This window comes from Serinus canaria, chromosome 2 (assembly GCF_022539315.1).
Source record: "Serinus canaria isolate serCan28SL12 chromosome 2, serCan2020, whole genome shotgun sequence".
NCBI classification, from domain to species: domain Eukaryota; kingdom Metazoa; phylum Chordata; class Aves; order Passeriformes; family Fringillidae; genus Serinus; species Serinus canaria.
In genome coordinates this window covers 75,888,279-75,960,367 of record NC_066315.1, presented here as the reverse complement: position 1 = coordinate 75,960,367, position 72,089 = coordinate 75,888,279, and positions in this window count along the sequence as shown.

Sequence of the window (72,089 nt, the reverse complement as noted above, 5' to 3'; positions counted from 1 at the left end):
GTCTTTGAGGGAGGACGAAACTGAGTTTGTGTTTGTGTTTTAGGGTTTTTTGGGGGATTTTCTTTAGTAGAAAATTATTTTTCGACAAAATATGTGCATCACACTAAAGTCTGCAGAACTTAACAACCATGAGATGTTTGTCTCACCAGCCAAACTTGTACATGCTCCTTCTAATAGGCTGAATGTGAACAAAATTACACAGTGGTGGGAATGTAGAAGAGACAAGTATCTAAGCTGGTGAATTATATCTCCTGCAAAAAGAAGAAGCTTCAGGTGAGGATTGAAGCAATAAGAGATAGAGGAATTGTGGTTTTACTGTTGTGAGAAAATACAAAATACCTTCTCTAGGACAAAAAAAAAAAAAAAGTCCTTTGAAATTCCATTTATTGAATGAAAGAGAAAACTAGGGATGGGAGGAATTCCATGAAAAATAAACTACAAAAGAATATTTTCCAAATGTAATAGAAATAATGCTTTCCAGGGCCCAGTAATTTTGAATGTATGAAGACTGTAATTTTTCCCTGTTTAAGCTCCTGAACATGCTAAGTGATAAATAGACCTAAAATGAAATTAGCATCAGCTCCATTACCTTAGTTCCCCACAAGCTTTGCTGGTACATTTACAAAAGAGGAATCCAATTTACTGAGTTGAAGCATTTTGCAACTGAAAACCAGTGTTATATAGGCTATTTTTAAACTTGTGAAAAGGCAGTGATGAATTTTTTCAGCTTATCTTCCATTAATCTGCTACATACTGATGACTTTCTATTGTCTCCCTTATGGAGTTATTAATAATTTATTTCTATACATTCTCTTTAACTTCTAACTGATAGAAATGTTTATTGTAGCTGTTTAAGACATAGTAAGGTGTATTGCTTTTAAAATTTTTACAGCTTTTTCCTTAACATTCTTATTTGGAAATTTTTCTCAGTACCTACAGAACATGAAGAAAGCAGCAATTGTTAGGTCAGAAAAAATGTAGAATGCTTCTACATTTTTAACTTTGCAGGTGGTTATATCTAATTTTCTAGACAGAAAGATAGTGTCAGATGCACATTTATAACTAATTTCCCATACTTATTAAAAAAACCCATATATATATGTATTTTGGAGTTTTCTTTCAAATGACCGACATCTGAAGATGTGAAATAGTCACTAATGTTCAAAAGCATTCACCATTACTCTCATACATAGCGTCAAGATTATTAATTAACAACATTTCCCAAACAAACTTACCTCTAAGACACCAGTGTCTTAATTCTTCAGGAGAATTACTACCTCACTGCCTTTTTGTCTTCTTGTCTTGAATTTGTTTTGTAGCCTAGGAAAAATAAATCTCAGCTTACTTTCAAACTGAAAGCATAAGGCTAGACCCAAGGAAAAAAAAAAGCAACAACACTTAATAGCATTGCAGTTAATTCTGCTGTAATCCTACCTCATTATCTTAAGCAAATAAATCTCTAAAAAGGATTACCTTTTTAAAAGCAAATTAGAAAACTGAATGTCATCTGTGCAGGGAGACCTTCTTTTAAAATGCAATCAGCAAGGAAGCTCATAAATAGGCCACTATATAAAAGTATTCCTATCAGGCAATCCTTAGCAGATTTTCAACAGATGTGTGTGTAACTATGATTTCACAAATTCCTAAAATAAAATGTGTCAGCATCGTTTACCACGAACATTCAAGAGTCTAAAAAAAATATACTCATTTAGATTCTGGAGAAAGAACAATATCATAAAAACATGTTCTTTATGTATCTTCAACTGCAAGTGCTCTTGCCACTCCACCCATGCCAGGAATGGTAAATGCAGGGACTGGGAGAATGAAAACACTAAGCCTGCTGTAGCAGAGGATCAGGTTCAAGACCAAGGAACGTCAATGTTCACAAGTCTGTGGGACCCAATGAGATTAATTTGCAGGTCCTGAGGGAGCTGGCAGACAAAGCTGCTAAGCCATTATCCATCATTTCTGAAAAATACATGACTGTCAGATTTGTGCTTACAGCCCAGAAAGCCAATGGAATCTCGGACTGCATCAAAAGGAGTGCTGGCAGAAGACTGAAGTAGGTCATTCCCACTTCTTCTTCTGCTCTTGTGAGACCCCACCTCTAGAACTGTGTACAGTTCTGGTGTCTCCAAATTAGGAAGGACATGCAACTGTTGGATCCAGTATCAAGGAGGGCCACCAAGTTGATAAGAGGACTGGAGAACCTCCACTGTGAAGCCAGGATGAGAAAGTTGGGGCTGTTCAGCCTGGAGAGTAGCCCCAACTTTATGTGGAAACCTCATAAAAAATTCCAATATCTTTCCCTATAGTGAAACTGGAGAGGGATTCTTTGTCAGGAACTGTAGTGATGGGATAAGGGGTAATGGGTACAAACTGAAAGAGGTGAAATTTAGATTAGATATTAGGAAGAAATTCTTTTCTGTTAGACTGATGAGACACTGGAACAGGTTTCCCAGAGAGGTTGTGGATATTCCAACACTGGCAACATTCAAAGTCAGATTGGACAAGTCCTTGAGCATCCTGGTTTAGTGGGAGTTGTTGAGACTTGATGATCTTTAAGGTCCCTCCCAACCTTTTAACATTTTGTAATTCTATGCAAAACATAGCAAGAGCTGTGTTTGACTGTCCGACTTCCCACTCCTGTGCACCATTATAATTTTTGATTTACTGAGGATAATTATAAAAACCCAAGTAACAAGTAAGGTTGTTATGCTTTTACTTTATTTTAATAACCATCCAAAATGCAGGAAGCAGAGCCCCTAGGTGCATCTTAATACTCATTACACATTTCTAGAAATGTACATGGAGTATATAAGCAGTGAAGAAGCAGCAGATACTATCAAGAGAAATCAAACTCCTGGAATCATTTTTATTGTTAGAATATTAGAAGTTTTCTCAGAAAAAAATACCAATTTTAAAGACTTTTCGATCATATGTTAGAAATAGAAACCATGGGCTATCACAGTCCTTAAAAAAAAAAATCAATACCATTACAAAAATATTTCTTTCATTAAAAACCAGTCTGTGATTTTGTGACAGCTTTATTACTAACTTAAAAAAAAACAACAGGCATTAATATTTAAAAAATTGCCATTTGCATTTTTTGCTTAATTTGTATTGAACTTCTCAGTTTCACTTTAAAATATTCCTCGTATCTTAATCATCCTGCGAGTTACTCCTTTCTTCAAATGATTTCATTTGTCTGTACCAACACAAACAAGTAATGTTAAACAAAAACAACACAGAAGACAGCTTGCTTGAAGGGAACGTGTATATAACAAATCCAAATAAGCTCAGCTTTGGAGGCTGATTGTGGTATATGTGGAAGAAACTAATGAAGAAAGTATTTAAATGAAAGCAATAAAAGATAAACAAAGCAAAGACAGAAATTAAATATAATTAAAAGGATTAATCCAGGTTTCATTTGTACCCACAAGCCAGAAATGTTAGGAAGAAAGAAGTCAGGAAACTTTCTGTCAATATCTGCTTCAAAATCTTTTACTTCAGTGTTTCTGAAGAACAAAATATATGGTCACACATTCATTTGAATACATGAAAGCCAATGCAGAAAGCCAGATACAGAAGGTAAAACAAAGCATCCAGCATTCACAATAATAGAAATAGTGTATATTATGCTATCATTCAAGATTCTCTAAGAGCTAGGAACTATGTACCTATAGTTTGAAAAATTAAAATAATCACACTGTTACTATTAAAGCAAATCTTGGTTTATCACTATTTTTATATCAGAGTGGCCATGACTTAAGGGTTTTGTATTACTTTTTCAATGGTAATATAATGGAGTTTCACACAATTTTTCTTATTCCTCCTTTGATAACAACTTTTGAGTCTTGCAAGTTTCAAGATTAACTGATGTCTCTTCAGCCAAAGCCTATTTTCATCTGAGTGCCAGAACATTTCCATGATACATTGAAAACAAGATAATGGAGTGACAGTGGTAAAAATAATGCTTGTTTGAAGGAAGAATATTGCTGAAATATTGCTTTTAATCACTATTTAGGTGAAAAATGTCAACAAAGCAGATCTCTTCATACTTACATCTTTATTTTTAAAATACTAAAAAGATTCAAAAGAGCTGTTTCATGGAACAAGAGCACATATTTAAAAGCAGTTTCTAGTCTCATAGAAATCTTTATATCTTTGTATTGATACAGTAGTTTGAGTATTTTCATTGGATTTATTTGTTTTATGGTGTTTGCTGAGATTTGATGTTTGTAATGCCTTTGTGATTACATATTTAAGAAGAAAATCAAAGCAAAGTGCACACAGTTTTTGTTCTACTAGTCAGAGAAGAAGAGGCAGGAGGTGCTCCAGGTGCCAGAGCTGAGGTTCCTCTGCAGGCTGTGGTGAGACCCTGGTGGAGCAGCTGTGCCCCTGCAGCCCAGGGGAATCCACGGAGGATGCAGAGATCCACCCACAGCCCTTGGGGATCCCTGGGGGATGCAGAGATCCACCCACAGCCCTTGGGGAGGTGCCCATGCTGGAGTGGGTGGATGCCTGGAGGAGGCTGTGATCCAGTGGGAGACCCAGTGGAGAGAGGGGCCCTGCTTCCAGGCTGGAGCAGCCTGTCCTTAGAGGACTGCACCCTCTGGAAGAGTGATCCACACCACAGCAGTTTTGGGGGAACTCTGTGCCTGTGGGAGGGACTCATTTAGCAACAATTTTGGCAGGACTGCTGCTCATGAGATTGGAACCATGTGGGAGAAGAAGAACTACCTCCCATGGGAGGGACACCACAGTCTCTCAGGGGAAGGACTCCTTTCCCTGGGCAGTGAAAGAAAACCCCAGGTGATGAACTGATCAGAACCCGCACACCCTGTCTCCCTGTTGCTCTGGTGGGAAGGAGGAAGGGCTTGGGGAAAAAACATGGGTTTTAAGGGCTTATTTTACTTCTCATTATCCTCCTCTGATTCTGTTAGTAATAAATGAACTTTGTACCTTTAAGTTAAGCCTGTTTTATAGGAATGTGCCCCTGTTGCCAGAGTGACAAAACTATCCTTTGTCCCCTCAAAAAGGAAGGAAGCCCTGAAGTTTCTCTCCTCGATTAGGTGAAAAGACGTCTCACAGGGCCTGGGGGATTTCACCTCAAATTTAAGGATAGCCAATTGGACAGGAGCCGAAAAGTCCCACCTGGGCAATCTACTAGAAAAAGAAGAGAACAAAGAAACTAATTTTTTGTGAGGTGTTTTACCAGGAGCAAGAACCTCTTGCACCTGGCTCAGTTTTTCTCTGTTATTTGCCTTTTATTAAACTTTTTGTTTCCAACACTGCAGCAGAAGCCATCCTGTTGATTTTTATGCCTCCAAGGGTAGCTATCTTGAGTGTGTTATAGACCTCTAGGAGCTTATGAGACCTGACTTGAGAAGGCAACTATTACACTGTTTTACCCCTGAAGTGTTTGCTGCTAGTCCTTATCTCAACTCTTGAACCCTTCTTGATTTTTTTTTTCTCTCCTCTGTCCAGCTGTGACAGGGGAGGGTGAGTGAGTGGCTTTCGTGGGTGCCTGGCTTTTGGCCAGTGTCAAATCACTGCATTTGGTCAAAATTTTAAAAGCTGATGTTTTCTACCTGCTGTGCTTTCAGAGATGCAACTTCAGTACTAAATGCATCTGTATTAGCCAAACATTTAAAGAAAAATATAAAGTAATTATTCTTAATGATATTAGATTGAAAGAAACCCATTGGTTTAATCTAGTACCTCTTGACATCTGAAGATCCTTATTTATTGTCAGAAAGGTGTTTTACACTTACAAAATTTTTTGGTTTCCTTTCTCCAGTAATTTTATTCCTGTAGTGCACAATTGTGTGCAAGGTTAAAATAAAGAATCACTGATCAATTTGTACCCTAACATTCAGAAAACTTGAATTTTAGTGACATCTAGAGCTCCCCTAAGGGAAATTTCTGCCAAATACACATACTAAATAAAATGATAAAAAAAAAAGAGGAAAAAAAAAGAAAAACAACAAAAATACAGAACTGGGTCAATTGTGTTATGAAGTACAGAAACATAATTTCAAGCATCATTGTGGTACTATGTTCTTGGAAAACATCGTTTACTGCTTTCAGTAAAAAGAAAAATCAAATACTTTCTTTTACAAGTTCTCCAGTGTCTTGTATCATGTGAAATGTCAAGTTATGGCTTCTAAGTTAGAAAAAACACTATGAGTAAAACCAGACTGATTAAACTCATAATGAATTTATGTCTACAAAGCAAAAAAACCAAACAAAACAGCCAGAAGGTAACAATGGTATTCAGACTATGGGAGTACAGTTAACTATTTTATTTATTATCCTGATTTTGTGAGATCTTACTAGCCTCCCTAACTAGTAGTGTCATCCACCCTTTTGTTAAAGCTCAGTTTGTTTAACCACTGTGAATGTGGACTGTTAGCATTGCAGTACACAGATGAAAAGGATATCCCCAAGCTAACAAAAACTAGAAAAGACAGCTTTAAAAGACAGTTTTATCTTGGTGCTCCTAAAGAGATCAAAAGTCATAAATATCTTGGCATTTCTTTACGTACAGAAAAAAGCAAACTTGGAAACAACAGAGACAATGACTAAAGTCTTCAGCTATAGCTTACTTATAAATTGAAATCAATAACTTGTTCTCAAACAATTCAAAGTGCAACTAAAACCACAATAAAATTCATTTTCTCAAGGCAAGAAGCTAAATAATTTTGCTGCCAAATATTTGGTTTCTTACCACCTGGCAAAGGAAAGAGAAGAAGACCTTAAGCACCAACACAGAAGAACTATGTTTACATGGTGGCATTGCCATCATTTAGATGTCTATATAACAAAACAAAATTAAATAACCAAAAAAAAGGCAAATATCCTAAAAACAAAACAGTCTGATATCATTAAAGGTGAAATAATAAAAAAAAAAAAGGAAAAATTTTCAAATAACTCTTGATCAGTAACATGTGCTAACCAAGACAATGACAGGTAGAGATAATTGGCACACTTTATCAGTCTAAATGCACTTACAGGATAATCTCCCAAACTATGGTCTGTGCTCAAAACAACACCTTCACAGACCTGTAAAGGATTATAAGTTGAAGTGATGTGAAAAATACAATGGTTGACTACATATACAGGTTTTTTTCTTAGTTTCTGACATTATTTTTCCTTTACATCTGTTAAATAGATAGATTTCTAGTTGAACACTTTAATTTTTTTAATTAATGCCAAAGAGAAAAGCTCATATGAAAATACTCCCCCTGAAAATGAGGATCAAGGTTCTTCATACCTCTATTTTTACTGCTGTCAGCATAACTTTTCCTTCTCTTATTTTGCTTTATTAGTTGCTTTTCTCTAAATGCAGAATTGAATTGGACACAAATGAGTGTGAAGCAACATAAAATCCTTCATTTTCCAGAGTTCAGGGAGGTGCAAATGATTCTTTCCATTTGTTTCCACTTATAAGAAAGAGTAACTTGATGCTGTTAGAAGAACTTAATATTTCAATTTGTACTCTAGATGCATATTTTCAGCTAACCTAATGAACATTTTTTACACTCAAATGTGCAATGAGGTGCCACATACCTGAGATCCTGAGCAGTAATGTGTTCTGAACTTAACTTTGCTCGCCACTTTTCAGCTGTTTTGTTCAGTTTAATGATATTGTGGTACTACAAGAAACATCTAAACATACCTAGGATAAAAACTTGCCAGACTTTAAACTTGATTTTATTTTACTAATTTGCTTGACAATAAAAGAACTAATGAACACAGATTTAGAAAAAAAACCAAAACAACACACTAGGGTATTTCAGATGGAAGGGACCAGCAATGATCAAGGCCAACTACCTGACCACTTCATAGCTGACCAAATGTTAAAGCATACTAACAAGGGCATTGCCCAAACATCTCTTCACCATCTCTTGGGGAATCAAACACTCTTCTAGGAAGCCTGTTCCTGTGGTTGACCACCACCTAAGTAAAGAAATGTTTCCCAATGTCCAGAGCAATCCTACCCTGACAACCATTCCCATGAGTCCCAGGGAGAAGAGATCAGCACTTCATTGTTCTATTTCCCACCTCAGGAAGCTGGAAAGAGCCACTCAGCCTTCTATTCTCCAAACTGGACAAGTCCAAAGTCCTCAGCAGTTCCTTTCTTCCATCCCTTTCACCAGCTTTTTTGCACTCTTCTGAATGCATCCAAGGCCCTTCAAAACTTTCCTAAATTGTGGGGCCCAGAACTGCACACATTGCTCAAGGGGAGACTGCACTAAAGCTGAATACAATGAACTTATCACCTCTTTTGATCTAAGAAAACACTTAAAATTATTTCTTACAATGTTAGTTCCACAGAGCATTAGTAACTATAAAACATAGTTTTATAAAGGCTTACTTAATCTTTCCTGATGAAAGTTTCTCTCTTGCCTGCAAGTTAAATTACATATGATGCATTTTTAAAAAAAATATTCCTCTTATTTTGGAAAATTCTATTGAATGGAAATTATAAATACATGTTATAAATATTATATAATTAATAAGATAATATTTCTGTTATAAATAGAAACTTCCTTTCTATTAATAAAATGTTATTTAGATTTTATAATTAAGGACATGTATTTTATAGGGAAAATCTCACCTATCTATAATTTGATATCCATAAGGCATTAACATCTGTGTCGGCATAGAAGCCTCTAAAATGGAAAACTGACTTTTTTTTTTATTTCTTTACTGAAAAGTAATGAAGCATTCAGAATTTTTACTTAGAACTAATAATGAATTGTTAAACATTTAGCAGACTTCTCATCACTAAGAAAAACAAAGAAGCAAAGGAGCACTCTTGTTTTACCATATCTAATCTTTTTATTCATTTCTGAAAAAGCATTCTTAAAAATTTTTTATCTCCTATGTCTGCTTCTCTAAAAAATCTATAGAAACACTCACAAAATATGGATATTAGCTCTACCACTACACCAATTAAGTTTAACTATATGAGATCAGGGGCAAAATATTGGTGGACAAAAATGTCACTATATCAATGAAGTGGATATGTGAGCATAAGAGGTTCTTGAAAATTGTGTATAGAATAGTTCAAGAGAAAAGCTGTGTGGAAGTCAAGTGGACCAGTAAAATAAAAGCATTTTGAGTAGAAATTAGATCCTGAAAGTATTAAAAATATTATTTTTCATGTATTAAGTTCAAGGCTCTACAGCCTTATGTATATATTGATTCACAGAAATTAGAGAAGTGCTGCACTATTAAGGTGTTCTTTTCAGTTGAATTTTTAGAACCCAGATATTTTCTTGTCAAAAACATAGCCTTGCTTGCAAACATGCCCTGGAAGTGAAAAACTGGAAGCATAATGTGGGCATAGGCAGCAGGGTTCAGGTGTCTGTAATGATGACAAAATTTACTAGAACAGTCCTATGGTCATTTTCACTAGCATTTATACAGAGAAACTGAAAAACAGCATTTAGAGATCACATTAGAATTCCACTGGAAAGAGTGACCCTTCGTTTACTAAAGCTTTACACCTAATTTACAAGGAAGCCATAATGAATTAGTTATCTAAATCTCTGGCTGAAATAGATCATAGCTGTGTCTTACCAATTAACCTTTCAATGCTCAAAACCCCAAGTGATTTCTAGCAATTTCGTTTCCAGTTCATTTTAAATGGAAAGTGTCCTCGAACATTCAGTACAGCTCAACTAGTGAGCTCAATTAATTTAAAAAAAATTCTTCACTTAATGAGATGGAAAAAAGAAAAATGAAAACAGATTTTACTATTTAGATCAAATTTTACTCACAATTGTATAGATAACCACCATCATTTTTACGTACCTTAAGTCCTTGATAAGAAAATCAGATCAAAATAAAAACATTCAATCCTGCTACTATCAGAACATTGAACTGCTTCCCAAAACAAAATTTGATCAAATTCAGTGAAACTTATGTATGGAAAATTACATTTTCTCAAATGCACAAACAAATATACTCTCTTGTTAAAATGCAAGATTTGCTTACTCCCAGTTCAGTCTGAGATTGCTGTCTGCAGTGACATTTTAGTTTACAGTGCCAAAGGATACAATTAAATATCTAGCATGAACAGAAAACCAGACTCACTAAAAGGCAAATGCACGAGAAAGTGGAATATAATTGTATTATGCAGAAATGCAACCAAATAGAAAGCAGAGGAACAGCTTTAGGTTCACCACATCAGCATCATAAATTTTCTTCAGATAATGGTAATGAAAGCAAAAACTGGTATGAGCTTATATTCCTGTCAAACAATCAAGAGTTATAGCATATAATTTCCCTTGGATATATAGAGGCAAAAGCTCTTTCCTTCAGACTGCTTGAAAGACTACTTTTTTTTGCATAGAAAGAAACATCCCAAGATAAAGGAAGCAAACATTTTTTTAAGCCATGACTTAGAATATAATTTCTGAGCTCACAGGAGGTCTCACAGCATATTTTAAATTACACACTGACATGTATCTCATCTTCATAAAGTGTAATTGGGTCTTGGTCTGTTCAGTGAGGTTAAAAAACAATTTTTGATTTCCCACAAATTGACTCTAGGCTGAAAACAATCTGTGACTTGAAGGAAAGGAAACAGCTTTGAACTTTGAGCTTGAAACAGCTGAAGAGTTTATTTAGTGTATGGTGCTGACTGTAGTCATCTGCATATCAGGAGAGCATAGCAGCCTGTGCCTGTCTTAGGAGCAAAAGGAAAAAGATTCAAATACAACAGTCCTTGTACTAGGAGAACATTTTTTTTGTTGTTGTTGTTGTTGTTCTCCTCTGGCAGATTTTTTAAATTTCAAAAATACAGTAAAGTAAAAATTAAAACTGTAAAAAAAAATGTAGACTTCTCTGTCAACTGAAACAAAATTTTGAGGTGAGAAAACTCAGGGATGAGTAGCCTGATTAATCATTTACTGCTGTATGATCATGAGTTTTGGTAGATTTTTCTTCAGTTTTCTAACCTATCAAATGTGAATAGCAATTTCTTTTTTCTTTGTCTTGTGTTCGCTTTTTTTGGCTCATGAGATGCTCAGACTCCTTCTGGGGCTTGCATAGGATGATACTAAAAGATGATACTATCCTTGGAAATTCAGCATATCACAATCAGAAATGTAACAAACAAAAGATGATTGCCTATTGTGACAGACAAAAAAACTGTAGTCAAGGCTTAAATGTTTATTAAGTCAAATCTGAAAATTGATTAAAAATAATTTTCTCCTTCAATCTGACATATTCAAAGAAGAGCTGCATGCCTGAAGCACGACATTGTTCCATTAGAGACATCACATAATGCCTAAAAATGTGAGAATCAGAGGCAGTAAGATTCTTGTATTATATAATAAGCATGAGGTTCCACCTATATTGGGAAGTGCTCTTGTCTTATATGAAAAAAAAAAAAAATCAGGTGAAAGACAAAATTTCCTCTAAGAAAGTACAAATTTACTTGCTTCACTTATTTTGCTTGGAAATTTCTCTCCTTTACATCAAACGAGACGTGCACTATTCAGAAAATCTGAATGGTCTTGGATGGTTTCTGGTTTCTAAAGTTTAAAATGCATCCTTCAATAAACCTGAAACACAACACTCACTGAAGAAAACACAACTGAGAAGAAATATTTCTCCACTTTCTGCTAATTTTATTGAACAAATGTACACTGTTATTTCTCCAGCTGACCAAGGAAATGGAAAAGATACCAAGCCTCTGCATGTTATAGCCTATCTTTTCTCATTTTAATTTGAGACAGCATACATAAGTATCTATACACACAGAATCACTCTCTGTACCACTATGGACATTTTAGAACAGTCAGAAATATATAGAAAAATACTTAAATTTTAGAATGCTACTAATTTTATACCAACAGAAAAAGTTATGTCTATACAAGTAAACCATTAAAACAAAGTCACTTAAATCAATGTATATTTAAAAAAAAACAGGAAAAAAAGAAAAACCTCCAAACACAAATAAATATTTTTTAGGAGAAAAAAAGTTCTTACTCATATATTTAAGACAGTACTGTATTTACTCCTAATGAAACATTCCATTATTCTATGCCTCTATGAGCAGTGGAATCTTTTGTGTGTTCCTTTCTCCCAAACAGACTTTACCTGTTAGCTCTGCATCCTTTCATCTGCTGGTTTTGTATTGCTTTATATCTATTGGTACACCGTTCTTTATATTGTTCTGTTTATTTGGGTTTTCCAACTCTGTTGTGCAGGTTACCATTTATCTGTAACAACACTCCTAAAGCAGCCCTGGGCACCTTCAGCCTTTGTGTTTTACTTTGCATCCACCAGGTCCCACAGTTCCTTCCAAGCTGCTTTCCAGCTAATCAGCCCCCCCACATAGTCTTCCTTACTACACTGCCTTGGTTTATTCCTCCCCCTGTGCATGACTTCACATTTACCCTTGTTGAATTTCAGGAGGTTCCTGTCAGGCCATTTCTCCAGCCTGTCCAGGTTCCTGTGGAAGTCGTTACAGCCTCTGGTCATCCACTCCTCCCCGTTGTGACATCAACAAACCAGCTGAGGTTACACTTTGCCCCATTTTCCAAATCTTTAATGAAGATTGTAAGAACAGCTGAACCCAGTGTGGATCTCTGGGGTACACTTCCAGCTACTGACCCCCAGCTAGACTTAATACCACTGGCCACCACAGCCAGTTTAGAGTCCATCTCAATGTCTGTTCATCCAATCCATACTTTGTCAGCTTCTCTCTGAGGATCTTACAGGAAAGAGTGTAAAAATCCTTGGACACCTAGGTAGCCTTAATGACCGCCCAGTGCTCTACACTCATCTACTGAGACTGTCATTTTCTCATGTGAGGTTATCAGTTTGGTCAAACATGACCTCCCATCACAGCCCATGGACTGATGTGTGTCCATTTGCTTAACTGTTCCCTGACCTGATCGTCTTCCATCAGCACATATTCCTTGCACCAGGCTTTCGCTGACTTCAGTAATTAGGATTTCTGAAGAATGGTTTTGCCAGTTAAAACTAGGAGGAATTCAGAACCTCAGCCTTTTCCATGTCCTGTGTCAGCAGGTTCATTCAGCAGTGGGCTCACATATTCCCTATTCTTACTTTCATCATCTATGTACACATTGAAATCCTTCTGACTGATATCCCTGACCAGATTCTGTTCAATCTGGACTTTGTCCCTCCTAAATTCATCTCTGCTCAAATGTTGCCTCTATACTTCTCCCAGATCATCTCTCCCTGCTTCTACCTTCTTCATGCTTCCTTTTTGTGTTTCAGTTTTCTCAGGAGATCCTAGCTCATCTATGAACTGTTCCTGATATTTTTGGCTGACCTTCTGATGTAGGTCTGGACTGAGAGCAATAAAATCTAAAACAGATAAAGAATTTATCAAATGGTTACTCAACAGTGTAACCCATGGGTGATAAATTCACAAAAGCATGCAGACACCTTTTAATAATATTTAAGTAAAACATGGAGCAAATCAACATTGGCAGAAGGTAGGATTTACCAGTAGCACCATCTTAATTTTATTCTCAAGTCATTGTCAGAGAAAAAAAAAAAAAAAAAAAGAAACAAAACAAACAAAATTAAAAGGAATGCAGCTGCTGAAAAGATTAGGGAAATTTAATGTTCTGTGAAAAATTACTGGAGTGTTTCTTCTTGTGTCTTCCAAAAGCCTTTATCATGGTGTTTCTGTGTCACTTTTTTTCCTGAAAATTGCTGAAAAGATCTCTCCAAGGACTGGTAGAATCCAACATGTGAAGCTTCAAGCTGCTGTACAATCCTTTACCCAAACAGCTAAGAGCTTTCAAAAAACACATACTGAAAAAACTCTCTTATTAGTAATTCACCTTTGCTTAAGTGCACAACTTATTGCTTTTCAGACTGCAGGTAGTTAGTTCAATTCCCAATAAAGTGAGACTTTATGTACATTCAAGAAGTACTTAAACTAAAGCAAGTGATTTAATGCTGCTGTCTGAATCATTAGTGTGCTTGCAGGGGACTCCCAAATCACTTGTTCAAGAACTACTACTCAGTCATTAAGGAATTTTTCAAATGCTGCACCAGCACTCAGGGAACTTCAAAGCATAAGGAACTTTTTCTGTACCCAGCAAGCTACTGACACTTTTCAATTACTGTGACGTTTTACTCATATCTTGCAAAAATGTGAGAACTGCACAATGTAAGGAAGAAATAAACCACCAAGCCTTCAGTACTCATTTACTATTTTAAATTTTGTATTAAATTTTGCAACTGCAGTTACCCATATCATTATTTAGTTGTGAGGAGAGTTTGTGACCCCCTCTTCAGGGATATGCAATATAGCAGTAGAGCAATGAATTATTACCTCAGCCAGGGTACTAAGTCTGATTTGTGGAAGATATATGCACAAGAGGGGCACAGAATAGAGCCAGTGACTGTCTTCTGACTGAGGAAACTTTTCTCATTTTACTCTTTCCTTTCTTGAAATCACATGAGAAACATGAATAATCCAAACAAACTGTTTTCTGTTTACATCCACACATATTTTAAAACATGTACTCCCACACTACATAGACAGCATGCTGATAATTTTGAATGAAACAGTTATGTTCTTAGCATCCTTTCATTTCTGTTGGTAGCATGGGTTTGGCATCCACTTTCACTAAAAAGTTATGTAAAATAAAAATCATGAAATCTTGGGGAGAAGCATGGCAAAAAAAATTCAACACCACCACCTGCTGCATTGAACTCTCCCATTTAAAAAATTATGCCTTCAAACAGACATTTAAATAAATATTTAGGTTATCTAATTGCACTTTTAATGTCTAGTTCCAAATTTATTTGCTATTTGTTGACATCCCAAATGCCATTTTTGCAAAGTCTCCCTAAAATCCTTATGCACTCTGCAAGCTGTGATAAACTCTTATCTTTTCTGAAATAAGAGCTGACAAATTCCAAGCACAATGATTCCAAATAGTTCTGCAGATATGATGATTGTAGAGAGAGAACATATTTAGTTATCTTTTTTTTCAATTAGCAGTCTGAGTTATTGTAAGAACTGCTGTTTAGGATATCTCTTGTATTTCTACTGTTGTGCTTCTGGAATACCACTAGCAAATAGAAATAAAGGTTAGGTTAGTTATTAAGCACACCATTCTTGCTGAAAACTTCTTCATTTTCTGTGGTAGAATACAAAAATTATAGGCCAATAACTTGCTACTGTTTTACTGATTTATTTTTTATAATGGAGTAAGAACTTATTGGGAAAAACACATCAATACAGTGAACTTTCATCTGCATGGTAAAGGGGATGCTTTTCATCTTAAGGACTGCCAAGATAGTGAACACCAAATGAAAACTAGTAATATAAGTCCTTCTCTTATCCCATTGTTATGAACAAAAAAAGGGTTACCCATTTTTTTGAAGGTTGCAGAGTTACAAGTTGAGCAGGTTGCTGGCAGAGGAGAGTTCTTTGTTAGCTTTATGTTGTAATCACCTGTTAAGAGTCGGTCATCAACTCCCTACTGTTGAGAATTCCCCTTTTTGTCAGTACCACCATGACTGCTGCCAGGAGGATGGCATCCCCCCAGACAGTGCAAGGAGGGGACATTGGAGTTGACATGCAAATTACCTTGGATCCAGAATGCAATGACAGAGGCCCCCCAGCCAAACCTAGCAAGGGACCCCCTAAAAACAATAGTCAACATAGAATTAGGAAATCAAAGTGATTTCTGGACACGAGGAACAGAGTCTGGATCTGCCGGGACCCTTTTTTGCCTCTCACCCTAACCTATAGATGTCAGCTAGACAGTGGACCTCAAATGTCAAACCTTATGATTAGAAATCCCTGATGTTGACAAAATTGCACTTCTCCTCCTTCTCTGTGCCGCTCCTGGGCGCAGTGGCAACACACATGAGTGTGGACCCGTCAGCCATTCCCTCCTGAGCTGATCACTTTGAATAAAAGCCTTAAAAAGGAGAAGGATCTCCTGCTGTATTTATTTCACCATGACACTGAAAACTATCAAATGAGAATGTAAAACCTATCAAAGGAGAATGTAAACAAAAAGCACTCAAAAAATATTATGCATCTGTTAAAAAAAAAAGCAAGATCAAAGTAGTCTAAATTCATTCTGGTTTTAAAAGGGTGTAGAATTCCCAGGCTACAATACAGTACCCCCTGTGAGTTCACATAACGCAGCACCATAAGGACTTGTTAGAGTCAATGTCTCAAAATTCTCACTGGCACTGAAACAATGGAAAATAACTGTACAAATCTTAACAACAACAAAAATTAGAATGAATTTTTCTAGTGATTCATTTTCTTGTCATTATAGCTCCTACGTTTTGTACTGTGTTCATCTTAGTAAGGCACTTCTTCAATATAATCTTACTAAGTACCTGCATTTACTCATAACATCCTTATAATTACTAGCATTTCCAAAGGGTTTGGAAAATAGAATCTGATAATCGTTATGTTTACACACAATCTTTCAGTCTCCCTGAAGCAGCTGAGTAGATTGAAGATGGATTAATCTGACAAAATTTAGATCTTAAAAATGTCTCAAGCAGCTAGTTGTTTAGACCCCCTTTATGGTCAACAGAGGGAAACAGATATTTCTAACAGGTCAGAAAAATTGCTTACATCTTTCCATCAAATATAAAGGCTATAGCCAGTCTCTCCAGCAAAAATGGTTTTTAGGAAAACATTGTAAACATCCTCATGCTGGACCCTGAGCCCCTTTTTAACTTGTGAGGCTGAAGTTCTAGCTCTGCCTTCCAGGAATTTCAGAACACTGTCACCCCTTCAGTTCTGATATTCTGTATTGCCTCACAACAGGTGAAAAGGTTCCAGAACTGAGTAGCTGAGGCATATTCTCTCAGATGTGTTTTACTGCAGCTGAATTCAGTCTTGGAAGGCAAACCATACATAGACAAATTCCTCCCCTGATATCACATATCTTTCCCTGCCTCTGAATGACACAGATGTATAAAGGTTTTTCACTAATTCCCCTTTTTCAATTTTTTTCTCCCTAGAATTATGTTATGTATATTTTAGGGTTTTTTACAAAACACATCTCATTCTAAAACTCTGTATATATATATATATATATATATTTAAAAGATCTTTCAGAAGAAAATTTAGGTCACCTGCCCATTATTTAAGAGAGAAATAAAAATTTGCTATAGCATGCCAGTTCCCTAGGTCCATTTTCTTTAAAAATTACATGGTGCATCCAGTGAAATCAGAGGAAGCTTTTTGATACCTGTATATTAGCAGTCATCACTAAAAACACAGCATGAACAAGTTGTTTCACAGAGAAAAACATCTAAAATATTCTTCCTTCAGATTTGTGTTTGTTCTTATTTTTATGACAATGCCATCAGCTCTCCAACATCCCTACTACATCCCTTGTGAACAAAAGATTGCATATGCTGTGCCTGCAGCTATTTGTGCACTGAAAGGGTGGTTAGAAAAACTACAGTGACTGGTTGATTAGCTGCTACAAATACAAAGTGTGATGCTCAGGTCCTGTCCTGTCTGTCCTCCCCTCAAGGGAACAGCAAAACTACTCCCACATTCAACCCATTAACCAGTTTCCCCACAAACCATGTACAAACCTAATGACCCTCGAGACTTCCTTACTTTGACCTTTACTACACACTGGCAAATAGAAGCAGGCAGCCTTGCTAAGCCACATTTAGAAAGGAAAACAGGCCAGGATCAAATGAAGCATGCAGCAAAAGTGTGGATGAAGAATTCATTTTCTGTAGAAGTTGTAAGAGAGTCATTACAAACTGTAGGACAATACACACTGATGGAGTATAATCGCTATGCAGATCCTGTTCTGCCACTCTGCCGAGATGGTGGTGATTGACTGAGCCCAGCACAGCCCTGTGCATGAGAACTAGTTACAAAATCGTTCTTCACACTATGCTTGCCATATGTGTGTGCCTTTTGCTTAAATAAGCTATATGAGGTGTCAGTACAATTTTAGCACATCTGAAAAAAAAGATGGAAATTCAAAGCCTATGATTGCGTCCGTATGACCATATGGCCATACCTATAGAATTTATAGGGTGTGAATGCAATAGGTAATCCAGATTTTTTCCCAGAACTCTAATATTAATTTTAAAAAATAGGCTTAATTTCTCATTTGAATTTTAATTTTTCAGTATATTTTTAATGAAATGGCACATGAGTAACAAAAAAAGTCAATACAGTGTCTTAAGTAACAGAAAAAACCCAACTACAGATCTTAGCATTGCTCAAAAAAAATGTAATGAACCACAAAAGCTTAAGATCAAAAAACCTCTACTTTTTCTACTTTTCTACTTAAGAACTCATTACAGTTCTTCTTGAGTCATCTATTTAAAATTTATTTTTCCCCAACACCAACTGTAGCTGAATTTTATTCTGTTATAAATATTTAAAGCCAAATAAGTTATTTCAAATAATCTAAGATGAATTTCTTGGATCACCGTTCTCTTTTTATAATTCAATATACAAAGTAATAAAAATATATCAATTAGAAACTGAAAATATTTTATTTCACTTGAAGAATTTACAAATTATTTTCCTATTTAAGCCAAAATGAAGTGCACACTTTTTACTGACTGTTGGTATACCTGGTCTGAATTCTTCAGAAATTAATATAGATCACTTTTTTTTTTCGGCAGTAAAAAAGTTTTTTATGAAAAAGCTTCCTTGTAGAAAAGTGGACAAAATCTAAATAATGAAGTTGGAAGTTAAGCTTTTAATTAAAAATTAATAAACAAAAATATGCTACTAATATTCAATAATATGTTAATTTATTCAGAGAAGATAATTATCATCACAAGTATACAAAAATAAAAGTGAAATTAAAGAATTGGCTGACTGAAATAAAATAGAAATTTAGGAAGAAATATCTTGAACAGTATACCAGAATATAAAATGTATAAATGCAAAAAAATACAAATTTCTAACACATATAAGAAACTTTAAAACAATATGTTTTTAAAAATATTTCTGAATTAAAAAATAATACTTTTGAGATCAATACAAATATATTAATTTATAGCAATCAAATAAATTCCAATTAATTATCAATATCATTTACAGACTGTGGGAACCTCCTAGCAAAATATTTCAAAAACTACATGCAATTAAAAATGTACTGGCTTATTTCCTTAAAGGGTTTATATGAATAAAACAATTTATAACAGATAATGAAAATTACTCTTCGCAACCACTGAGTAATCAGCTTGTTTCAGAAAACAGTAAGAACATAGATTTCATTTCTGTGTGATGACAGCAATCCTACTCTGGAAAAATAAGGAAGCTCTCATTTGCTTCTTCTTGGTCTCTTCTTGTAAAAGGAAATTTCTCCAAACTGTCTCCAACTTCTTATCATTTGACCAAAAATGAAATACTCACTTATTTTCGTCTCCTTTGAGTTTACAGCTCTAAAGAAAGATAGCTGTTTACCTCACTAGACTGATTCATCAATTCACCGAAACAAACGAAAAACATCCTAGGTATCCTGATGCTATAAGAAGAAAAATACAGTTTCCCAAACAGTCTTGATATTCTTGACTTTATCAGCTAAGCAAATTTTCTCATCCAGTTCCAAACACACTTAAATCAACTCATTAGACGTCCCTATTGCAGCATCCTTCAAACTTCAAGCGCTTCTTGGTCAAAGATAATTATCTTTTCTGTTGGGAGGAGTACTTCATGCACCATTATCTCACAGCCTTAAAATAAATAAGCAATTCACAGTGGTGAAGGGAAAATTAAGTAAAAGAAGGAGCACAGCTATTAAGAATGACAGAAGATCAAAAAAACCCCACCAAACACAAACTCACAAAGAAAACTCACTTGTATCTTGAAACCAATGCAGAAAACTGAGTAGCACTTTCCCCAGAGACAAGCTATGAACAGGATAATGAATGCAATTAGACCATTTCATTATCCAGCAAGTACTCCATTTTCTAAGATGTGATACACACGTGTCAATTCAAGTCTAGACTGAACTTCAAATCTATGGCTTAGGTAAATAACTTCATTCAAGGTGTGGAAAGCACACCCTCAATTATGCTACAAACGATACACAGCTGGCAGTAGGATTAGTGACAGCTGCAACCAAACTCGTACAGATCATGATTTTATTTTATCTCCCAGATGAATCATACTGATAGTTTAACCAGCTGCAACACTTAGATACTTTATTTTGTACTGCACACCACCTAAATCTCAGTTTCTAAAGATTTTAGTAAAGAGTATTTGTTCCTGTCTGCTTGGATGAAATTTTTCAGCATAAAATACAGCAATAATTAAGTGAATGAAGCCAGGGCATTAAGGTCAATAGCTTGCATTCTACATTCTGCAGTCTCATGAAGGAAACGTTAATGATTGTAGTTACTGAATGATTGGAACTCAAGTAACATCATGGCCTTTGAAAAAGACAAGCAAAACATTCTCATCAATGCCCATGATTCATGTGATAAATGTAAGGCTGAGTCAGAGCAGTACTAATGGATTACTTTCCTTGGATCACTTGGTAAAAAGGTAGTGTGCTGGGCAAGATACTTTATTTTAAAACATGCTCTTCACATGAAACACAATTTAAAAAATTCTATATATAACAAACAAACCCCCAAAACTTCTTAAGAAATTAAATAGCATCAAACTATCCCTTTTTCCTCAATTACAGCAAAAATTGCTTTTGCATTTCTTGCTGTTACTTTGGTCAGTTCTTTGATCACTTTTAAATTTAGTAACATATCACTGAAGAATATTTTTTGAGAATTAGTAATTTTTACTTATTCTCGTATTTTATTCCCAATTTTGAGACCAGTGGGGAAAACCCCAAATGTCAAGTTTTGGTAAGTATTTGCATCCTTAACTTCCAATTCACAGGTTTCACTGGCAGTTTTCAGCTGCTTGACTAAACATAAAACTAGTTTGTGCACACAGTTGGCTATTGTCACTCTAAAGCACCTCAGACACATGATTTAGATGTCTAAAAATTCTTTATATAGTCTTATGTAACAAGTACTGGCTATTGCACCGTTAAATCAATTGATAATTTTAATTTTTACCAATTTATTTTTCCTCTTAGGAAACTAAGAAATGAACAAACAATCCCTTGTAGCTTACTGAAATCCTTTATACAAATGAGGGAATTTTTTTTTTTTTTTAATATAATCTCAAACCAGTTTTTAGAACTATGACTTTGGTTTTTTAATACTTATTTTCTAACTGAAGCTTAGTTTAACACGGCCTCTTCTTACCTAAGAAAATTCTTACCCTTCCAGCTAAAATCTCAAGGTGTGAAAAAACAACATGTGCCTGACACTGTTTCCTGGTCCCAAATTTATATCTTTAGTGTCATTATTTTTTGTCTATTTATAATAAATTTATAACCTCACAAACACAACAGTGTAGAAAGGCCTTTGTTTAATATCAAAATTTCTTAACTAAATTCAAAGATACTGGGAGTCTACATCCCCAGGCTAATTTGAAGATCAGAATATCCTTTCCTGCTCATCATAGATACTAAGAATTACTTTAATAAATATCCATAACCCATCCAGCAAAAAGAAAGCTAACACAGAATTCTCCCAGAAGCATCTCCAAAGCAAGAGACATTCCTGAACTGCACTTTTTGAGGCTCTCTATGTGAGATGAAAGGGAGGGGATGTTTTAGCAGCTTGTTTTGCTGTCACAGGACACTGGGGCTGCAGAAGGCAGGCCAAGGGGAGCGTGCCACTACACCAACACTGCTCTCTCCAAACCTTTCTCATCTGGGCCACCCACAGGAACTCAGCCTCATGCACCTCAATCTTGCATCCAAGCTGCCATTACAGTTAAAAGATCCACAAATTCTACAGCTCCAGGGACTCCAGGGCTGAAGGCTTTTGCCCTAGTGTCCCTGAATCTGTAGGTTTTGTGACTCTCTGAACCCCAAACCCAGTGCATTTTAAATTACGGGTTATCTACATGGCTGGTAAACAAACTTTGAAATAATCTAGACAATAATTTTAAAATTTAAATAAAAGATAAAACTAGAGAAAAACCCTAATACAGCCAATTTTATGAACCTAAATTAATTCCCTGCCAAGTAAATTAGTAAAATATCTGTTTTACACATTCATAGATATTTGAAGGCAATAAGAGTTTGAAAAAAAAATATTCCTGCAGCCAAAATAAACATGACTTATCTTCTCCCAATCTTCAAGTGACTCTCACTTGACAGTTTATCACACCTAAAGGTCTTTTTCTAAGTATTTTAGGGACCAAAATTTTAACGCTTTTAAAAGTAAGTTGTGAACCACAACACAATTATAGTCATTATTAGAGTAGCAGTAGTTATTTGATTAGAAAAAAAAAATCCAAATAATTTCTTGGGATATTAGTTCAAACTTAATTAATTCTAAATTTACCACCTTTTTGAATATGCCTTAAGCAATCTGTTCAATTCATTGATTCCCACAGCTCTTTGGTTATTGCAGCTGCTTCATTTTCTGAAGGCAGTGATGCTGAAGTTCTCTTAAATCCTCAGTGTGGTACCACACAAGTTTCTGGTGGGACAAGCATTCCTCCTCCTGCCTTTTTACCTGTCACATTACAACAAGTAACCAACTATTAACAGAAAGTGAGGAGCTACAGTTAAACTTTACAATGTTCATATTGTTCTATCTTTTGAAATCCATACCACTATGTTCATAGTGGCATGGATTTCAAAAGATCCTGATTTCTTTTCTCAAAAGAAACGCCACTATTGAAAGAGAAGGAAAGGTCTCTGTTTTATTCAAAATGCTCCACAGAACTGCCAAATTGAAACAAAATGTTACATAACAGAGCCAGAACCAAGACTTTGAATAAATTTATAGGTCAGTTATGTAGAAAGAAAAAAAAAAACCTCTTTGACTTTATGACTCTCCTTAACCAAATAGAGAGGTTTTTGCAGTTCATATACAGTCAGATAAAGTAGTCTCAATATTTCTGAGAAAAGAGCAAAAGTCATAGAACTTAAAAGCTTTCCACTTCCTTTTATATACAGAGTTTCAGACATAATTATTCAAATAATTCTGAATATTTAAGTGTATGTATAAAGTAACGTAGTGGTCTGAGTGTAGAAAACAAATCCTTTGCTGAAATGATTAATCATCTCTCAAGCTGATACACATTGTTTTGATTCACAACAAACTGTCTCTTGATATCTAGTCTTTTGAGATTCACATATGCAAATCTGTTGTAATGACAACACAGAGCTATGTATCAGCAGAGCATCAAATCAGTAATCACATTGCTTGCCCTGATGAATGAGCTGAAGTTCTGCAGAAATGAGCTGGATACACAAAAGCAGAGAGACAGAAAATTAAGCCGAAACCAGCTACTCCAGTGAAGGTCATTCTTTACTGATATGAATGAAAAAAAAACCCACCAAATATCTAGAATTACTTCAAGACATGAAGTAATGATAGTAATGATCATAGTAATGATTTGGAAGAGAAGCAAAAATGTGTAATTTTCACTGTGTATAAAGGAATAACATATTATTCTACCTGAGCATAACCTGACAGTACTCTCACTAGTCAGTTTGCAATATCATTCTACTCTGCTCATGATCAGTTCTCGTCTTATATGCAGCTTTTTTTAGAAGAAATATGTTTTATTTTGTTCAAAGATACTTTACCTTTAAGAAAGAACAAAGCATACCAGCAAAAAGAAAAAAGGGTAAAAAATAACTTGTGTCTCTGTGCAAAACACTGTTGATCTTTCACTGGTGTTTTGTCTAGAATAACCTATAAGGTGTTGGTCAAGCTGTCCAACGCCTTTGAACTCAAAGAAAAGCCTAGAAAAACTAGTAAAATAATAATGGAATTGCAGGGACTTTAAATATAAGAAAACTAAAAGAACTTAACAAAATCAAGGTTAAGAGGGAAATTATTACTCTCCAGAAATTTGTTTAATGTTACAGATTTGGGGCAGCAAAAAATTACTCAAAGTAAAAGAAATTGGAGGTAGTTAAAGGAAACTTTAAGAATAGATTTAAAAACTCCCAATCTTTCACAAACAGAACCTTCCACAATTCTACGTGGACAATTTCTGGCCAGCAGCCATAGTCCTTAATGTTAGGGCTGTCACCATTAAAGTACACTTCCAGTAATCCACTGGCTAGGTAAACCTTCAAACAACCTATTAGTGTTCTTGAGTAAACTGATATATTCCCATATCCATCTGAAGCCACATCTAGTTCAGACTTGAGTATTGACTTCACAGTTCTCACTGTGTGTTGCCCACCCATTGGCAACTTGCCCATGTCCGTACAATAGTGAAACACACTTTTCCTTGGCATCTCTTCTCTCTCTTCCCACTGGCCTTGGCACATAGGGATTGCTGCATGCTGCCTCCAGCTCCACAATCAAAACCTGCCCTGCCTTGCCAGGCATGAAGTACACTGGGATAACTGTGAAATCCACCCAGTGTGCTTAAGGCAAGGTCTTAAGCCTCCCCAAGGCTGCCCACAAGTGCCCTGGATTGGCAGAAAAGATAAAAGAAAGCTAGGTCTTGCAATCACCTTCAAAAAGGATCAGAAAGAACAATCCTTGAAACCTATGGGCTCATGAACCCCAATCTCATCCCTGGGTGAAATCTTGGTCTGCAGTCCTTGTACAGTCCTGCAGAGTGAGCCTTGGGACACCAAAGCGGGGGCAAGGACAGTGAGAACATCAGAAAAAGGGATATGTTCTTGCAAATCTTGTATGTATCTTATTTTAACAGAATATACTGAACTAAACCACAAGTTTTAGCATTATCATAACTGGATTGATCATAATAATAATATTCTTGTTAGATTAAAAATCATAGCACTCAACAACGCTGTCTCCAATTGATGGAAATTGAAGCAAGCTAATCTGAAACTTGGATTGGCAAAAATTGTATACTTATCATTTTCACTTCCCACTCAATTGTCTTCTTACAGAGATAAAAAAATAATTAAACCAAGTAATAACACGACAATACTGAAATGCTTTATCTAGATCTGATAACTTCACTTTTTGTCTTACGTTGCTTTCCTATATCAATGCTATTCTAATGAAGACCCTTTCCTTCTGATAAGCTAAGGACATAGTTGATTTGTTATAGCTTGAAATAAGCAATTAATTTAAATACATCTAAAATGTTGATCATTACTAGCTGTCTTATCATACAGTCACTCCTGAATATTTGTCCCTATGCTGCTCCAATCACTTAGGGAACTAAGTATCTGGTTATACTGGGAGGTGGAGAAAGTCAGGATTCCATTCCAAAACTGGCTCTCATAGGGGAAGGATACGCTAATAAGCTGAAAGATAGAAGCTGAAGCAAAAGCTTGAAAATGGGATACGAGGCTTCCAAACACTGCTGTATTCAGAAATCATCTGGGCAATGTGCTGCCAAGGAACACTTCCTGACAGATGCAAAAAATTCTTAGTGAGGTGACTGCATTTTCAGAAACTTTGTGGAAGTAACACTTCATATTTTTCATAGTCACAATGAGTGAGCAATTTTCCATCATGAAAAGGGATAAAATCCCACACAGACCAGTTTCCAATCATTATCACAACGAAAAAATACCAAAACCAAATAAAACCCACAAAAAAACCCCCACCAAAACAAAAAAAAACAAACCCTAAAACCGGAAAACAAACACACACAAAGCAAACCAAAAATTTGGGAAGAAGGATGATGTGGCCAAAGTTCAAATACTGTAAGGACAAACACATATATACTACATATTTAGTCAACTTTCATTTCATCTGTTGTTATTATATTTTAAAAAGTCAAGTATCAGAGTTCACTGAGATTGAACTTCTTATCTGGCATCTGGTATATCTTGTTTCGTTTACCTCATAACTCCATATAAGTAAAGAAAAACTCTCTTTTTTTACATTCAGAAAAAATAAGACTATTGTAAAAGAGACAATTTTTTCTCAATTAATGTCATAATTTTTCATGGAGGAGATTCCTGTATCTGCATACTAATTAAAAAACCCCAAACTAACTCAGCAATATGTAACAGCAAAAACACCAAACACATTGTTTCAAATGAAATTATGGAAACGCTCATGAATATTTCAAGCAAATTTCAGTGTCAAGGGATAAAAGTTCATAAAATTTCACAGCCTGAAGACATGATTAACTTTTAGAAATAGCTCCTCTTTACTAAAACACAAGAGATTAATTCACTGCTGCAAAGTAAGGAACTTTACTGTGAGAACTGGGCTGTTCAAATTACAGGAAGGTACCCCTCTGTGATCACTAACAAAAGCAGTTGAAGCCAAAGGATGTATCATGCCAGTAGTTAATCCTTTACTAATAGCAATTATTGAAAGACCCTACTGAGGATACAGGTTTTCAACCCTCAGTCCCTATCTCTATGGTGAGACACCCAGGTGTTGACCAGGTGTTTATCTCAAATCCTCTAAAACTACTTTTAAAATTTAAGAGGAAAACTATTTAAGCAACAGAAAACCAACACACAAAGCCAGCACTGAGCTTTAGGTTGGCAAGGCAGAATTAAAGGTCATCATCTTCAAATAGAATTTGTGATGGTTGTGCTCCATAAGAACAGGAACACAATGAAGATCGTGTGACCTGCTTCTTCGGCAGCAAATGCTGCAGCCCCTGGAAATAATGACATGATAAGGAGCTTGGCTGCTGGGAACTCAGAAAATCAGAATTTATCATAGTGAAATAAAATTTGCTGGTTTCCTGTTATGGATTGAAAACAACCCTAAAAAACCCCAAAGTGAAAAACAACTAATCTTTTCTTACATATTCTACTCAATAAAACCCTATACGTTTAAACGTCTTCAAAACTGGTACACCATAATGCTTCTTTTTCCATTTGAGATTGGCCTCTCATCAGAAACTTCAATAAATCTGCAACTAAAGAAATGATCAGTGCCCCTGAAGGACTGTGACTCTTTCACATCTGTTGAACAAGGCAATAATATTGAATTATACGCATGCGTAGGCATGAGATTTAAAAGCAGTCTGGGTTGCAATGTTGATTTTTTCCCCTGTCCCAATAGAAATATGTTTCTCATTTAAGTGTTGCATGATTTTTTTTCTTCAGGGATGTTCTTCTGTCCTGAGAGATTCTTTTAACAGATTTAAATAGTTGGGTTCGGAAGTTTAGATTTTGACTCTTCTTTGACTGTGTGTGTGAAATGTAGAAAGCCAAGTTGAGTCTGCTCAAATCCAAAGTTTCTTTCTTTTTTTAATTTTTGAAATATATATGATATAAAGGGAGATTATTGAGCAGAAGACATTACAGTTTATTTTGCCTTTTTAATGTATTAATATTTTTATAACAATTATAAAGTCAGATTTGCTCGGTAACTCTTTCAAAGAGAACAAATAATTTTTAGGCACAGAAGTTCACAGTCTTAAGGAGAAAACAAAAATAAATTTAGCAATAAAAATATGATAATTAAGAAAAAATATTTCCAATAAATTATCAGTACATAGATTTAAAATAAGTACTTTAAGCCCTACATATTTGGTATAAAATAATTACTTTTACTATTAAATTTAACTTTTAGAAAAGAAGAGCAAACTTTATTTTTTAGAGAGGTTGTTTTCAGTAAAATTCCTTAAAAACTTTTCAATATTTTTTATCTGCAACATGCCATAACTATTTTAGTTATACTCCTTGTTCCAAACCCTCAGGAATATGTTTGACTGCCCTAATGGAGTTAGTTAAAAAGGAATGCATGCAGTTTTGGGAATTAATCTTTAAAATAGCCTATCCTGCTTGAAGTGTCATCAGTAATAGGTACTTTTGTGGCTAATGATATTCCCATTATTGTCCATTTATGGTTCTATTGAAATAGTCATCTTTGGGTTGTTTTCTGTACTGGAAAACAATAGTGCTTATTACATTTTTCTCTGCTCCACAGAAGAGCCATTCTGTGATATGAGCTAGTTCAGATGGAAGTTCTTTTCTTTATAATGGTTTCATTTTAGGGTAATTTAGTATTAGAATTTGATTTTTTTTTTGTTTTTTTGGTTTTTTTTGTTGGAGAGTGTTCAATCAACAACTCTCCATATAAAAACATAACTGCAAAAGTAAAAAAAGTAAAAGATAAAGAGCACATAAAATGCAGAAACAAATCCCTAATTGTTGAAAGTAGCATCCACAGAGTGGCATTGCAGCCATATAATGGCACATATATGATGTTTAAAAAAAATGGGAGGTGAAACACAGCTCAGTTGTACTGCTGCTGTGTTTGTTTTGTTTTCCTATACACTGACTTATGTTCCACAAGAATTCCAATCCAATATGCTGTGCCAGTACGTAAGACATGAAATCAAAACTCATATTTCACTGAGCTTAAGTATTTTGAGCCTGTGCCAAGATGGTTTTCAGCCTAAATTGATAGGATGCCAAAGAGCCCGATGAGAGGTGGACAAAATATTTTTTCTATGACAGCAATCATGTCCTTTATATAACGGCACATGCATTTTGAAAGTTATTTAAAGTTAAATAGTATTTTAAAAAGATTTTGTCTTTACTGGGAAAACAAAAAAAAATCCATTCTGTGTTGAAATTAATATTTTATCTTTCTTTGAACCACTCACTCATTTAAATGGCTTTCCATTTAAAAATCTGATAATCTGTCCTAAAAGCAATAAAATCGGGAATTGTCCCAATTCTTTTCTTCTCTTGTTGCAATCTCTAACTACAATCACAATCTAAATGTAATAAAAACTATGATGATACATTCCAGGAACACAAAACACAGCACTGATCTGTGAAACACTCAGGGAGGAGTAAATGAGCATAGGCATGAGGATGAGGTCCTAAACACTGGATAAATGGATATGGATAAATTCCTCTCTGAACTTACTAGATGAATTTTTAATGCTGCCTTTGTATGTGTCCATAAGAAGCTCTCTAAATACTTTTTTATTCATCTATCATCATTCAATATCCAAGAAATGTGTTTGGTAGAAAACACACTAATTATAAGAGAAAGACCACCTAATAGAGCTGGTGTATTTTAAATGCTTTGTTTGAAACTTAGAGTAGGATAGTGTTACACAAACACACATTGGTGTTCCATGAAAATGTTCCCTTGTGCAGAGCCAGGTACCACATTGGACAACCTGAACTGAATTTCTTCTGTTCACAATGACAGCAGATAACTCAAGAATTGGGGTAAGTGCCCAGGTGCCCCAGGACACTCACTGTGAAATAAAACTAACCACATAATCAACAGAGTCAATTTAACTTAAAATACTTGTGCCAGACCCTAAAGGATGTGTCCACATATTCTGGATTTATTTACTCCCTGCAAGGGCAAGTATACAGCATACACTTGCTGTATGGCAAAAGCAATGCAATTTTACAAGTTCTTAATTAAAAGACAATGAAAAATAATTTTCTTTTTTCTTTTCCTTATGAAACCCTGTACGAAAGAATATAGATTGATTGACTTTCATCTATATTTCTTGCCTCTCTTTTTACCAAAACTTACTTTAAGATGCAAGACATTCTTTCCCTCAGATTTGTTTTCACTCAGTAACACCTTTCCAGCCATACAGCATGGAAGTTATGCAATACTCTACCAATTTTCCTCCCTTTTTTTTAATACTCATTAAATCTTCATTCCTTAGAACTATTTATCTAAAACCAAAAGAAAGTATATATAAATTTTGTAAGATGCTCATAGAACAGATATTTATGTCAAGAACTAGAAGCAGCACTTTATGAGAATCTAAAATCCTAAGTCCTACACCTGTTTTAAAACTATTCCCTTGTTGTTTTAATCACATTTCACCTCAGAATATTTATTTTATGCATCTGTTTCATTAGGTATGAAATCATCCCAAATTATTGAGATATTTTATTACCCATACTCTAAAACATATATATCAAATCCTGGAATTTACAAAATATATTTGAGAATCTTGGAAAAACAGATCCGTCTCATACTGGGTTTATCCTAGTGATCAAGCTGCGACAGAAGGCACTGAAACAACGATGCTGCTCCAGAAGAAACAGATTAAATCTGTTTTGCTAATATGGGTCTCATTGCCACAAGATATTTAGGAGGTCAAAAGCACAGATGTGTGCAGCTTCATAAGGACAACATTATCTTAATGGAATGGATATTTTTCATAAAAGCCTAAGAGTGTATGAACTACAGAAGTTAGTAGGAGCTACTTAGTAGAAAACAAGAGGAAGATCCCTTAGTCCATGTTCTTTTCTTATATCCTTCCATAATCACTACCAACTTGTCACTGACAGAGATATGGTAGTTGTCCACATATAATATCAGTTTGACAGTGTCTGACAAATCTTAAGCTGCATTTCTACTCCAGTGCTCATGTCATGTCATGTCATGTCATGTCATGTCATGTCATGTCATGTCATGTCATGTCATGTCACTTTCTTACAAATGTTATTCAGCAAAATCACAGACCTCACACACTTTTAACTTTTCAAATGGGAGACCACTACAGGCATATTTTGATATAAACCAGTTTAGCTCCTCCCCAGGTTAATAAGTTTGTGTATCACCAGTGTTCCAGAGATCTCCAAAGGAAGCTCGTTACACTAGACAGACATATTTTAACTTTGCAGAAGGACATATTTATAAGGAGTCAGACTATGATTCAATAAAAAAAAAACCTGAAAAACCCTCTTCAGTGCTCATCAACAATACTGAAAAGTTAATCATAATCCAGCTCTATAAAAATGGGATTATCAGTCCATAAAAATTGTCAGCCTTAGATGTTTTGTGGTCAGTGGGGTCCTCATTATTAAAGTAACCAAAGTTTCTGGAATAAAGCCACAGATTTTATCAGCAGAACAGAAAAGTTAATATTACTGCTGAAATACTCAATCTATGTAGTTTAAAACAGATATGCAAAGAAGCTTCTAAAACTTCCCATTATGAAGAGAAAATAACAATATTATTTGAAGTTACTGGTCTAACCTGTCAGAGCAGTTAGCAATTAAAATCAAATTAGATTTGACAATCAGGATTTCAACTGCAAACTCATTTTGGGTAATTAATGTAATTAGCAGTCTGAAACACAGAAAACAATGTATTAGCATCATGAACATATTGTTTGCTCAGATGAAGCATTTTCACGGTGCTGTTTAAATGCTGTGGCTTTTGCTTCAGATACACTACAATAACTGTATCATGTACAGATAAAGCAGAAGGAGGAAAATGTCTAGATTACTGTCAATTTTTTTGAAGGACAAAAACATAATTAACAGTTATAAAAATTCACTTCTTAATATTGTGAAGAGTTACACACAAAGGTTGAGCATTTACATCTAAAACTCTCTTATTGCAGCATGGAAATACCAAAGTTTGATTACATGCCAAATAACATGCAACATATACAGAACATTTCCACAAGCCTTATTGTAGACAGTAAAGCCTCAAAGATTAACAAGGATAATGACCCTGTTGGAGAAAGAGCATTTCCTAAGAGATAAGTTCTTTTAAGAGACATATGATTCAGGAAAATAGAAAAAGAACTCTATGCATTGTATACATTACAAAAATACATATTATATTGATTACAAAGGCATAATAAAAGCTGTTTCCACCTCATTGCTAGTGAGCACGAACTCCCAGAGGTGTGCTAACTTAAAAATTTAATGCAATGTCCAAAAAATATCTGTATCTCCATAACACATTCTTTTTGTTTCCTCAAGAAAGGAACATAAAGTGCAAGCTGAATCTTATGAGGAACATGAGTAAGATTTGCTTCTACAAAGGTGTTTGGCAAATTTTCAAAATACTGTGTCTGTTTTTACTACCGCTCACTCCACAAATCATTACTGGGAGTAAGTCAGACATTGTCACATAACACTAAAAATCTACAGTTCAAGCTAAAGAAGTTATCTCTAAAGATCTAGTATTTTATCATGAGAAAGGCCCGGGAGACAACATATTCAAAGTAAACTAATTAATTTTGACTAAAAACCAGCTTTGTTTTCTAAGCAAAGGTCATGCAAAGTATTGGCACTCTATTGGAAGAAAATTGAAAAACTTAATGGAAAGCTTTTCTTCTGAAAGAACAACCTCCAGTATTACTATTTCAGTGGTTCCTAAAATGCATAAGTGCTTTTTCCAAACATAGATAGCAACAACATTTATGTCAAAAACATTGCCGTTTTTTCCGCTCCCTACGTCTTTACTTTAGTTACCTTGGCTGGTGTAGAAAACATGGATGACAGCAAAAATCAATGAAATCAAATCCATTAAATACATAAATAGTTTGGGGTTTTTTTTGTTTTTGTTTTTGTTTTTGTTTTTTTTTGACAAGGAACTGTGAACACTCTAGATATTTTTCATTAAATTTCAGAGAATGTACAAGCTTTTCTTCTAAATCCAAGTGCACTATAGAATGTAAGAGTATTTTCTGCCTTGTTTATATTTGGATTCTTTCAGAATTTCAGGGATCTGTGTAGCTTGAGTGTCTAAATAGCTAGCAAACTGTGTCAACACTAACTCAAGGGAACACTGACATGTTTAAACATGACACTATTATTTTCATGAAGCCCTGAATTTCACAATGCTTCCCTTTATAGAAGTAATCCTGCATGCCACTACAACACACCATCACTCTGCAACAGCCTCCTGGATGGCCTTCATTGGCTTTAAATTCCATTACTATGAACAGGAGGCTGAAATTAGTTATACAAGCAGCTCTCTTCTTACAGCTCTACAATGTGTACCCTGGTGCCCTTGACTGATCAGGCCCCAGCATCGTGCAAAATATGCCCTCATTTCATGCAGCAGGAACCCACCCTCAGGAGGCTGCCCTGGAGCAGCTCACAGGTACATCCCAATTTCCTTGCAATAGTTGTTTGCTGTCACAGCCTTGCATGTTACTGACGTGTTCCACTCAGCCAGAGACCCCTTTGGTGTGCCCAGCCAGTTCTGCATATTGATGATGATGATGGCTTCAACAGTCCCAATCTTTGATCTCTGTTCTGATGGTAAATTCCATTTAGAGATTAAATGTTTTGCTGGTCTCGGTGAACAGGTACAAAAGGAACGCCGAAAAGCTACTTTGGACTATGTGAATGAAAAAAAAACCCAAGGAACATTTCAGATGAGGCAGGATGCAAGACAATGGTATAAAATGGTTTCGTACTCGTTGCAGTAGCAGATCAAGCATTGCAGAAAGTAAAAATTTAAAAAAAAAAAGTTAAATTAAATAGCTTAAAATCAGCAACTACAAAACTATTTATGATTTTCCAGAAAGACTGGGGCTTTACAGCAACAGCAAAATGAAATACCATAAGGAACTGGAGACCTGAAACACTAAATTGGCTTTCCCCAGTGTTGGCAGAAGCTGATTTTCATCTCTTCATTTTACTGATAAAGAAAGGGTAGAAATGCCTATTGTTTTCCACCCACAGCTTGGAAAACAAGGCAATTTGAGACTCTGAACTCAGTGATTTTTCTTCCTATCACAAATGATCTATAAGTTTCATTACTCTATGATCTTTGAATCCTCAGGCAGAAGTTCTGTTACATAAAATAAGCCTCCTGGAAACTGAAACAAAACCAGACATGCACAGAATTCCAAGAAAACACAAGCATCTCAATAGAAAGCCTTATTGAATTTTTTTTTCTACTTATCTGTGCTCTGCCTGTAGAGCTGCTACCCATTGTCAGCTTGCCAGCAGCTTCTATAGTCATACGATTTGTTCATTCTCAAGCACAAGTACTTTTCTTAAAAGCAAAACAAAACAAAACTCAAGCAAAAAATCCCCAGCTCTCCACAGCGAAGAACCAAGCAATCCAAACACTTCCCTCTGGCAGTGTAAACCATTCTCTTTTCATTGTCTGTTGTGCTGGAAGTTGGCTTTCATGTTCCTCATATCCTTGTTTTCTTGTTTCACTGGAGGGCAGGCACAGTGATGCAACTTAATGATGTAACTTACCTTAATAAAAATTCTAATATTTTTTGTTTTCATTATTGAAGTGTTATGATAAAAAAAAAAAAAAGTGGAAATGTTTGAAAAATTGAGATGAGCTGATTATTGGCAGCAACTTATTTCACTGAGGCCTCATTCACAGGCTGCAGTCATGATTAGTAAAGTAGGTAATTTATTGTTCTTTGCTTTTTAGGGATAAATAAAATAATTCAGTAGCTAGAAACCTATAGATGGTAAGTATAGCACACTATCTAGTTACAGCACAATCACAGGTAGGCTGAGACTGCTCCTACACTGGCTTTGTTTTACACAGTCTTTGTCAAGTATACTGTGCAAGTCAGAGAAGAACTTTTTTTAAAGAAAAGTGTGAGAAGGTAAAAATATTGAGGGGGAAGGGTTCCTAGTGACTCAGATTATCATTTTAGATGTCTTTCCATTACAAAACAGAAAATCTTCCATGTAGCAAGAACAATTTTTCTAGAGAGGAAGACCACTAGGCATCTCGATTACTTTGGGATTTTTTTAATCACTGGAACATAAAGTTGTGTCTTTTTCCTGATTATTGCTCAGTATAATTATTATAATGCTATGCAAAATGAAAAGGCCAGAAGCAAGAACAGCTTTGATGGAAAGAGCACACAGCATGAAAACAAGACTATGAAAACCAAAATTGATAAGAAGTTGAAAAAAACCCAGGTTCTGATCCTCATTCTCACTGACTCAGTACAGAACTTGAAACTGTCTCTGAGATTCCTGCCTTTACTACTGACTGGTTTTGTGTCTGTGTGATTTCCATCTACAACCTGAAAGGGTATGTCCAACAAAACCATTTTTATCTCTCTGCTTTTTCATACTTTTAAATACCTTTTTCCATCTATTTATCTGCCTTTTCCCCCCAAATTTTCCTACTGAAGAAAGGGAAGAGGAAGCAAAAGAAAACAAAACAAAACAAACAAACAAAACCAAACAAGGTCAGACCCACAATGTTAGTTATAATGTAAAACAAAATAATTTTTGATTTTTTTAAAGAGAAATTTTAAACAAGAATTATTGCAATAAGATACAAGGTGTAATTCTAAATATCCAAGTACTCATCTGAAAAATTTTATAACCCCACCCAATCAACCAAGTTTCAAATGACTTTCAACATTGCCCTGAATTGGAGGGTAATGTCTATACTGCAGAAGTAGTAATATGGAAACAAATTTTTTACAATATTACATTCCCTTTCTATTGATATATGGGAAAGAAAAAAGAACCTGGACACAGATTATGTAAATTAAAATTCTGTATCTATATTTAGTTTTATCATGTATTCTATACAGGACTTGATATCAAATCCAGAGCTACCTTCTTATTTAGCTGAAGGGTAAATCAACTGAACTTATGTTTCAGTATTTGTAACTTGAAGGTGGCATTCTCCTGGTCCTCCTTGCAATCACTTGAGAGGTTTTACTTTTAACACTGTTATTATCATTTTAAGCAAGGCAGTAAAAATGTTAATAATCAGACAGAACAATATACAGTTATGACACCAATACCAACCCTCTAATTAAAAAAAAAAAAGAAATTGCTTTTCTGTCTATCAAAAGCTTCATGATGACTTTCAGGCTTGACATGCTCACTGTGAATATACTGCTCTCTTTATTATTATACTATAATAATGGTCAAAAAAATGTTTTCATAATTGTATCTAAATGCTAACATCACAAAATTGTTTTAAAGGCTTACATTCATATTTTAAATTATAATTATTTGAAGCTCTGAGTAAAATCCTTTGAATTCTAATAAAATAAACTATTCTGGTATTACTTTTATTAAGCAAAAGAAGTGAAAATTTAATTTTTTTGTTGAATTTAAAAAATGCAGTTATGAAAAGAAGATATTGGAATAATATTGCATTGTGATATTGAGAAATACATTCATTACTCAGTTTAAATTTCAAAAGATAATTCAGAACATAGCACACTCTAAAAGATCTCTAATAAAATACTAAAGATAATATTTCCAAATGTTTATATACATGAAATATTTTCCTTGGCCAAATGGCATGGATGATGCAAGCAGGTCATGCTCCATGGAGAGAGCACTCTTTGGTAAAGAGAGAGCAGCTAACTGCAGAAGTGAGGAAAACCAAGTCCAGCTGCAGACAGGTGGGCAGGCAGTGCTGGAGAATGAGGGCAACAGCAAATGGAAATGTTCATCTAGAGACACCATAAGGCCAACATACAAAAAGCACTCTGGAAGAGCAGCCAAATCTCACAGCAGTGAAAACTGAACTGTGGGGAGAGATGTTTCACCAGAAGACAGTCAGGTACACACTGAAAATCCAAGATAAACACCTAGAGATTAGAGTATTAAGAGTATTTTTTTATTTGTTTACCACTCTATTACTGAATAAAAGAGGACAACAGACATGAAAATCAAGATATACATCATAGTGTTGAATCTAGAAGATATAAGACTTCTCATAATTTTTCAACTGATATAGTAATAGGATTGAAGCAGACCACATTTTTATCCTTAAACTGGTAATATCTCTCACAATCTCTATTCTATGAGTATTCAGAGGAGATTTGGAACCCTATTTCCACCTACAAGGAGAACTGCAATCAAGACTTTTGTACTCAGTACTGCCAGATAGTCCCTACATTTCACATAGTTGCAGACCAAAAAAAACCATGGTGCCTCAAAAGCTAGAGAGTGAAAAATTTTATTTAACAAACCATTTATGTGCAACCTCAACCATTAAATGAAATCAGGTAATCAAGTGTCCTATATGTCTTTCAGTTAGATAAATTAATGGTGGCCAGGCAGCAAATCTTTCCAAAACCAATTAACTACAGAGACATATTTGGTAAATATATCTCTTTTAATCAAGTGTAAACCTTGAATTCACTAAATATCAATCCAATATTCAAAACGTCATGCATTTTGGTAATTTACAACCATATGGGATGAAGTAAATTCTGAATCTTTTTGAGTTTTGGTATCTGACAAACTTCAAAACAAGGACAAAGATGATAATATGATGTAAAATTCTTAAAGTACAAAAATATGTACTCCAATATTTTTTTTATCATAATGTGTTGAACTGTCATTCTTGAATTTTATGTTGTGACCATCAAATTGTCAGTTAAAGGGCAAAAATTAGCTAATACTCTTAAAAATATCATTGTATTTTACATCTGTGGAAGACTAGGGCAAGGAAAAACCACCATCAGATGTGCAGTCTGGTTTAGAAGGCATTTTCTATTCTATTTCTAAGATTATCAATCTGTTAATAAACCAACCAATAAGATACCAATCTAGCTCAGTCAATAGTAACGCCAATTCTAACACTTATTTCCATAATTTCCATAAAAGCTGGGATATGAGACATGCAGTATGGGAAAGATCAATAACACATATAGTTCTGAAAAAATTAGTAATACAGAATAGTTTCAGAAGGTAATGCTAGGGAGGAGCCCATAATGCATCCAACAGCCATGCATAGCTTTACAGCTGTAATCTCTTCCAGACATCAGTGATGCACAAATAGATCACTCTCTACTTTCAGAGCTTTTTTTACTTTCACTCACACACATCCTCATATCTACTTAGAAATCTTCTAAGTGCTATTACCTGTGAAAGTGACCCACCCACAGAGACCAGTTTGCATGCTGCCTAATTAAATATTTTGATTTACTTGAAATATGATGTATTTCTTGAAAAGTACCCTGCCAACAAAGTACAAAAAAAGGGGGCTGCTTTGCGGAGGCTTTTTTTTGTAACAAGTGAACTTTTGAAACATGACTATAACCTCTGTATGAAACCTACATTATTTATTATTTCAGTAATAACTACAAAATTAAAATTTCCCTAATTTTAAAAGTCCAGGGAAAAAAAGAAAATAAAAAGAAGAAAATTATTTTGTTGCCAAAAGAGTTTCTGGACAAGTACCTTTCAATGAAAGAATATAACTTCCATTACATGGGTTATAGTTTAAGATATCTTCATTTCCAAAGTATAATCATTCTGTAGGAGCATGTCTCATTATTTTGCAGCATTCAATGCTTTCAAAATGAAATATCTCCTGTAAATTTGTAACTGTTTAAGCAGGAGGGGAAAAATGATTGAAAACTTTGATTACACAACCTTCAAGATCAAATGATGAATCTCTTTTGTACTTCCCTCTTTTGTTTATTATAGAAATTGAGCAATTAACTGTAAGCAAATATTCATTAGAGTTCTCTGGTACTTTATATATGGAGTAATTTCTCGCAAAGTCAAACATATCAGTTTTAGGCTATGATCACAAATCTTATTCATATTCTCTCTGCGCTTTCATTGCTGGCTTGAAATTTTTAAACTATATTTCAACATAAAATAGTTTTGAATATTTTAATAGGTTTCTAGTAAGCATCAGTGAGATGAAACAAATCATTGTCTTTTCCAGCCAGATCTGGTCATATTTTTTTGTAACTAAAAGAGGTTTTAAGATTCTGTTGGCAGTACACAAAGCCATTTCTTTCACATCCAGCACCACCAGAAGGTTTGTCTTTCATAGGTGAATATCAGCAAACAAAAATAGTTATCTTTCCACCTTAATCGAACAACTTGTGGATCTGTGACCATGAATCACACTGTTGTATGGTTTAATTGTGTCTGAAGAAGACACATTATTCTCTTCATTTTCACATTTCTTAGAAACAACTGTAGCTTTCACCATTGTTCAATTTTAAAGATACAACAGAATTATTTTTATTACCTAATGCCATCTTAGATTCCACAATGCTGACTTCTGGACAAAGCACAGAAAAAGCCTTAAAGAAGCTATTGTTTTCTTAACTGATCTATTTTTCCACTTTTTTTTGTGGTTTGGGGATTTTTTTTCCCTTTTTTTAAAGGAAAGTTTCCCATTGCTACATTATAGTGATAGAAGCAGATGAAAGAGAGGGAAAACAGATGGAAAGGAAGATGAGGGCGGAATGGTTCATGTGGAAATGCAACTTAACTGTCTAAAAATGAATAAATTTTAGTCTCAACTTGAGTTTAGAATCACAGCACTAAAGAGCTTTCATGTAGTAGGATAATACAAAGCATTTTGTTTTTCATTCCACCACACAAATACTTATCTGTGAAAAACATGCAGTATAAAATAAAAAGCCTGATCATAAAAAGAAATGCTAATTACTCTTCTTCTAGATGGAATAAATCTACTGGAAAATTCACTTCAAAATAATTTTTCATTTCATTTAAGGATTGAAAACACTTCTTCTTGAAGCTTCTGATGATACAAAGGATTTTTTTTTTTGGTTTTAAAGCTACTTTGTAATCACTGTTTGAGGTCTAAGACAAAAGGTGATCTAAACATCCGCAAGAAATTCTTGGAAAAGAGCAAAGTGCCTCCTACTCATTTATTCAAAAGTCTTCCAGAAGTGGTAAAAAATTACAGCATTTTTCTTCAGTATTCCTCTTTCTTTACATCACAATATAGCTTTTTTCGGTTTACAAGCAATGTGTCCTATTTAGAGCATGAATCAATCTCTACCAGTCTTTGAGGGCGTCCTTCAACTCATTCTTTCATGCTTTCACCAATCCTTAAGCTGAAAGCAAGGTAACTTATTTTCCCAGTTCTACTCTATGGCTTTAACCCTCTCCTACATAAAGAACCCAGAAAACATTCAGATCACGTAAGAGTGATACAGGGTAACATCCTTCTGCATTGATATTCTGCTGAGCCTGAAAGAAATTTCAAAAAGAACTCTGATAAGACCTTCACCTGGAAAATTCCAGGGTCTGCTATGAAAAGTTGAGTTGCTACCCACATTAAAAATTCCACTCATGAACACACTGTTCACTTAGCTTAGTGTCCTTATGTAGAAAAGTATTTGTTCATTACAAATGAATTAATTTTGCAAAAGATTTTTTTTTCATATTTCATCTCCTTCTCAGGCAAAATAAGGCACTCAGAGGAAAACACACATATTAGGAGACAAAGAATAAAACGTGAAGCCACTGCCACAATTTTGTTTGCAATATAAAAAATGTTTGGTTTTGGAAATGTTAAATGAGAACATTCTCTCCATTTTTTTTTCCTCTTTGCTCTTTGTGAATTGTATGTTTTGTTAAAAAGCAGTTACTTCAGACACAATTAAATGCAGAAAAACTTTTTCAGTCAACAATTACAGTGTTCACTGTCACTCTTCAAAGATTCGATAATCAATACATCTTTCCCTTATTTGTGAAAAGGATGAAGCAAGTAAGTTTTGTTTTCTGAAATGAAAGACACCTAAAAGAATTGAAGAATTTAGCACCCATCTCAGATACTAGAAAGAAAAGTATTCTTTCAGTGGATCTTAGATCTGGGATGAAATAAATATATATCAGAAAGTGTTCCTCAATTCACTAATAGAAGAAAACAAAAAAAATTACTCAGCTCTTCAATTTTTCTGTCTTCTCACAAATAAAGCCTTACACTGATGTTCTCGTTTAAAAAAATCTACTTAATGAGTTCTCAGTTTTTCTTCTTCCCAGTTCACCCAACTTATTGATGGCATTTAGAGCTCTGTATTGGTTCCCAAATACATCAGATGCAACTCCTTTTCTGATTTCAGTCTTGTCCAATACAAATTATTTCTTCTTTTCCAAAGGCCAACAGGCCAGATATTCTCACCTCACTATGCCATGTCTCATTTATGTCCATATTTTCTTTTATTGATTTTGTATTCTTTTGTGTGAGCTGGGATTTGACAAGCTTCTTTCAGAATATTCTTGCTCCTCAACAATTAGAGCTGACAGCTAAATAAAATGTAACTCTTTCAAAGTTGAAATTATGGCAAGAGTTTTTTTGCTGCTTGCTACAATACTAAGAAATGTGAATGCAAAAGGAAAATGTGGCCTTTTTTAAAAGTGTTTACATTATTTTAAAGTAAAAAATGCCCCAAAACCAGTTTTGTTACACTGTCCTGGTAAGGATATGCTTGTACAGATGTAGTGATTTGGGTGTCTACAGGGCAAGTCTGCTACAGGACTTGGCATGCAAAGTAACTCTTTTGGAATTAAATAAAAAGGGAATTTGCGTGTTAAAATATTCATTAAATAGTAATTAAAGTAATCATGGAATTAGGCAATGGTTTGGATTGGAAGGAACCTTAAAGATTATCTAGTTCTAACTGCCCTACCATGGACAGGGACGCATTCCACTAGACCAGGTCACTCAGAGCCACATCCAAGCTGGTATTGAGCACTTCCAGGGATGGGGCATCCACAACTTCTCCAGTGTAACCAGTTCCAGTGCCTCACCACTCTCACATTAAAGAATCTATTTCTGATATTTTATTTAAATGTACCTTGTTTCAGTTTAAAGACATTGTCCTTTGTCCTAACATACACACCATTGTCAAAAGACCCTCTTCAGCTCTCGTGCAGGGCTCCTGTAAGTACTGCAAGGGTGCAGTAAGGTTTCCTTGGAGCCATCTCTTCTCCAGGGTGTACGAGCCCAGTTCTCTCAGCCTGTTCCTATGAGACTGGTGCTCCAGTCCTGTGCTCACCTCCATGGCCCCCCTCTGGATTCACTCCAGCAGGTCCATGCCCTTCATATGTAATGGTAGGTTATGATACATCTCAATCAATGTGGACCTATTGCTTGCAAAGTTCTTTCAGCCTTTGACTAAAGTATTTTCATAAAACAGGGGTAAAATCACATAGCAATTCATGAGTACTGCTGTATTCCTTCTGCTTACTTAAAACAAAGAATAGTATCTTTATTTTCATTTGTCGCAGATCATAAACTTGTCATCTTCAGGATTAGCTTCTGTCCTCTGTAAAAGTTAGTCTGAATTCATTTCTACTCCAAGAGTATTACCTAGGACATATCAGAGGTCATAACTGTTGCTTGTTCCTTCTTATGTGAACAGTCTTTTGTTATTAATGTATAAAAGCCATTTCTAATAGTAGTTTCCCATGCACCTTCTTCCTCGGTTGCAAAGCTACAGTAAACCATTCAGATAAATTAGAAAAAACAGCAGAGTTTACAAATTGGCAGCAGTCCTATGGACAGCTGGGCAGCACTGCTTCACTCAGCAGACTTTCCAGGGCTTCACAATCAGTTATTCACTCTACTTTCTTTAGAAAAAGCAACTTTTGAAGTTATGTGCTATTCTCAGACAAATACATTGTAAAAGTCTGGAAGATTTAATATGCTCTGTTATCATTAGTATTGATAAAGATTTAAGAGGCTGAGTTACAGAGAAAAAGGTAGCTGGAAAAAACTAAAACAACTGTTGTGCGTCCTTCAATTATTTAGCAAAAGGGACCAAATTCTAGCTTTGATGGTCATTAATTATATCACAATGACAAGTATTTATGTTGCTTCTGAATACCTAGATTTGCATTTTATATATATATATATATATATATATATATATATATATATATATATAACTGAATTTAATTGTATTTGAAAGTATTGCCAAAGTTGCAATCAAAATCAATATTTTTCTAGCTTGATGGCCTCTGACAGATTGACCTTGGCTAGCTACCAGCCACTCACCCAGTCCCTCTCTCACTCGCCCTGCTCAACAGAACAGGGGGAGAAAATAACATGAGAAAAGGTAACTCAGGGTATCAAAGGAAAGCAAATATTTTGACCCTGTGCTATCATTTTTAGTCTGAATAATAAAAGACTCAAATGGAAAGAAAGAAGTTCAATTCATCTGATAATCATTTTACAACAGAATATAGAGATAGTAACACCTAACTTGGACAGGAAGGTAAGCATTGTCTTTCTATACCTTTTCTGCTGATGTGGTTGACTTTTTAAAAGTGTGATTGTTTTTTTCTCCTATTCATTACAGTTCAATTGTTTCAAACTCCAGGGCTGGGCTATCACTTTTCAAATTATATCCCAGGCCACATTTCTAGGCAAAATATCTGAAAATACTTTATGAATATTTGTTCACACTTCTTGTTTTGGAGGAAGTCATTAAATAAAATATTAATGATCTCCTAGAAAAGGAACAAATACTAATTATTAATTTCATATTAAATATGAAAATACAAATATTAATTTCATTCCAGAGTAGTTATTCCTAAAGCATATTGTCTCACTTCTATCCACTTCTATCTACTTTATAACATTATGGTTTTTTTCCCCTACTAATTGTTTCCCACAGTGCATTAATCAAGTGCATTGTTGACATAGAGACATAGATCTCTGGAATTTCCTTTTAGGTATCAGAAAAAAAAGCCAACATCATGTAAATCCTTGCTGCATTTACCCATAGGATTTATGCCAACTTGCCGACCAATAGTTCATTTTATTGCTCCCAGTTATATCTGATGTTTCAGAGTATATTCATATTTAGGGAAATTTTTGAATATATGGAGCATGTCTTTCTGAACAGTTTGAAAATAATATTTTCTTCCCATAGCCTTTTCAATTTTGTCATGGACAGTAGACTACTAAATAGAAATCAAAATGTTTTCATCTTGAGAATCTGACATTTATAGTAAGAAATTTAATGACAAGAGATAAAATTACGTTCAGTTCTTTCATATTTTGGTCTAACAAAGCCTTACTTTTTTTTTTTGTCTTAATGAGCATGGTTGTTTTGTTAATGAAAGTATCAAATTCCGGTCCAACTTAGTGGTAAAATGTTTAAGAACATAAATTCAGATCTGTAAGTTAACTTTGTCTGTGTCACATAAAAGCATATTTGGGCTTGACTAAGGATCATCCAATAGTGATTATTAGACATCAGATGGGAATTGCATTAAAACTTGGCACAGACCAAAGTTGCTCAGAAAGAGTCTGAAGAAGTGATTGGTAATTTGCAGGAATATGTATCCATTTGCATTCCCTTAGAAGTTCCACAGTTGATGGTCAATCCATTGAGTTCAAGACCAACATCACTTAAAGTGGAAGATGAAAGTAAGCAAATATAAGTTGATGGATCAAAGAAAAGTGTTGTCTTCAGTTGCTTTTGCTTTTTATTCTTGTCATCCTTTACAGACATTACTGAACAGCAAAAATATGTTTTGTTTTGGTGGGATTTTTTGGAACAGACAACATTAAAATAACCTTCCACTAGAATTAGAGCTAAACATTTATTTCCAAACAAAACAAAACAAACTAATTTGAATCCAAAAATAACTGCTTTTTAATTATGAATTTGGCTCATTTTTCTCAATTCTGAGAAATGGTTTGAATAAGCTTTGGCATAATACTGAGTCAATATTAATTAAGTTATTGCTCTGTTTAAAAAATCCAACCAAACAAACAAAATTAAGAAGGAACTGGTAGGTAAATGATACTTTTTTTGGCACAAACCCCACCATTATAAGAGAAGCTAGAATGATACTTGTATAGAATACAAGTATAGATACTTGCAAGAATTATACTTGTATAAATCAGAAAAAAAAAAAAAAGAAAACAAATCTCACTTCCTTGCAGAGGAGTGGCTTACCCATTTATTTTTAAGTCAAAACATTTAAACAAATAACCAAAATTTCTACACTGGGCTGTGACATGGCCTAACAGTGTCCAGAGCAAAAAGGTCTAAAATGATCAACTTACCATAAGATAATTTGTCAAATATTTCAAACAGCACTTTGAGCTTTGTAATGGATATCTTTGGAAATGTATGCTGAAATAAATACAATGAGTTGATGTAGTGAGATATTTTTGCTTGATTTCACCCCATTGTCTCAGAAGCACTCGAAAATCAAAAAGTGAAGAAATTATCAGAAAATACCAGAGCCAGCAGACATAAACTATTGCCACTCAGAGAATGTAGCATTGACAGAACTGATACACAAGATCTAAAAACAGCATTAGAAATATTTCAAAAGTAAAACAGACTCAACATTAAAACTAACAATCAAACCCCTGCTAATTAATGACCACCCAGAAAAGAAGCATTCATTCAGCACCTGACAGGTGGAGGTGTTTAAAATCAGAAAAAGATGTCATTTTCTCTCAATTCTGCCAAGGCAAACTGCATCTAAGACTTGAAAAAGCATTAAGTTACTTCTAGCAACAGTGGAGATGTATAGCCAATCTTTGTCCTCCAAGGGAAAGCCCAAACAGTAAAATGGTATAAAAGCTAGAACAAAATAAATTCCATGTATATAATTCAAGTGCAAATGTATTACTATCTATAGCTATAAATTACTGTAAAATAACATAAAACCCATGAATTTTGAGTGAGTAAAGATAAATACTTGAATGGTTCAATAAAACAAATTATATTATTAATCAATATTCACTGGATAAAAGTATGCACTGATGTCTTCATGATAATAAATTATCTTTCCAGTAATTAATTACAAATTTGTCCATATAAATGAAAAAAGGAGAGAAAAAAAAAAATCAGTGTATAGGAATTCCACAACCTGAAGCAACGGAGACTATAATAATGCAAGAAGGTTCATCTGCTGTTACTGACTCCTTGTAGTATTTGCAAAATATGAACTTCATGACAGAGAAGAGACTTAACTACAGGAGAGACTGTAAAGACACTTTTTTTCCTATCATGGACCTGGTATACCAAGGCATCAATCCAGAAATCAGGCACATCATCTGAGTTACCCCTAAATGGCATCTGAATGTCTGTTGTCAAATAATGCCTGGAGTCATGAAGACTGCAGTGATTGCAAAATGGTCTTGTTGCTTCTGGTATTTATTAGAATTTATTTCAAGTGGTCATGAAAATCTTCCTTAGTACTCTTTATGTACATTTAATAAATTAGTGGTCCCAATCACTTTCTCCTATTTGTAGGCTCTACTACTGCTTCTGTATAACAACAGATATTCTTATCTGTTTGAAAAACGTGAAGTTGGGTCTGCATGCGATTTTAAGGACCAGACAGTTTTAGCAGTTTTACAGCTTTTATAGTCACCGACCCACTGCAACCAACTACCTCCTCTATATTGCAATCACACATTGAAATTAAATATGTGGAATTGACCATTTCCAGTCATATTGCCATCCTACTCACTATGAAAAGAGTACCATTTTCACTTCTTATTTCTTATGACATCAGTCTCAATACTCAGAAAAGGCCAATTGATATTGTTGGGTGCATGCTTACAGATGAAAAAGGAGTATCATTAATCTTTGTCTTAAAAACAAAGTCTTTTTTTTTTTTTGTTATACACCTGCAACCACAATATATTTAAAATTAATGAATGCATGTATATAAATGGAGACCCCAATAAACACTTAGGGGTTTTTGTGATCTGCCTGACATTTCAAATCAGATCAAAGGATACACTTCTGACAGAAATAATAACCATACCTGGCAATGTTCTATTGCCACAGAATACAAAGCTATAAAGTAAAGGGGGTAAGAATCCCTAAAAGCAGAGATATACCAAAAGAATATTTCATTTTTACATTTTTCATTTATCTTGTTATAATTTTATACAAATAACTTCTTTATAATAAAAGAAATCAGCCATCCTTACAAAAATACTGTGTAATTCTACAATACAGACCCAGTCATATTTTTCCTAGATTTACTAAATGGTAAATTTTTCTATTCTGTTGATCTGATTCTCATCTACCATCTCCTGATAGCATCTGGATACTTTTGGCTAAAAATGCACACCAAAATACAAATTTGGACTAGAGTTTTAATTTAAACAAAATGAGAAAATTTTGAATTAATAGTGTGGTTGATTTTCAAGGATGGTGATAGTGTCAGTTTATGTGGGTTTATTTTTTTTTTAACAAAATTAATTTCTTTCTGGGTAAGATACATTGTCCAATGATTGATTACTGGAATACTAATTTACTGGAATCTTACAGAATTTCTGAAGAAACAGTCTCTTTTTCATTTATTCAAGAATAAGTATGAAAACAATATATAATTTAAACATTCATTCATATCCTCTATATATATTTATCCTTATGCATAAATTTCTCATTTTTTACCCAATAAATTTTATTTTAACTTGGTGCTCTCCTTTGTAGAAATAGATCCTTGATATATATCACGGTTGGACCCTAAGTGCTATGAATAATCAGTTTTTATTTTGGATAAAGTCTCCTCCCACCCACATCTCATAGGAAGGTTTTCAGCCATTTCAGAAATACACATGGAAGATTTCACAGTATCAAAGAATCTTGGTTGCACCACAGCATGTCTCAAGAGGTAACACTATCAGGAATAACATTAATACTTATGAAGGGGGACAAATGTTCAGATAAATAATTAAAAGAGGCAACTTTTAAGGACTAAAAATAGAACTATTTTTTTAATATGTTGCACACTGTTTTCTCCCTGTCTCAGAACACAATCTTAATAAAAAAGTGACAATTCAACGTGACATGAATTCTGACATTTCTGTGTAGCAGATTTTTTTTAAAAAAGCAACAGGAGCAAGTCTAAAAAACTACTGTGTGGGAGATGATGCATGCTTCTGGTGCCAATTCTATGTAAGCCTGTCTGCCACAGAAAGCTATGTGAGAAGCCAAAGCTGTGAAAGAAATATTTCTACTTTTTGTAAAAGAATGGGTGATAACTTTTAGTTCACAATTTTATTCTGATATGCTTAAATTATTCAAACCACATACACAGCAAGAAAGGAAGCAAAGTATAAACTAGATTTACTGACACACAAATAGTATGTATAAAAAAGGTAGACAGTGACCACTTCATTCTCACACACTTGAACCACCTTCTTCTACTTATGACATGTGTATTTCTCTATGTCTGTCTCAAAACTGCACAAACCTCTCTGAGAGTATGAATACTGTGATGAGTCACTACCAATTTTTATGAAAAAAAAAAAAAAAAAAAACCAAACCAAATAAACAAAAAAAAACCCAAAATAAGAAAACCTTTTAAAGCATCAGAACAACTCAACTCTGTTCATGTGAATATTCTCACTGTAATTTTATTGTGTCATTGAATGTGTCCACTGGATGCTACTGGTAATTTTTTTATGTTCTGATGCCATATTTCTTTTTGCTTTTAAAAACCACTGAATTTAAACAGATCAGAACATAACAGACTACTTCTGCTGCATGGTACCTTTGGTTTCAATAGAAATTAAACACAACCATCTACATTAAAAAAGTTCAGTTGAACTTCTTTCAGCAGAAATAAACAATTCTGGCAAATATAGAGAAGGGAAAAAACTGACTAAGAAGCCAACAAAAGTTCTTTAGAGGCATATTAGTGGGGACAAGGAAGCCCAAATGCTCAAATCTGCATATACATGGCAGTATTACACATGATTCTGAAGTTTTTCACCTGCTACATGTTGAATTACATGTTCCATGTAGTTGTGTAATCAGCTGTTTTGAAAACTTACATACCAACAGGAAATTCTTGAACAGACTTCAGGAGTGGACTACAGAACAGTCTGAAAACTCTGAATTCATGAACAGAATTAACCAGCATGGCTTAGAATCACATTGCAGACAGTAGAAAAAACAATTATTTTCCTTTCTTTTTTTCTCAGGTAAGTAGAGTTCAACAGTTGACTGTTTTGAAAATATTACTGCCTCAGTATTATCTGTGTCTTCAAGTTGACTCATTGCAAGACAAGGTTATAGAGGAAAGAGAAATTTTATTTTTTGAGGTTCTAAATGCCTGCGAATTACAAGTAAGTTGAAGCATATGAACATCTGCCGCCATGTCTTGGGTTACAATGTAAGATGCAACCAAAAGTACGTATTGTACCACTGTCTGTTCAAACTAGGTGGGGCGGTGCTCTTTATCTTTTCCATGACCCATCCTTCATCACTCCCTCCAAGACAGTATCTTCTGTTAATGGGCTGTTAATCCAGCCTCACTGCGTGACTCCAAAATTACATCATCCCATTGTGAGATGCTCCGTTCAGGGGAGGACCCGAGCATTCCTACCTAGATATAAGCTGAGGTTTAGAACACCACAAGCAAACTCAACCACTGAATTCCCACAGGACAAGAGCTCCATAACCACCACTGGCTCTTCAGAGGAAGATCAAAACCTTCTACAGGATCACTGCTTCAACAGAACCACATCTGTCACTCCAGGAGGGCTGCAGCCACCATTTAATTGGACTGCTACTGACCCTGACCAACAGTGTGTCAGGATGTATTCTGATCCTGTCAGTGTTTCTTTGTTATTGTATTTATTTTAACTTCCTTATTAAATTGCATTTCTGACTTGGGATCTCCCACTGGTTTGCTTTCAAACAAGTACACACCAGAAATCTATCCTCAAAGAATAAAAATAAACATTTTTACTGGTTACCTAAATGCTCATCTGACTTCAGTTTTAAGTTTATTTTCCAGGAAGACTTAGATACTGTCTATAAAAGCAACATCTTGAATGACAACAAAAAATAATTCTAATATTTAAATACTTTTTAAAAGCAAAGTGCCCATATAGCCCTAACATTACTAATAATCAACTATAAAATTCAGTGAAATTGAGACAACAGAGATGCATTCTTTAAACCTAAAAAACCTATGACCAAAAGTGATTTTAAGCAGCTGCCATGCTACTTAGGACAAGCAGACCTACTGTGTAGATTTTGATCTCCAGCAAAGTTGATTCTAGACAACTTCTATATAATGTGAGTGAATGCTCATTATTATCACAATGAAAGTTTTCCCTAATGCAAAAATAATTTTTTCCCTTGAAATTTTAGTTGATTTTCTCTTGTCCTGTTATCAGTAAATATGTAAATTACTGATAAATAATTTTTTTTTACCAGTAGTTCTCAGTAGGCTGCTGTGCACCAACATGCTGTGACTACCAGAAACACCAACAGTGGAAGTATTCATTTCATACCTACATTTCAAAACATCCCTATGTTGTTCACCTTTAAAGGTTTCTTTTTTTTACACTGAAAAAATGCAGGTCCTCCAACTTTTTCTTAGTAACTGATAGTTTTTAAATACCATTCTCACTGTGTATGATGTCTAAATTGCTTTCAGCTGTTTAAAGCATGATGCTTTGTTTCTTACAAATTTTATGGTCTAATTTCCCTGCTTTGTGCAGATTTGTTTCACTCTGACTTTTCCAGTATATGTGGTCCAAAGAAATCCATTTCCTGTGAAAGGCAAGAATTTAATAGTGGATGGACTTAAACCTTAAGACTCTGACCAAGTAATTATGATTACCCCAGATTAATTTATTATTATTATTATTATTATTATTATTATTATTATTATGCAGAAAAGACTGCTGTTACATCAAAAGACCCCTAAATAATGAAACAGTGACATGGTGAAACTTCATATGCAGATACTTCTTTGCATTCTATCCCTTAGTCTTTGGCAATAAGATCATTCTTCCCCTGTGCCTTTTGAAATTATGCAAATGGTTTCTTCCTCCTCACTCTAGGACTCTCTAGGGATTATTTGTGTATAACTTCTAACATTCTATACACCTTGATTTGTTCACTGATCCACATTTCTCTATGACATCCAAATGTACACTTTAAAGCATATCTTACATACACTCATTACTTCCCTACACTACATCTCTGGTTTCCAAACCTCTTTTTTCCAAGGCTACATTCCTGAAATGGTCAGTAATGGCCCACTGGTGAGTGTTTCACAGCTTTGAACATTAAATTTCATATCTGTATTCCTTTATCCTGAATTTTTCTTCACAGGTAGTAGAAAAAATATTCTTCATGAAATAACTTTTGTTAAAGAATAGTAATTCTTTATCAACTACAGAAATCTAACTATGTTATTAACAGTACATTTTACACCATATGGTCATTGAAGGCTAAAAGTGAACAAATTAGGTACAGTTACCTGACTATTAGACAATATCTAACATAATTAAACCAATATTCAGGCAAGCCTAAAGCAAGTCCAGGCAAAGCAAGCCTGCAATTCCTAGCCTGGAGACCTTGCAGACTGAACATAAAAGGCTGCAATCCAACTATAGTTAGCAATAGTAATCCTTGCTATCTTCATAAAATTCCACGTGAAATATTATTAGAAATAGAAAACGTCAAATGATCATCACTTAGGTGTATGAAATAACTTTCACATTGCATTAAAGAAGAAAATCACCAATGAGTTACACTCACTGTCAATGTGAGAGTTTTTTAACCCATCATGATTTAAATGACTTCCCCCAGAATGCATAAATCACACACCTCCAGAAAGGAATGACATTAGGTTTAAGTAATATATGTGCTAGAAAAAAATGCATCACACACTGGCTACAACAATCTTCTCATGCAAAAAATATGCCAAAAATGCTGGCATTACTTTCAATAGAGATAGTATTTCTCATCAAGTACTTTTAGGATTATCACTGAGAGATCTTTTAAGTAGGGATTCTCATTACTGTGGGAAAAAAAAAGTCACAAACAGTTCCCATTCCCTGCCAAAAGCATAAAAAACCCCACCTGAGATTTATTTGATTATTTTTTTATCTTCACCTATATGCCTAAATAAACGTAGATGTGAATTTCAGGTTAACTGCATCTGATCATTAGAATGAAAACAAACAGGTGAACACCATATCATTTCTTCAAAGATTCTTAATGAGGTTCAAATTGTACTATTCACCTAACAAAAACTTAAGGGGGAAAATGTTGTCCAATTGCTGAATTGGATGTTGTATAAAATATCAGTATTAAACAAGAATGCACAGCTTCTATTACTTTATCTTTTAATCTGGAACAAAGTTTACTCTCTAATGAGTCAATTTAGCTCCTAATGGTACTGTTAACAACAAACAAATAGTCTTTTGTTCCCACATTTCTCTAAAATTAAACATCAGCTTTGACAACTGGATGTTAGAAAAGAATTTATCTTTCAGATGCAATTTGTAGAAATGTGTGGACGATTCTTGCTTTCTCTTGCATTTAACAAATCTGGCAGTGCATGATCTTTGTGCATTCAGGTATATCCATGATGTCTTCAGCCCTTGTTGCTTTCTTTCTATACCACAAAATACCCATGAGTTTTGCTGTGTTATTACAGGTCTTATGTTGCTAACAAAATTCCATAGTGCTTTCATTAGAGAATATTTTATGTTCTGTGGTGGTGTTCAAGTGACCTAGTAGCTCTGCTGAGTTAAACCCTTAATGTGTGTCTGCTGAACATCACACTTAAAAAGGCCATTCAGTTATTAACTTTCTCATATTATTTACAGATACTTCTGGCCTGATTTTTACTTTTTAATCCCAAATGAATTAACACAAATAAAATTTTTGTTTATTTAAATGCTGTCCTTAAATAAATAATGAAATAAAAAACTAAACACATAACGCATATAAATAGAAGCCAGCTACCATAAAAAATTGTCAGATTTTAGGTTTAATGAAAATATTATTAAGAATTATTGCAGAATTATCTATGCACTTTTAAAAATTTATATCTTTTTATGCTACTAAAATTCATATTGATTTAAAGAAGCTATTAAATGCTGCGCAAAGTCCAGACTCAAAACTAAGTGCAATGTGGAGAAAAAAAGCAACCAAAAGACCAAGTAAAAACAATTTGGACACTTAGTGGGAAATAAATAAAAAGAACTTGTTAATATTTTAATTAGGAAAAAGACTTTGCCACCTTTAGGTACAAGAAGGTACCTCTTGTACTCTTTATGTACAAGAAAAAGGGTAAAGGGTCTACAATGCCTTTATTAGTTTACTCTAGGTTTTACCCAATATTGCCAAATTATAGAATTAGAGAAAGATTAGGGTTGGAAAAGACCACTAAAATCATCAAGTTCAACCATAAAAACCATTAAATTATTATCAACCTGTAGAGCTGAGCTAGGTAATAAATGAATAACCAGCATCCTTAGGCTAACTTCTGTAATCTCCACAGCTGCATTTTGTGCCTAGTCAGGAATTCAATTTTTTTTAGCATCTTCCCAAGAGATGCTATTCCTTCATCATGGCATGAGGCTGAGTCAGGGGAGGTTTAAGCTGGATACCAGGAAAAAGTTATTCCCACAGAGGGGAATAACTTTGGGGTTAACAGGCTCCCCAGGGAAGTGGTCCCAGCACCAAGCCTGACAGAGCTCTGTCAGAGTTTGAACAATGCTTTCAGTCACGTGGTGTGACTCTTGGGCATGTTCTGTCTAGAGCCAGGAGATGGACTCAATAATCCTGATGGGTCCATTCCAACTCTACAATTCTATGATCCTTTTTGCCAGAAGTTCTAGGTAACTGCATATATTAAAAATAATATGGCTTTATGTCAAGTAGATTTTACTTTTATTATTACTAAGTAAACATAAATTGAACCTTAATTGTTTTTTAAACAATGGAACATTATGGGTCAAATCTACCTCATAAACCGTATGGAAATAATAGATTCTTTTCTGTTAGAACACACAAGACTGAACTATAATAACCTGACAGTAATAACCTGAAATATAAGTTTAAGTTCAAAAAACTAGTGCTGCTTTGATACTCCTCTTTGAGAGGCACATGCCTAAAGGGGCTAAAAAGTCCAACAGGGCTGCTGTCTACATAAATATAGTTTGAATTCAAAAGCATGTTTAGAAGATAATAGGAAAACTATTCATTTACAGGGAAGGTTGTAATGGGTAAAATGTTATTTTTATCCAAATAAAACCAAAACAAAACACCTTGAAGAAAAATACATCTCATGAATAATCACAGACTAATTTCCACAGCAGGGAAAAAACAGTCTACTGACTAATTACTAAAAGGAAGAAGAGTCACCCATCCCTAAGCAATGGAGACTTTGGGGATTCACAAAAAGCCTGGGGTATGATGACAGTCCCAAGAGATACAGACCTTTGCCACTTTATGTGTTGTGTTACATAGAGCCATATGGGTTCAGATACATGGGGGAATGAAGTGCTTTTGGAAAGCAGGACCAGGAAGAACGGGGCTGTGTGTGACTGTTCATCACTTGATACCAGTAAACTTTTATTACACTGATGAAACTGAAACCACAGAGCATGTAAAATTTTTTCCCATGATCGGTAAGTGTTGGAAGACAGCACATACATCACTAGCAAATTTAGTTAGCATTTATATGTCCTTTATTTAAAAGTAAACTTAAAATTCTGGCCGAGAGTAGCATTTTCGTGTCCTCTTTATGGGCCCCTCACAATTCTTGGTTATCTAGTAAGAGTTTTTTTTCAAAGGAATAAAAGCCCTAAAGCAATGCACACAATTCATCATCTAAATGGGCAGTTATAAAGAAAATACTCAGAATAACATTAATATGAGCTATACTTCTGTGTTGTATGTGACAATTTATACAAAATAATTGGTTTAAACAAAACATATTACACTTCCAATGAGCATTCACCTGTAGAGAAGATAAATTATTTTATTAGAGCCGTGTGATTTTCATTATTTTTCTACTACCATACTTGACTGATATTTTGTATGTAAACTGACTACCACTGAATGTCATTTATTGTCCTCTTTATTACTTCTTCTAATTTTCAATTAAGTACTAAGTATGTTAATTAAAATTGTTTACTGTTATGGAGCAGACAGCATAACCTTCTCAGAAAAAAAACTGAATTGCAGCATGTGTTTCTCTGGAAAAAACATTGTTTTCAACAAGGACAAAACATTCAGGAAATACAAAATGATGAATGTAGTACATTTGTGATACAACAGTGTAATTACTTTACTTAGCAAAACATTACAAGATTTACTTTTTCCTCCTGAATTAAATGTCCAAATGAAGTTATGTTTTACTCTAAGCACTTCATTAATTTTGGTAATTATTTACTTTATTAAATTCCTTCAATACTCCTGTTTGATTTTGCATGTTCAGTAGTGTTTGCTACTTAAATATCACACAGTAATAAATCTTAAAGGCCAACTACAAAGTAGAAAAACATTAAGACTCTTGAGTGCATTATGCTTGTCATAGACCATAGAGCTCAACATTATCTTATGTTAGTTTTGCTCAGCTAAACATACCCACATTCTAATTGTGTTACTTTCACAGTTCCCAAAACCAATCCCCGTCCAGATAATTAAAAAAGCACCCCAAGAGATGAAGAGCCTTTAGTTTCATTCTTTACTATTAGATATTACATATTTGTATCCATACAAATCCATTTGGATTGTGGATATTTGCAGATCAAATGTGTTTCTTCCCTCAAATAGTATTAATGATGGAATATCCAAAGAAGACTGATATAAAAACTGGTAGAAATTCTCAGTTCTTTAGATTAGATGCAGAACAAAAAGGACAGAGAAGGGTATCTTGTCATTTATATCTGAGACTATATTTGACAACATTTTTCTCAGTTTTCTCAAGAGACAACTTCTCAAGCTTCATAGTTTTAAGAAAAGTCATGAATTACTGATACTGTGCAAAATATATTAAAAAAGTTCTACGTTGAATGGCAAACTGCAGAAGACTGTAAGATTCTGGACGACCAATGTATAAAATTTCTTAATATTTTTTGTATTTCTCATGTGAATTAAATGTTACTAATTCCAAATATCTCTGCTAGGAACCAGCTGATGTGAATACTCACAAACTGCTGTCATGTGTAACTATGAATACACACTATTAAATCATGAATAGTGAATTATACTATTTTACCATGAAGAGCTACTGTTGTGTGAACTAATCACGAAGATAAATCCCATGTAAACCTACCCACCATGATTATTCTAGTATTGCAAGATGCAGAAGAAGCATTGACAATGTATTATGGGTTTTAGTAGTAAAGAACTTACTCTTCACACATGGGAGATACTTCCTATTCCAGCAAAGAGATTATTCCTTCTTTTCTGAAGTTCATAAAGAGTATGAACTTTCCCCCTTTTCTCCACATCTCCTCTTCCCATCACATTTCCCTTCATCTCCAGAAAGCAAAAGATATTAATCTTTATTTCAGGTAGGACAATGGGTCTCTGATATTTTGTCTCCTCCCTCTTCCCCCACCCCACCCCTCACCCCACCTGGCTCTGGTGCAGGTTCTGCTGTAACATTTTAGTGCTCTATCTCCACCACTGGATTTTTAGACACAGACCAGAATGGCACACAATAGTTATGGTTTTAAACCACCAAAATCTGAAATAGATGTGAAATGTTGTTGCCTTGCTCCCAGACATATGCTGAGGCTTCTTTTACTCTTCCTGATGGTGTCCCAGATTTTGTTTCCTTCATTCCTACCTGATTTAGCATAATGTTCTAGATGTATTTTCTCTCTACTAAGTGCTTCAAAGTATTAATAAAATCTAGCACAAAGAAGTTTTGGCCAAAGTATGTTATGTTCTACATAACAACCTTAATAAATCATTTAAGTAAAAGAGAATGCCATAAACTACTCCTGCATATATTTTGTCTTTATTTTTGCAGTGATAAATTACAGCATTTAAAATTCTAAAAGTATATAGCTTCTTTTGTTTGCTAAAAATTTAACCAAAAAAAATTAAATTAAATTTTCATGTTTCTGCTGGGATGAAGGTAAATGCTAATCTGTTATTTCCCATATGGAGAAAACATGGTGATTTTAATAATGTATAGAAGGTGAGATCCCACTAATTCCTTTCTTTATGCCCTGAGGGCAAAAAAAAAAAAAAAATAGACCATGTATTTAATTACTCTATAAATGTGTATATATTTTTTTTGCCTCAGTATGGTACAGTAACAGAGGTACTTTTGATATCAGTAGCTTTAAATGTGTTTTATTTTTAAACCCAAATATTTTTAAAGTTACTGTCAGTATTCTCTGAACTGTTTTCCCTCACATTTAACCTTGCAATATCCAAAATTTTAATCTTTAATTTTGTTTAAAGGAAAAGGATCTGACAATAATCTTTATTTTTAAATACAACCAGAGGCATTCTAGATAAAAGAACAACAACTTTTTATCTCTGTTATTTCCATCTTTTTTGTTGAGGGAAGGAGGTGCATGCACACATCTGTGCTCGTATTTTACAAAGGAAACTTGCTTTCTTCTCAACACAACAAAATTTGTGGGCACATTCAGCATCACAGCAGCTCCAAGCCTTTGATAAATTTAGCTTCTCCTTGATTCATATAGACAAGGTTGAAGCCATGCTTAAAAACAACAAGAACAAAAACCCACCCAAAACAAAAAAAAAGTAAAAAACAAACAAGGAAATGAAACAACAACAACAACAAAAACAACAACCACCAAAAAACCAATCAATGAATCAAACAAAAAATCCTGAACAAAACAACCATTAACACTGTATTTACTGAAGCATCAGCTCTTCTGTGCAGAGAGCTACTTCTCCTTGACACCAGAAATTGAAACTTTGACTGTGAGTATTATTTTTCAGCCATATGTTATAAGCCATGTTAGGAAATAGAAGGAAATCCTGGATAGCCAGTTATTTAATTCTGCAGATGGTTTAGAATGATGTCACCAGTGGCCTATTCCATGTATCCTAATATTTGGTTTGTATTTATTTATTATTTTAATTCTTGAATGTACTAATTGGTACTGACTTGAACATAAATATACCCATTTACTCCTTCCTATGGAATTTTCATTGTTTAGACTTCACTGGATACTAAAAGTCTATATTTGCCAGCTTTTAATTTTTCCTTTCACTGCAGTTCCAACAAACAAGTTAAGAATTGTCAACACAAAACTCAACTGCATAATAAAAATTGAGATGATTAATTTTAAAACAACTAAAAATTAAAAAAAAATTGCCATTCTTAGAATATTCTGGGCAGATTTCTTTTAGCAAACAACCAAAATTTTTAAAGGCCACAGAAGCTGATACTTACATTCTGTAAGAAAATTTACAGACACCTAATTCCAAAGGTGATTCAAAACAGTACTAGTGTCACATCTTCAATGTTGGTTATTATACCATGCAAGACACTAAAATATTATGGCAGTGTAGAAAAACCCAAATCTTGAGGCCAAAGTTCAGACATTATTTGTCTGTGCTCCCTTCACACCCTGTAGTTCTTTACAACAGAAACTTTTTATCTTCAAAATCATCATTATAACTGTAGAAAGTGTCTCAGATGCTTAAATGAAGAAAGGATTTATATATATATATAAAATATATTTATATATATATATATATATATATATATACACACACATATATATATATATACATATATATATATATACAGCTTTGTGTCATACAAACAACAGTATTACCTGATCAGGAATCAATAATGAAACTATATTATAATTCAAAGATTCCTCCAATGAATTCTCATAAATGAACACATGAATAGTGAGCACATCACTGTACCACCTTCTGGACCACATTTGTGGCTCCTGTTTGCAGTCTGCCAACTCTGCTGGAATTGCACCTGGTATGCAAGTAACCAAGGAGGAGAAGGCAGCACACTGTAGCTGATGACTGCTTCTCTCTTGCTCAAAATCCTGCATCACTCTGTCATGAGGCTTTGGAAGAGGGTGGTCTTTGTGTCATCATGCAAAGTTAGATGAGCTCTCTGGAGTGAGGAGAAGATGAACTACAGCATCACACACGAGCTCATGGATATACACTTCACAAGCCTACGCTGTCATCTGCTTTCACAGTGGATCAACGTGTCCCTGTGGGTTTGTCACACTAAATTCTAAACTGTCTCCATTTGCAGTTTGTGCTTTTTCAGACCCTGAGTTTTGACTTTTCACAATGTGTAAGTGAGGTAAAGATAACACTTATTTTGAAATTTTCTCAGAGTATAAGTCTTCTTTAAAATTATAATCATCATATGAAGAAACCAGCATTTAAAGTAGCAAATAAATTAAGACATTTATGAGGTTAAACAGTCTTATTTCATTATAGAAATAACTGTCTGAATTAATCCTATGTGACTCTCTTGAGACTGACAAAATTGTACCTAAAAGGACTTCATACTTCATTTCCACTTTCACGTCTTCCTTTAAGTAATTTTTATAGAGTTTTCTTTAGCATTTTCAAAATAATGTTTGAGAGAACATTTCAAAACACTATTAGAATCATTATGCATAATCCTCTCACCCTAAAAGAAACCAAACAAAAAACCCCAAGTCAAAATATACTTGTGTAGATCCTTAATCATAGCTTTTTTACTCCTTACAATATAAAATGTCATAGTTCTTTCAATACAACTGTCAATGCATTGGAAATCAATTTAAAACACAGAATGGGATTGGCCAAAGGAAAACTTTATATTTTATACTGCGGACGATAATGGGGATTGTATCAGTAGTTACTATAATCTATTGTCTGACTGTAATCATTACTTGGAAGAAAAAGGTCAAAGAAGCATTTCAAAATATAAATTAAGAAGCATAAAGCATTTTTTTTTTCTTTAGCAAACTATTTGCATCTTCAGAAATGCTATTACAATAGAGTAGGGGTTCTATTACAATAGAGTGGTGGTTCTATGCTAAGTAAGGTTGCTGCAATATAGAAAACAATAACTCACTCAGAAAAGATGTCATTTTTCTTTTGTAAGTGATCCCTTAGTGGTGCAGGTATTCAGAAAGGTGCAAGCAAAAAAGGTCCACTAAACAGTTTAATAATTCACAAAGACTAAGAAAAACGCCTAGTATTGCCCATGAAGGTAAATATGCCACAATCCTGCAGTAATTATTCTTGCAAAACTAGGATGCTTTGAGAAAACTAGCCATAAAAAAATAAATAAAATAAGAATATTTCCTTAGACACAAAAGAAAATTGAGATGGCTGCTGAAGGCTGGTAGCTCCTGGCTTCCAGTATAATGAATACCATAGGGACATGAATGCACATTTTCACAATCAGTCTTATATTTTTCTGGGAAACAAAAGAATGAAGAGCTCTGCCCTATTAGGAATAGTAGGAAATTTAAACTCTATGCTCCTCATGTCAAAGAGGGGGGCCTTAGGCTTATCAGGAGAGCTGCCCTATTCATTAAGAAAATTGCATGAATGTTTTTCAGAATTGCCAGTTGGGTGAAGACCCCTTCATCTTTTGAACCAGCAAAATATCTACTTTGGTAGTTCTTAACTGTCCCTAATGCAGAGGAACAGCAGAACTGTCCCTCTGCATCAGGGACAGTTAAGAACTAACAAAGTCTGTTAGTGGTCAGAACAAAATTAAAACTTTTCTGAATTAAAAAAAAAAATAAAAAAATGTTCAAATCAAATAAACATCAACAATGAAAACTTACTTGAAAGAATTTGGATTCTTAAAAATTTCTACTGCACCGCAAAATCTATTTGCTAGGGAAGACCATCATGCACAGTGTTATAAAGATCTCAAGCACACTGTTACTCCAACATTCACATTTCTTTACATATATTTGATATAAAGGAGCCAATTTTGCACTCATCAGTTTTATCTCAGAAATCTCTGGAAGTAAAATAATTTCATCAGGTTCAGAAACTAAAGTCCCTGGACATCTGGAACAAGAATTAGGGCACTTACTGTCAGGTGGCTAGTCACATGTTGATGTTTTAGAAAAGCACAACTTTTGAAAGGCCACCATTTCTCTAAGCCAAGTAAAGTTCAGGATGTTTTTTAGCCAGTCTCTTCTCCACCTCCTTCTCCAACCACTATCAAAATAAAGGATCTGTTTTTGGGAATGGCAGTCCCTCTCATTCAGCTGTACAGTGGCAGCAGTGCTGGTCAGGAAGGAGGCAGAAAAAGAGTTGAGGGCAGGGAATATCCCTCTTTAGTAGCAGGTTTTGCTTATCTTAAAATTTCAACAAGACATAGAAACTTACAGAAGATGATTTAGTTTTATGCAGTTGAAAGGTAGTCCAAATTTTGCTGTATCCAGGATGTCATTCTTGAATGTTCATTGCTATTATTTAAACAATTGTCTGGTAAATGTCAGGATGGGAAACCTTTGGAATGATTCAGAAGTTTGACAAAGAGTTATCAGGGAAATGCATTTTACAAAATTTTAGACTGAAATTCTTCATTGATTTTGTTTGATTAATGGCAAACATTTCAGAAAGATTCAAAGTGATTTTAGAAGCTCACTTTACAGGACAGGCATGATCCATTTGTAGTTCCTCAGCAGATACACTGATTTCATAAAACTGGCATTATTTTATAGTAAAAAGAAAAAAGGATTTCTTGCAAATAACCTGTTACTATTTTTGCTGGTTTTTAGTTGCAGTCATAATTTTATTCAGCATTCAATACTGACAGCTGCAAGATTTCAGAAATTAAAGGACAGCTTTTAGTTAAAAGATGAGATTTTAGACAAAGGCACCTTCTTTCTCTTGAATTGTGTTTTTTCTTAACTAGTATTAGTTCATATTTTCAGGCAGCCAGAAAATAAGACCTTTTATCTTAAATACAAGTAAAAGGGGCCTAGGATCTGAGATTTTAAAAATGTCATGTTAAGGGACTCATGCTTACTCTTGAAAGTTGAATGAAACATCAGAACTGCAGTACTAAGATGCATATTTACATTGCAATGAACAACAGAAATATCCAAACAAACCAAAATGATTTTACAGTTTTATGCAATACCTTGTGATTATAAAAACAAATAAAAAACCCCCACCCACTCATATGTAACTCTGAAGAATCAAAGTGCTTTAAAATTAATTGCATAAAAATATGAGTATCTCTGCAGCAATTATTACCAAGCTCCTGGCACAGAAGAGGGCAAAAGAATTATTTTCCTTCCCATGGAAACCTAGAACTAGTAAGACTTATCCACCATTTCATATTAATTTTGTTTGTGAAAAAAACAAACAAATCTACAAGAGTTACGTGGATAAAAGTCATGCTTCTAAATAATAAATATTAATGCATGATTAATTAATCTATCATTGAATTTTAAATGCAGCAAAGTTTGATGAAGCTCTATATTGTATGCTTGTAAAAGTCAAATATTTTCCCATAGGACTGGTGTATTCTCTCAATTTTTTTTTTTTTTCCCAGTGCAACAGTTGCCACAGGAATGAGAAGGAAAAAGCATCAATTGAAGATAAATTATGTAACAAAGAAATGTTATCACACGCTATAAAATCAGTGACTGGCAACTGAAAAGTAATTACATGTTGCATGGTACATAACCAGAATCACAGTCTCTTCCACCAGTCGTCCTTGGCTGGAACAGGGAATAGCCACTTGCAATAATAAAAGTCATTTTTATATACTAACTGTTTTACATCTGTGCTCAACAGCAGTTTTTAAACTATTCAATACTACAGTGTTCAGATCCTGCTAGTAAAGATTTAATAGAGAAAAGCATGGGGAAAAAGGCTTACTCATTGCAGAAAGGTGTATTTTTTTTACTTAGAATATGTAGTGTGTTATTGGCAGCAATTTTAATAATGAATTTGAGAATGCAAGCTGTGTTCAGAATATATTTTATCTTAAAAAGAACACTAAGCACTTGTTCTTCAATAAATGTTTAAAAAAAAAATCCAAAATGTATTGTTTTATGATAATGAAAATATAAAATCTATCACTAAATTACATAAATTCGTAAATGAGACAGAAAAGAAAATGCACAGCAAAGTGTGAAAATCTGCTGTTGACACTGTTAACCATATAATTAGGACAAAAATTGACTGCAGAGAAGTGCAGAAAGACTGCACAAATCCCCATGAATATTATAGAACCAAAAGAGAGTGAGGATAAATTTAAAATGCAAGTTAAAAAAAAAAAAAAATCAATGCCAGCTTTGCAAATAAAATAATGGATGCTGAGTTACTCATTAAAAATTTAAGACCAAGTTCATGAGTTTTTAATAGACAACTTTCCAGGAAAAAGTTTTGGTTTTAACAATAATTCACAATTCTACTCAAATATCAAAGAATAAAAGGATGTTTTATGAGAGAAAAAAACCCAAAAAATTAACATGATTCCTTCATGCATGGGAATTGTGGATTTTGTAAAACTACAATGATTAGTTGTGGTCCCCTATTTTAAAAAGAATGTAGTATAAAAAGACAGAAAAATGAGTAATATTATCAAATTGTATAAAACTTTACACAGAAAGAATTAGTTTAGACAGATATGTCACACTATGTAATAAATGTATAGCTTTTAGGGGATAGATAATAACTAATTACACAGTCTTTCAGGAATCAAAGCTTATGAAATGAGGCTTTTAAGGACTGGACTCCAAAAATATAAAAGGAGATGCTACATGGAGTTGGTTTAAAAAAAGTTTAAAATTGCTATAGATACATAGAATTTACATGGATTCAAAAGAGGAAATAGAAGAGACACTGGTGGTAACAATGTACCTAGATACCACATCTGGTAACTGAGAACATCTTAAGGCTGAGATAATATTAGAAAATATTCATATAGGCTGATCATATTTATGTATTTCTTCCCTACACATTTGTTTACAGGCAGTTTTGGACACAGAATATTGAGCTCTTGGAACTTTGAGGTGTTGACAGAAGTAAAAACTACAAGAAAAAAATATTTTTTTTGTGTTAAAAAGTAGCATCTGCTGAACTCTAAACATTCTTAGCATTATTACCTTCTTTGACTATATGCCAAAGGCCAGGCTTTGGAAAAAATATATTCTTCTTTGAGTCCATTTAATTCAGAAGTTATATGAAACAGTTGGTAGACCTCAGTAATTGTGATAACTTCCTTAAAGTATTTGAATAAAAAATATCAGATGAAGAAACCACAAGGTATGAAGAAGAAATGTCAGGAAAATGTGTGTCTGCTGTAAAACCTTAAATCGATCCTAAATTTCACTGTATCAAAGCATTATTATTCATTACCTCTGCAAAAGTTCTCAGACATCAAGAACCATGATGCCCTGCAAACTCTTATTTCATGTAGAAATTACTGATTTCTCAGCCTAGTTTTTGTTTTATGTTCTCAAGTACCCAGATTTTCTGGTTTTAAGCAAAGACACGGCAGATATACATTGATACAATCAATATATTTCCACAGAATATTTTAACTTTGTAAAATCAGTTATTCATCATTATAAATAGCCAGGAATTTTATTTCTGACCCTTCTCAAGATATTACCTGGTGTAGTTGGAAAAATACTTCTGCAATACATAATTAAATTATTGTAAGATAATGCAGACTAACATGATCAACTGAAAGTCACATAAATACTGAAAAGAAATATTTGCCCAGTCTCATTTCTTTCATAAATTTTTGCACAGTACTTTGGTCAGAATATCAAAAGCCTTAATGCTATTAAAAATAGACACACATATACATACCTAACATTTCTTAATATTTGCAAAGTAAGATAAAATGTTTTGTGGTTCTCTGCTGTAGAAACTTCTTCTAGGCCATTTTTTGTAAAAGTACAGACTTCCCAAATTTACACCTGGATCTAGTCACTTTGAAAAAATAAGGCTTGGTGGTTTTAATTCAATACTATATAAAAGGTAATAAAATCAAAAGAAACCAATCTAGAGTAAAATCAAAAGTTTCTCAATAGTTTCCAGGAGAAAGCGGATTAGATGAAAAATTGGTTGCCACTGGAATTATGTATTTTTTAATAGATGACACCCAACCTAAAAATTCTGTTCACACTTTCATCATAGTTATATTACATTACATTGAATACTTCATAATCATAATTGTATGTGACATACACTGTGTAATACACACTTATAACATGGAAGCAATTTGACCTTATCAAGGAAAAATTTCTGATGAAAGAATACTGGAGAAAAAGTTAACATTAAGCACATAGCACTTTTCATTTACTATATTTTTCAGCAGATAATGTTTAGCCATTTTTAGTGATTCCACAGATATCACAGTGGCCTTGAAAACATATGGTGTCTTTTATTAGAAAAACTATTAACACTGTCAAGGGCACAGTAATATAATATTTAAAAGTCTAACAGGCCCTACACTAAACATACTAGGCCTCTTTTTTTTATTAAAAAAAAAAAAGCCCAAAAGAAGCTAAACAAAAACACACATCCCTTAATAATCATGCTAATTTAAATGTGTCTATACTGACACAGGAGATTTTAGTTTCATTAGTATCTTTAACTACAGATTAAAATCTACCCAATGTAATTCCTGTGTACCCATTCATGAGCTATTCTATCAGCTACAATCTTCCTCCCCACACCTTTTCCCAAACAAGACTTTTCCATGCATCCCATAACTGAAAAACAAATAGGACTAATTCTCTTCATAGGAATGGCTGATGAGGCATGGTTAGGAAACTGTGGCTAAACCTTCTTTATTTAAAAGATTGTCTTGTATGTGATATATGGTACACATGAGGGAAGTGAGTTGACTCTAATCCTAAGGAAATTTAAAGTATAAAAGATCATAGATATTGCAGCTTGGGTTGTGAAATAATACTACATGCAAAGAAAGTGCTGTGGTACAAACTGAGTCTCTGATCTATGCATAAGGTAGAGTAGAAGTCTTTCAAGGATGACTGCAAAACAATAAAAAAATGATAATAATAATTTATAATTAGAATATTAATATTGCAAGTAGAACAATACCAGTGTTACTGAGGCAAAAGCACTGATGATGTTTTTAGAAATGTTCCACTGCGTGTAACCAGGGAAAATTATTTTCTTCATACTTGTTTGCAAATCACAGCCACTCTTTTTCTTTTGCAGAGACTTACAGGTGTTCCCCAGAAAGAGCCACATTTTCAGCATAATGGTTCCTGTCACATTCTATTACTCTCACCTTGACATGTCTGGTGGCTCCATTTGATGCACCTCCACCAATCACTCCTATCTGGCAGGAAAAGGATACAGCATTAACCTGTGACTGAGATGTTGTACTCAACAGGACTCCTTCCCTTTTTCCTGGAATGCATGTACACACTCACACACACAGTGGGATGCATGAACACACTCACACTGTGGGACACATGTTCACACTCACACACACACTCTGGGATACATGTCACAGTCACACTCTCCCCACCTGGCTCAGCATAGCAGGAAGAGAGGCTCGAGGAGCATGTAATGCCAATTCCTTGATAACATTTTACCTGATCTTCATGGCTTTTATTGAGTCAGTGCTTAGAAGCTGGAGAATGGAAATCAAAGGTCTGAATCACACAGTTCAGAATCATTAAAATAAAATTTTCTAAAGCCTGTCATGCATTCCTATTTTTTTCACTCTGTGTTAATGCATTACATAACATGAGCCATTATCTGACTGGCACAAAACTTCTCTGGGTTTCCATTAGCAGAAGATGATGATTGAACAATATTGGTCTGGCTCTTCCTCTGTCTCAGTGAATATGTTAAGTCATTTTCATTAAAGATTTTCTTTATATCTTTTTACAAAGAGGCATGTTGTGAACCGTATTCATTGAAATCTTCTTCATAAATAAGATTAGGATAATACCTTTTCCTTTTTTTTTTCCAGAAAACCCCTACACTTAGGAGTTGAAGTGTTCATGAAATATAATTAGTTCATATTTTACAGGGAAACTAGAATGCAATATAGCAGTTAGATGAAAATGAAATGAAATACAGAAATGTTTTTGCATTCTTAATATTCAAATATATTCTGTGCAAAGCAACAGTCTTTCATTTTCATTTCCTAATATTGCACAGTATTAGATGAAAGCATTTTATTGCTGCTCCTCTTTTTTTCTTGCAAACTTCTTTCCAAGAAAGTCTAAAATTTAGCAATGAATGAGTATTCAGAGTTTTTAATAAAAGAGAAGTCAGAGAAAGTTATGACAGATAAAGTATATATATTTGTTTAAAACAACACTGATTTCCTGGTTTGTATGATAAGCATAAATTTTCATTTGAAAACCAACAGCCATTTACATGCAAAACTCTACTTGCCACAGAGAAACATTTTGCTGGTTTTCATAGGCAAATATATTTTTGCTACATAAAGATGTTTAGTCTGAAAATCTGAATAGGTATCTCAGCCTTTATTTTTAAATAAGAGGAAAATGTGGATCCTTGGCATCTGTAGTTCATGCAAGAGGGACAAACAAAAACTAATTTACCTGAACTTTAATCTTTTGGAAACCCATTTTGTAGATTTTTCTTCCCATACGTAGATTTTTTTTCTTGTGGAACCTCTCACTTTATAACTGTTTCAAACTAAATCAGACACCTGAGGTTTTAATTAACTCAGAACATTATATAACAAAGTACTTCAGAAGAAAACAGAGGTTATTTTATTAATTAATAAAGCTTAATTATCTGCAAATTTGTGTTCTACATCTCCACAGTCCCTTACTTTTCCAAGATCAACTCATGCCTGGTTTTCTGGCTCCCTTCTGACTGTCCTTTCTCCACTAGCCATTGCTCCCCTGAGGAGGCAAGCAGTGCAAGTGGTGGGGCAAGGCAGCTGCTCTGTGTTGGCTAATCACCTGGGTGATTAAATTGGTGACAGTTTGACACAGCATCAGCTTGGCCAAAAAACTAAAAGTTACATCCTTGCTGCACGCCCTTGCTCCTCTGGGCTAATGATAGAACAACTGTAAAATATTCATCTACATAAGAATTCCCTGACTGCAGGCACTTAAAAAGTCCAAAGGGCTTCATTACATTTTTCTGTCACACTGGGGTTTTGAATTAATTCTGGAAGGTACTAGAGTTGGGGGAAAAGTCTGAAAATCAGTTTTATTACAATTTCATAAGTATTTTTAGAAAATTGAGGTAAAACGAGACTCAAGTACACCAAAACCGCCCAAAATTACAAAATATACCTACAAAAGCAGAATGGTAAGTGCTGTAGCATTAATTTTCATTAAATGTATGAATCATTGCATATGTGTTAAAAAAAACTTTATTGGGAGGGAAGCTAATGTGGGCAGCCATCTGAAATACTCACACATGATTTTTAGTGTCTGATTCTCACATAATCTACATGAATTAGTATTATAAACAAACAGCAAAAAGTCAAACATGCTTAGTTTATACCTACAGTAATTTATCTAGGTTTGCAGAGTAAATGACTGAATAACTTCAGGTAATAGGACTCATTCATGTTAATGGACACTAAATCAGATTTTAATTATGATACTTAAAATGTCAACATCATTAACCTTGTTAATTCTTTCACTGTCAAAGGAGGGGTAAAAGCAAGTATGTATCATACTAAGAATAACAAAAGCTACTCTTGCAGATTGCTCTTTAGGGACAGATTTTATAGTGCATGGTAGGGTTGAAGAAGCAGGTACCACATTTTTATCACCCATCCTTAATTTTCAAACAGTCTTAAAATATTACTATGGTTTTAAAGTTGAAATAAATTTGTATCCAGAATTCTAATTAGAAATCTTAGTAATTATCCTGTCTATTAAGGGGACAAGTGGACTCCTTAAAGGAAAAATTTATTTGTCCCAAAGAGAGCAAAGCAGTCCCACTGTAAGCAAAGATCAGGTTCATGACCACCTGAGGAACCTGAACATACATAAGTCCATGATGAGATTTATCTCAGAGTCCTGATGAAATTGGTTGATGTAGCTGCCAAGCCACTCTCCATGATATTTGGAAAGCCATGGCAGTCAGGTGAAGTCCCAGGGGACTTGAAAAAGGGAAGATTTGTACCCATCTTTAAAAAAGGTAGAAAAGAAGGACCCTGGGAACCCATCAGCATCACCTCTGTGCCTGGGAAGATCATGGAACAGATCCTCCTAGGACCTTTGCTATGACACATGGAGAACAGAGAGGTGATTCAGGACAGCCAGCATGTCTTCATCCCAGGCAAGTCTTGCCTGACCAGCCCAGTGGCCATGTATGATGGAGCTGACTACCTCAGTGGACAAGGAAAAGTTTACAGATGTCATTTACCTGGACTTCTGTAAAGCCAATAGTATTCTTCTCTCTAAATTGGCAAGAGATGGGTTTGGTGGGTGGATAAGGTTTGTTTGGTGGATAAGGAATTTGTAGGACAGTCACATCCAGCGGGTAGTGGTCAATGGCTCAGACTCCCAGATGACATCAGGGACGACTGGTGTTCACACAGGGACCATAATGGGACCAGTGTTATTTAATAGCCTGATCCATGACAAACCAGTGGCATCAGGTGCACCCTCAGCAAATTGGCAGATGACAGCAAGCTGAGTGGTGCAGTTGACACACCTGAAGCACAAGATGGCATCCAGAGGGAGCTGACAAGCTCAAGAACTTGAGAGCATGGGACAATCATGAGGTTTAGCAAGACTAAGTGTGAGGTGCTTAACCTGGCTTGGGGCAACCTCCCAGTATCAACCCAGACTGGGAGATGAGCAGAAGGAGACCAGCCCTACTGACAAGGACTTGGGGGTGCTGGTGGGTGAGAGGCTGGACATGACCCAGCCATGGACACTCCCAGCCCAGAAAGCCAAACAAGTCCTGGGATGCATCCAGAGCAGCATGGGCAGCAGGGGAGGGAGGGGATTCTGTCCCTTTGCTCTGCTCTGGTGAGATCCCACCTGGACTGCTGCTTCCACCTCTGGGGGCCCCAGCACCGGAATGGCATCAACCTGTCAGAGCAAGTCCTGAAGAGAGACACCAAGATGGTAACAGGGATGAAGCACCTCTCCTACAATGACAGGCTAAAAGAACTGCGATTGTTCTGTCTGGAAAAAAGAAGAATTTGGGATAACCTAATTGCAGCTCTACAGTATCTCAAGGGAGCCTAAAAACAAGCTGGAAATGGACTTCTAACATAGGCATGTAGTGAGAGGACAAGGCTTGAGAGTGCAGTTGCAAAGATTGATCTTCTGAAATAAGAGTGGAAAAAGCAGAGCTGTCTCTTTCTTTGGAGAACCTAGGCAAGACACAATGGAGGCAGAATAAAACCAGAAAATGCCTGAAAGACTACAAAAGATGGAATGTGTGGAACCCTAGCCTCTCCATGAACTGTGAGGCTCCCAGTCAATCTTAAAATCCAAATCTGAAAGCCCTAAATCCCAAATAAAGCACTTTTTTTGGCGTTTGTCTGGGACAAGCATGTCATGCTCTGGGTCAACAACAGTACAAGATCAGCTAGAGTGGCAATGCTGCAGTGCTAGCCTTGATAAAGTACTTCACAATTTTCTATGGCACTGGCACTTTATGCACTGTTGAAGGTACGAGTAGAAGTTACTTTCCAGTTCTGGAAAGTAACTGAGCCTAGAAAGAGACACCTTTTGTTCTGAGAAGAATAAAGAATGACAATGCACAGTTTTACAAGGGAAGCACAGCACTGTTCTCCATTCCTAATTTCCAGGGGAAAAAGAAATTAAAGTATTACAAAGTTGCTCACACTCATAGAATACATATCTAACACGTCTATTCTCTGTGCCAACTCCTTATCACTGGGTTTCCCAACAAGAAGTAAAGAAAATAAATAACCTCTCAGGATTCTCAAATCTCCTATTATTAAATGTAGGTTTAAAAACAAGCAATCAGATGAAGAAAAACCCCCCACCACCCAGGTGAATGCAGGTATGCTGCCACAATGCTTTTTTTTTCATTTATTTATAAATATGGGATTATCTTTGAGATCATATTCATTGTAGTCACGGCTATATATGTAAATGTTCTTAAGAGTTCTGCAAAAATAAACTGTTTTCATCCATTACTGCAAGTGGCTTGACTCTGTCACTGTGCAGAACTGTCCATGAACAACATTTAACATTGAGAATAATCAACATCTACTTATCTGTCTAGATAGGTCTATCAACCTAACTTTCTCAGATAAAAATACTTCACGGAGGAATTCCAGAATTACTAGAAATATCATGATCTAAAATATATTGTGCAAACTTTTTATTCTGACTAGATCCAGGATATATCTTGGAATCCTGCTAAACCAAATTTAATTCACTTTCCAGAAAAAACAACCAACCCTTCCCCCCCCCCCCCGCAAAATCTTGTTAGCATTTAGGTCAGATGTCAATTCTATGAATTTCAAAAGAAATAGGCATGACAGTTGAACTGCAATTTAGTATATAGAACAGTAAAATAAACAGAATTACAGAAAGACATTTTTTTCAGATTCTTCAAAGTCTTAGAGGAAATCCTACTTCCACATATAGTTTAGGTTATCATTGAGTAAAATTATGCATAAACATGCACGGAACACATGTTTGTGAGTTTGCTTGTAATGCTCACTTCTCTCTATTGGTCTACACTTGGACTAGGTCTGTCCAAAAAACAAAACAAACTTGAGTGCACAGAAGAGATAATATCTGCTCATTCTTCATTAGCTGTGTGTCATTATGGAGAACCAGAGTATCAAGCTGATGTCAAATCTGCTAAAAACAACCAAATCTATATCTGAGTTATTCACAATACCTGAACTAATGGTTAATCACACTGTAAGAATCCTACCTTCTTCCTTATCCAGTAATAAATCTAGTAGGAGGCTTTTAAAGCTATAGGTAGCACTGCACACACTGTTTGTTAAAATGGTACAATAATTACAGCTTTCGTTTGTTATTACTGTTTGAGGAGTCATTCAATTGTTACAAGAATTTAAAAGTCACAAATCATTCAATGTGGTTCTGGACATTTCATCTGAAAAATCACCATTCTCAGCAATCCAACCAGCATCACACTAAAGATGATCCACACAGCTTACAAATGCAGCGGCTATGCCAACAGAAACTTTTGTGTGAGTGTGGTGTTCTTTTGTAGGAATGCAGAGTAATTAATCTTAGAAATCCAAAAATTTAAATTAAATCAAGCCTTTGGTTAGAATTCTTTGACTTAATCGAGTACTACTTTGCTGTCAGAGAGAAATAGCCCAGCTATCAAGAAAACAAAGTGGAGAGAATTAACATAAGAAAGAGAAAAAGACCTTTATTTTATTTTCCATTTACAATAAAAAAAAATCCATTTACAAAAAGAGAATAATACAATTTCAAGGCAATATTCTCTTCTACTTAAAGGAAAAAAAATCTTTCACGTACTTCTTTATTTTTTAGACTGTTCCCTGCACTGAAACCTGGGATTACCAGAACCGAACTACTTGAGCACCGGAAGTCATGTGAGGAGACAAAGGTTACTAGAAATCCTTGCTGTGTATTCTTGGAGAAAAATATACCCAACTGAAATCTTATAGATTCTGAGGTAACTATACCAAACAGGATTCTTCATTGAGGAAACAAGAAAAATATTAGGAGAATAAAAAAAAACCAAAAAATTAAAACAAATGCCAGGTGGCTGTCCTTTACCTGAAATTTTTTGCTAAATTTTTAAAAAGAAATAACTGACCTAAATATAGTAAATATAATGCCAGAAAAAAACTTCTCATTAAATAATTTTTGCATGATTGCTGTATAGAAAAAATTGAATTGACAGATGATGAATTTTATTTACTTCTTTTTTAACATACATATGTGCATTAAATCTTACTTGC